Raw genomic sequence first — 59,954 nt, forward strand, 5'->3', positions numbered from 1 at the left:
GTCCAATCAAACGGCGCCACGTCATAGGTCCCCACAAGTTTGGCCAATCAAGGGACTATTTATTGGTATTATCTCTTTATTAATAAATACAAAATAAAGAGATAATATTTAAGTTGGCACAATCCTAATATGACTACATGTCTTACAAGGCAAGTAGAGTGGTATACATGTTTTCAACCTCTACCTCTTGCTACAACTATAAATAGGGGTCTCTCAACCAAATCGAAAAAGACACGAAAAGACATCTCATAAACTCAAGTATTGAAGCTCTAAACTACAAAGGTCCGGATCTTCAAGCTCTCCAAGTCTCCTATATATCAAGACTTGAATCTTCAAATATCTTCTAAAGTTCTTCAAATCTTCCATATCAAGATTTGAAGGAATCGGTGGTGGATCCAAGAACAAGCTGCGAAGCCTTGGATTGGCTGTCGCGCCCCATTTTTTATAAGAAAAATAAATGATTTAAAAAGGGAATTTTGATGAAAAAAGAAAAATGGAAAAATATGGGTCTAAATGGGACTTGAAAATGCGACGATTTGACCCAAAATATAGTTTAAAAAGAATTTTTGAACGAAAATCGGAGTCGCCACTTGGTATAGAGTTAAAGTGTACCAAGTCACCTAAAATGAATTTTTAAAAGGAAAAGGTAGAAAGAAACCCCTTTTAAACGACTCCTAGTCTACGTAAATCAACGAAAAAGGTTCGGGAGTCACATTTGACGAAGGGGAAGGCAAGGATAAAAATCCAATGCACCCCTTCGACCTAACCACGACTAGTTGCGTGATTTAGTCAAAGATTTTCTTTTTTTAACCAAAGAATTTATCACATTTGGATGTGCTATATGAATGCAAACCCTAGACCTAGGGGGACATCGGGGGGCAAAATTTCTCTTCAAAACTCGAATGGTACCAATCACATTAATTGTGACGCCCAATAATGACTCTTTGGAGAGGTCACGAATTGTGCAAAAATATGAGATTCTAAGAAGAAGAAAAGGATAAAAATAATTATAGAACTATACATGTCTTAAAGGAATGCATCATGTTAGGCACGGGGGACTAATGTTCGTGACTCAATTTCCCCTTTTAATAGAGGGAATACGAGCGTGCTAAGGCTAGAAAGCCAAACTCGTCCATATCCCATATCCAAGGGGTTTATCCCTAATCTAATCAAGCAAATGTACTATCCTAATTCAAATTCTTAAATGAAATGCAAATCTAATGTTATGTATCACACATATGGGTGAGGAATATACATATAAGGAAAAATATGGGGGAAGGGGTACACATATATAAGGAAAGTGTCATGCAATATGGTGAGAGAGGCCCTAAAAATAAAGATATGCATGAGATGAAGTGATTTTATCACACAATCGTGATCTAACACTCGAAGGGCTCCTAAGGGTTTAGCGTTGGACTACCCCTTGACTAACGCTCTCTCACGAGCATTGGACTTGCAAGAGCTCGAAGGGAAGACCATGACTAGCATTGGACTAGCCACGGTTGCGTGCATTTGCATCCACCATATATACATAAGCAAATAGACATAGTTAAAGCAAGTAGGCATGTGAGCACGTAATTCAAATAACATATAAGCATGCATATCTAGATGCCCAAATCCTAAGAAAACGGTAACACATAGCACGTAAGCATGCAAATCACACAAGACAAAAATAAAGCAAATAAAAACCCTAACTATTACATTTGGGGGGACCTACTACAATCTAAAGGGGGAAATGAAATAAAATAATTAAAATAAATACCTAACTATTACAAATTTGGCATTCAAGTGCCTTTCAAATGATCCAAATGAACTAAAATAAATATACGAAATTAAGACGACTAAAGCGAATAAATAAATAAATAAAATGAAAACATTCCAAAGGCATGCAATTAAACACATAAATCACATAAATACACATAAGGTCAAATAAAGTAAAAATAAGGGATAGAGTGTACCTCCCTTGAGTTGGTGTCCTAATGAAATGATCTTACTTATTTACCCTCTGGAAGGTTGACTCAGCATGAGAAGGCGTGAAACGTTGTCTGAAACTGTTGGAAGATGAAGTAAGAACTCTCCTTGGCTGACCCTCGAGTAGAATGACAGCAGCAGATTTGGATTCCGAATCAAAGGTATTGCAGCCGTCTTTCCCGAAAACCTTAATACTACCGTTGTTCAGCCATGGATCCTCGACCTCGCCTTTTCTTTTCCTTTCTTTACCCGAATCTCCCCTCTTTTCTTTCAGTTATCTCCCCTTTTCTCCGTCAAACCCCAGCTCTTTCTATCTCTCTCGCTCTTTCTCTCCAGTCCCCAGAAATCTCCTCTGGCTGTCCGCTGCTCCTCCTTTCTATCAGATTCTCCCTTTCTCTCAAACTCTCTCTTCTTTTCAACCCTAGCCGTCACCCCCTATTTCCAAACCCCAGCCACTGTACCTTACCCTTAACTCCGCTCTCCCCCATCCCCGCTTCTTGGCTGCGGCTCCAGCATTTAAAGGGAACCCCAAAACCTAAGCCTACGATGGAAGGCTGAGATGTCAAACCCCAGAAAATGGGTTTATGTGGCCTGCTCTTGCCCCTTTGATCCCGCTTGTACTGGGAACCCTTTGGAGTAACGAATCAAATGGGAAGAAAAAGCCAGCTGCAAATTTTTTGTACTGCACGTATCTGGTTTCTGATATGAAACTGAGGAAGGGCTTGGATCGTGTGTAGCTCACACCTGCGTGAGCTTGTTTTCTCCCTTTTTTTTTCAAAGAATTATTTAATTAATAATAAACAAAAATAACCAAAATAACAATTTAAGTAAAAATCGAATGAAATGAACAAAACAAGGAATAAAAGATAAAAAAAACTAAGATTTTTCTCTTTTTGAGTGATGATTTTCCTTCCTTTTTTTTTGAGTAAATAACAGTAAACTCAAATCTAAAAGAAATAAAACATATTTTTTTTTTTTTGTGAATGATTTTTCTTTTTTCGATAAATTCTATGCTAAAATGATTTAAAAAATAAAAATAAAAGACTAAAAGTAAATAAAACTAACATAAAAACATAAAAATAATAAAAATAAAAGTAAACAAAAATACCCTAATAATTTGGTGTTTACATTGGCGTTCGAGTAGAAGAATCGAAGGAAGCTCTCTACCAGTTCAACAAAATTTCAGAGATTGTACTCACATATTTTCTTAAATTTATATATTACGTATTTGTCATGTATTTTTTCTTGTCGTTTTGCAGATTTAAAACTTTTATCGCGTACAAATTTTTGGCACGCCCGATAGGACCATTTCTGCCTTCCATGTCTTCTTCTCGAATATTCAACTACATGTATCACCAATGGCACCAAAGAAGAACAAGTCCATGATTGCTCGTTCCAAGGCTACTAATACCAAATCTGTTCAGGAAACTGCACTTCTTGCCACCAATACTCACGCTATTTGTCCTGTGATAAGGAGTATGACAAGAACTTCCACCCAAAGTAGCATGGAAGCTCCGTCGGCGTGAACTCCCGTCTTTGGTGCAACATTACCAATGAGCTATTCTTCTACGATAGGGATCAAAGACGTTCCTACCTCGATTGAGAAGGCTCTTGCCATGCTCGAATTTGGATTTAGATCCAAATTTTCTAAGCATGATGATGATTCATCAAGCATTGGGTCAGCCTCTTCACATGAAACTTTTCAATCAAAGTTTTCTATTAAAGATTCTGCTGCTTCCTCTGCTGCAATGTCTGCTATGATGACAAACACTTTAAGTCTCGAAAAACAAGTTTCGAACATGTCCAAGATGATAGAGACTATGATGAAACACATCAAGGACCAAGATGCTCTTATCGCTCAACTGCTCACCCAGAAAGATCACGCTCCTGAAGGAAGTCATGTGAACCCTAAGGAGCACCAAGAGCGTGAAATCCTCTCATCTAAAGGCAAGGACAAGGTGAAGAAAGTATATGTGACCGCCGAAGGAACTATCCCTGTAGAACAACTGAAGGAACTTGTTGAAGACGTGGTTAAAGACAAAAAGGAGGGTGGATCAAAGTCAAGCTTTACCTACTCCAAACCTTACCCTACTAGAATTGACAACCTAGCAATGCCTGCTGGATATCAACCGCCTAAATTTTAACAATTCGATGGAAAAGGCAGTCCAAAACAACATGTGGTCCATTTCATCGAGACCTATAATAATGCTGAAACCTATGGTGACTTGCTAGTCAAACAGTTTGTTCGGTTCTTGAAGGGCAATGCATTTGATTGGTACACTGATTTCATACCGGGATCCATTGACAATTGGGAACAGCTTGATCAAGAGTTTTTGAATCGCTTCTACAGCACTAGAAGAACCGTTAGTATGCTGGAATTGACTAACACTCGTCAATGGAAGGATGAACCCGTGGTCAACTACATCAATAGGTGGAGAAGTTTGAGCCTTAACTGCAAAGATAGACTGTCTGAACCCTCTGCCATAGAAATGTGCATCCGAGAAATGCATTGGAGCTTAACTTACATTCTACAAGGCATACGTCCAAACACATTTGAAGAATTAACTACTCGTACTTATGATATGGAATTAAGTATCACTGCCAATGCAACTGACAGGCTTCCTGTTCAAGCTCCGCAAGTACAACTGCCCCGTCAAAACAATGAAAGACAAGAAAATAAAAAAGGGGGCAAGCTTCCTTCAAGACTCAGTAATAAGGAGTCCATGGCAATAAACACAACTCCTATGAAAATTGCTACCAAAGTGAGCCGAAAGGTCACTGAGAAGTTAGATTCCTCCCAAAATAGGTCAGTAAGAAGACCCACTCTAAAAGAAATGCAAGAAAAAGAATACTACTTCCTTGAATCTGATCTACAGGGGATGTTTGATGATCTTTTCAAAGAGAAACTCCTTGAACTTCCTGACATGAAGTGCCCAGAGGAAGCCGGTCAAATTAATGATTCAAATTATTGCTGTTATCATCGCTTGATTGGCCACCCTCTCACTAAATATTTTTTCTTTAATGACAAAATTATGGAATTAGCCCGATAAGGAAAAATCCTTCTTGAGGAGGATAAAGTATTCGTAAATCAAACAACAATAATGTTTGGTTTGGTATATTGTCGATAGTAGTTCTATCCACATCAAGCAATGCTCTGTCTGTAAAAAGGGAGTTTGAAAAATCTTCAATTGAAAATATTATTGAAGATAGTAATGAAGGATAGACTTCAGTCACTCGAAAGGGGACTTACAAGCCAAAGATAAAGAAATATATCTTTTCAAAAAGCATTCGTTCGACAAAAGCTAAAGTGACAACGAAACAACGAAGTGCAATAAAGAAACAAAAGGGAGTAGCTACTAAGGGTACAAACGAGTCGAGTCGAATTCAGTTTTAAAATTATTGAGTCGAGTTAGGCTTATTTATATATGAACTCGAGTTCGAGCTCGAACTCGTCAAACTCGTAAAATAAAGCTCGAGCTCGGCTCGATTTAGAAAAAGGCAAGTTCGAGATCGACTCGCTTATGACTCGCGAGCCTAGCTCGAATTCTGGCTCGCGAGCAGCTCGAGTTTCGCTCGATTTTTTGGCTCGCGTTTCACTCGAATTTAGCTCGATTTCTAGCTCGTCAGGAGCTCGAGCTCGAAATCAGCTTGAGTTTCTGGAAAAGAGAAGTGCAGTGGCCGCATCACATAGAAAGTAAACTTAAAGAAAGGAAGAATGAATTTCTACAGTATAAAACAAACACCATCAGGAGATCACTTCTAAAAATGTTTTACTTAAACAGTGCTTAGTGGTGATATGGTAAATATGATAAAATTTACATCAGAAGCTAAAGGAGGGTAATCTTCAAGCAAAATATGGAAAATGCTCACAAAATCACCAATCTAATTGGATAAAGTTTTGATAGAAATTATATTGGTCATTGGACTAACTGATTCAAGCTCTTGAATCAAAATGAGCTGTAATATGTTAACCTACTGCATAGCCACTACAAACACAATAATTCAAGAGAAATGTAAGCACGTGAACTCCGAGACCCTCAAAGACATGCCTGTTCACTTTGTCAAAATCCCATACTGAGATGCCAAGCAATAGTCACCCGTTAGAACATATCAAGAAAAATTGCAGCAGTAAACTCTCAGATCTTTTATTTGGAAGAGCTGGATATGCAATTTCATTAAAATTTTCTCCCTTTAGCCCTGTGAAAAGAAAATCACTAGTTCAAACTCCGATTAGATCTTTACATAATGAACTAAAAAACTCTGGTGCCGACAGAATCACATCTAGGGAAAGAACAATATACTTCTCGGACCTACTTTTACTTTCTTTCAGATCCAGACACTTTACTAACCATCTTTTTAGTGATATCTTTTTTTTGAAAAAATCACTAACCAGGTAAGCTCTAAAGCTGACTGAATTTTAATAGCCGCCACTTCTTGCCGCCAGTCTCTGCCACTGCTGCCCGGAAGAGTAAAGGAAACAGTTCTAGTCACAGCAGCAGCCGTGCTGGCACTAGTCAACCTGACGACCTCTGCAGCTGCTTCAGTGGCCGCAAGAGCAGCCTCGGCAACGACGGCAGTAGTGGCGGCCACTATGGTTATGGATGGCGTGTTTGTTTGCGTCCAATTCTATGAAGGGGTTGGAAGAAGGGTCATCATAGGACCATCTAAGGCCACTGCCACCATCATTTAAGGTCTAGTTATCATAGTTGGAGGAAATGGAAGATTTAATTAGATCTCATGTAGAATTGGAGATGGGCTAGATGGCGATGGAGCTGGGACAGTCGGCGGAGGAAGATGTTCGATTGGAGGAAGTGAAAGTGAGGAACGAAATTTAGGTAACCTAACAAAGGGGTATTTTGTAATTTCATATCTATTCGAGCCTAACGAACAGCTCGTCGAGCTATCGAGCCTAAGAAACGAAGGCTCGAACTCGCCTCGTTTGTATTAACGAAAGGCTCGAGCTCGTGTTAACCGAGCTTTAACTGAAGCTGCTCGCGAGCAGCTCGAGTCATCAGCAGGTCTAGTGGCCATGACACCAATTCCTTCAAATTTTCAACTCCATCAAGAGGTTCGACAACCTATGACACTGAGAGAATTTATGTCCAAGGGGTATTTAAGTGACGATGATGATAATTCTATTTCTTGTAATGCTGTCAAAGTTGAAAATCCTCAAATCACACAAATTAGCACTGAATTTGAGAAAAAACTCAAAATCGATGATAAATCACCGGTGGATTGTGTAACGACTATCATTTTTTATGATAACGATTTAACAGTTGATTTCAAAATTCATAATCGACCTTTGTTTGTTAGTGCATATGTCCGAGAACAGAAGATGAATCGGATACTCATTGATGCGGGATCTGCTGTCAATATCATGTTTGTACGTGCTATGAAAGAACTAGGAATTTTAAATGATGAGCTCTCCTAGGGCCGCCTCATGATTCAAGGATTTAACCAAGGAGGGCAAAGAGCAATTGGCCTCATAAGGCTTGAATTGCTCATTGGTAAGTTGTCTTCGAGTGTGTTATTTCATATTATTGATGCCAAAATCTCTTATAACATACTCTTGGAAAAACCCTGGATTCATGAGAATGAAATTATACCGTTTACTCTTCATCAATGTTTCAAATATTATCGAGACGGTATAGTTAAGAAAGTTACTGCCGATGTTAAACCTTTCATTGAAACCGAGACTCACTTTGTCGACGCCAAATTTTATCTTCAAAAAGAACCAAAAAGAAAATAATCAATAAGGTAAGAAAGTCAAGATTTCAAAGTATCTATTTTGCGTTATATTCCAAAATCAAAGAGAGAAAAATGTCAGTCTTCTTTTATCAGAAATGACGCATTAAATGTTTCGCTTACTAAAATAGAGCCTGTTAAAAGTAAGAAAGCGAACTTGCAAAGGTTTGTCCGTCCCAAAGAAGAACCCGCAGTGCAATATTACTCACTACTAATTAATCGGACTCAAGAAGGTTTTGATCCAAACGCATATAGACTTCTTGCTAAGACGAGTTATAATCCAAATGAGAAGAATGCATTGGATAAACTTCTTCCTGAAGTGACTGGCGAGAAGACTCATGGATTGACGCTTACGTAGAAAACGTTGAAAGAAAGAGGCTATAATGTTAAAAGTTCATCGATGGGTCTTGGTTATCGACCGTCTTCTCCTATTCGTATAATGATCAAAAGGGCAAGTTGTAACTATTTGAACGAAGAAATGGAGGTCACAAGTCGAAAGAGATCTGTTTTCGATAGATTGGGAAATAAGTCAAAACGTACTTCTGTATTTGATCGACTTGGCCCGCAATTGAAGAATTTGAAACCGCCCGTCTATGAGAAATTAGGCAGTAAAAAACAAGAGTACCAAGTTATCAAGGAAGAAAATCTTACTCCAATAAAAAAGAATGGTCCGAGAAAACGAGTTTTCAATTTCTTTATGCATTATGAAAACTTGTTTAACGTAAGAATTGAAACAATTTTTGAAGAATAGGGTTAAAAAAGTATTGATTCTTGCCATCATATTACGATCAGTGATCCCGAAAAAGAAGAAAAAAAAGAAGATGTGGATGACGCTTCCCTGAATTTGAACAAGAAGTAAAAAATACAGTTGATATGTTAAAAGAAATTAACTTTGGCACAAGTGACGACCCTCGTCCAATTTACATAAGTTCTTGTATGACTCTGAAGAAGAGAAAGAGTATGTTGATTTACTGCTGAATTCAAGGATGTCTTTGCCTGGAATTACTCAGAAATGCCTGGTTTAGATCCAAAGGTCGATGTTCACAATTTGTCTATCAAGCGAGGAACAAAACCTGTCAAGCAAACTCAAAAACGCTTTCGACCCGAATTGATTCCTTTGACAGAAAATGAGATAAATAAATTGATTGAAACTGGATTCATACGAGAAGTGAAATATCCAGCATGAATTTTAAGCATCGTCCCTGTAAGGAAGAAGAATGGTCAAATCCGAATTTATGTTGATTTTTGAGACTTAAATGAGACTTGTCCCAAAGATGATTTTTCACTCCCCATCACAGAATTGACAGTAGATGCTACAACAGAACATGAAACACTATTTTTTTCGATGGATCGTCTGGTTACAATCAAATATGCATGGCAGCCGAGAACGAGGAGCTTACTGCCTGTCACACTCCCAAGCGAATTTATTGCTATAAAGTGATGCCGTTTAACTTGAAAAATGCTGGAGCGACATATCAAAGGGCAATGCAAAGAATTTTTGATGATATGCTCCATAGAAATATGGAGTGCTACTTTGATGATTGTGTGGTGAAATCAAAGAAGTGAGAAGATCATATTCAAGACCTTCGAAGAGTTTTTCAACGCCTTTGGAGATACCAACTGAAGATGAATCCTTTGAAGTGCGCATTTGGAGTCACTTTTGGTAAGTTTCTCGGTTTCATCGTTCATCAACGGGGAATAGAGGTCGATCGATCTAAAATTGATGCCATTGTAAACATGCCTGAACAGCGAAATATCCATGAATTGAAGAGCCTTCAAGGAAAGTTGGCTTACATCCGGAGGTTTATCTCTAATTTGGCCGGACGATACCAACCTTTCAGTCCACTGATGAAAAAAGGAGCACCCTTTGAGTAGGATGAAACTTGTAGAAATGCTTTTACAAGTATTAAAACGTACCTTATGAATCCCCCTGTGTTAGTTGCGCCAATTCCAGAAAAACCATTGATCCTTTATATTTTCGCTCAAGAACGGTCGATTGGAGCCTTACTTGCTTAGGAAAATGATGAAGGTAAGGAAAATGAGCTGTATTACTTGAGTCAGATGATGACATCTAATGAGTTGAATTACTCACCCATCGAGAAGTAGTGTTTGGCATTTATATTTGCCATTCAAAAGTTGAAACATTATTTTCAAGCACACACTGTCCGACTCATATTCAAGTCTAATCCCATTAAGTATGTCATGACAAAACCTGTACTGTCTGACCGGCTTGCGAGATGGTACCTTCAGTTTCAACAATTTGAAATTATTTATGTACCAGCAAAGGCTGTCAAAGGACAAATATTGGCAAACTTTCTAACCGATCATCCCATGTCTGCCGAGTGGGAGTTGACTGATGAACTCCCTGATGAAGAAGTGTTTATGATCGAATCTCCATGGTCGATGTATTTCTATGGAGCTGCTCACCGTGATGAAGCTGATGCGGGAGTTGTCTTTTATACTCTTGAAGTAGATATATTGTCGTACTCTTTCACTTTAACACGTCGGTATTCAAATAATATGGCCGAGTATAAGGCGTTAATTCTCGGTCTTGAAACGACTGTAAACATGAAGCAGTTGCATCTTAGAGTCTATGGTGATTCAAAATTAGTGGTAAATCAACTTCTTGGTATTTATGATATCAAGAAAGCTGAATTGATCCCATATTATAAGTATGCAAGGCAACTCATGGGATATTTAGACAATATCACTATAGAACATATCTCTAGAAAATTCAACCAACAAGCTGACTCTTTGGCAAGATTGGCGTCCATGATCACTCTACCTTCTCATCAAAATCAAATTTCGATATGTCAAAATTAGGTCATATCTCCGATGTTCGATGAAGAAGATAATGGTGGAGAAGAAAATGTTTATCATATCTTTGTCCATGAGATTGAAAAAGAGGATTGGCGTCACCTCATCATTGATTATCTTAATCATGAAAAGTTATAAAAAGAGCCCAAAAAAAGGGTAGATATACGTCGTCGAGCGCCACGTTTCATTTATTACAAAGGGATGCTTTATCGAAAATTATTTGATAGGGTGTTTCTACGATGTCTTGGAGAAGATGAAGCCATGCAAGCAATGGAAGAGGCTCACTCTAGGATATGTGGTGCTCATCAATCTGGCCCGAAATTACACTTTCACATTAAGAGAATGGGATACTACTGGCCAACGATGGTGAAGGACTGCATCGATTTTGTTAGAAGATGTCAAACTTGTCAATTTCATGGCAATTTCATCCATCAACCTCCTGAACCATTGCACCCAACTGTGGCTTCTTGGCTGTTCGATGCTTGAGATTTGGATATAGTTGAACCGCTCCCAAAATCTTCTGGCAGACACATTTTTATTTTGGCAGCAACAGATTACATTTCAAAGTGGGTTGAAGTAGTTCCTCTAAGAGAGGTCAAAAGGGAAAATATAGTAGATTTCATTCGTTTGCAGATCATTTATCGGTATGGAGTCCTATGTTATATCATCACCGATAATAGTAAATTTTTTGCAATATAACAATGAATAAACTTTGTGAAAAGTTTCATTTCAAACAATATAATTCTTCCATGTCCTATGCTGCTGCAAATGGACTCGCTGAAGCATTCGACAAGACATTATGTAATGTTAAAAAAAATCGTGGATAAATCGAAAAGGGATTGGCATCTTCGAATTGAAGAAGCACTTTGGGCATACAGAACTACTTTTCGAACTCCCACGCAACCAACCCCATACGCGTTTATTTACGGTGTTAAAGCTATTCTTCCACTTGAGTGTCAAATACCTTCGCTAAGAATTATGATTCAAGAAAGGCTCAGTGAAAAAGATAATGTTCGTTTTCACCTTGAGGAGTTAGAAGCACTCGATGGAAAGAGATTGGAAATTCAACAACAAATTGAGTGCTGTCAAGCCTGCCTTTCAAAAACATTCAATAAGCATGTCCGGCCACGCTCTTTCCAAATTGGAGAGTTAGTACTCGCTATTCTAAAACCGATCATCCTCACTCATGGTGGATAAAGGAAGTTTACTCCTAAATAGGATGGTCCATATGTTGTCCGAGAAGTGTATACAAATGGTTCATATAAATTGGTTGTTGAGAATGAATTAAAGGTTGATCCCATCAACGGCAAATACCTAAAAGGTATTATGTGTAACCGGAACCGCATGTGCTTCTGGCTCGCATAAGCTAAAATTGTGGATGGCAACCACCAATAGTGTAGTATGTGGTTAAACTATTGAAACACTCCACCAAGTCTAAGGTGGTAAATAAATAGACACTCCTGCCCCGCATGAGGTTAAAATGTGAACGGCAAAAACTACGTGTGATTCCTTTTTTGGGATACGGCAGTTTGGATGGTAACTTCTAAGTTCAGTTACACCACTCCAAACCAAATCCTTTTTTTTTAAAAAAAAAAATCATCTTTTTCTTAAAAAAAAATGCTACATTTGAATTCTTGTATCTTAAAAAAATCGAAGATAAGGAATGAAAAGCATTTTACCATTTATGGAGATTTCATTACATGAAGAAAGAAATGATAAAAGAAATTTCAGGAAAAGAAAGATATGATGAAAAGTTTAAATGTCAAATTTGTAATCCACTACAACTATTTTACATGATTCGAGTGCGGATTTCATATCTTCAAGTTCCTTTGTTGCGTCATTAGTTAGGACATCAGCATTCTCAATAGAAGAGAGCTCATCATATGCTTGGGTTATCTCAATCTGGATCTCTTTGAAAGTTTCATTCTTTTGATCAATAGTTAAGCTAATTTTCATGCCTTGTTTCTCCAAATCGATAAGTTCTTGTTGCATAACTTGTTTCCTGTTTTCGATGCATTGCAGCTTTTCTTCAAGATTTTGCAAATAACAAGTTAGTTCTTTTTCTTTTGCATGGGCTCTCCCGAATTGGGTTGTCACTTTGAAAAGGAGTTCTACATGTGTTTCTTTACTCATCTTTTTTCACGATAAAGATGCCAAAATATCATATGCCTCTGCCTTGGCAAATAATTCTATCAAGTAGTCTTTTAAAGGGAGCCCATTGGTAGGATCCGTCCTTTTGATTTCTGCAATAATTTCCTATGCACACTCTTTTAAAGAAAAGATTTGCTCAATAGGAGTATCAAAATCTGTCCATGGAAATCCATCCACAAACTCTGCATGTACTTCCTTCGATGGGGCTGGATCAATTTTTACCCATGAAATTCTGAAACTAATGTTGCCTTAGGTCTTTTTCGGATCTCGTGCGAACTAGTCAGCTCCTTCTTATGCATTGATGAGGTACCTCCACTGGAGGCAAATTATTTTGGAATGCTAATGATGACTTCGTCACTTTTCTTGGTTAAAATTGTATCATCAACTTCAAGTTCAAGCGGTGAATTGTTACCAACGTTTTCTTGGTGGAATTCACGAAATGGGGGTTGAAAAGAAAAGACAAAAAGGTAACAAAAAAAAGAAAAAAAAGGAAAAAAAAAGGGAAAAAAGAGAGGAAAAAAAGAAAGGAAAGAAGAATGGAGAGATAATTACCTTAAGTGGCGACACTCTAATAAGTGATGGGGTGAAGGAAACCTCTTCCAAATCAGAAGATGTCCTCTTCTTTGATCGGTTCGAATGACGGTCTTGACTGCTACTACCGCTCGCCAACGGACGGGTTCCTCCTTAGGTAGATCCGATGCCTTGAACTTGAGTCCCTTCCTTTTCAATAGCCTCGATGGAATCGTGATCGTCCACCGTTTCAATTTTGACATCTTCTCCCATGTGAGTCACGGTTAAAGATTTTGAAACTTTGGACGGCGTCTTTTTTATTAGAATTGCTGATTGTGCCTCTTTGATGGCCTGTCGAGAGTTTTTCGAAAACTTATTTTTTGTGACAATATTTTTCGAGGGACCGTTAATAATTTTGTTCTTCTGTAAGGTGGATGTAGTAAGACCCGCTCCAATCTGTATAACTCCATTATGATGTACTGACTCATTGACAGAGGTAACCTTACCCTTTTCGATGATTGTTGAGGGATTTTAACGGTGAATTTAAAGGAAATTAAAGAGACACTATTTGACCGAATTGACTACCAGGCATCATAATTTTTTGTGATGAATGGATGCTTCCTATGTATAGGTATAGTCATCCGAGATCGTGTCTGCGTGCGAATTGAGGAATTCCATAGTTGAATAGCCTCACCCAAAGTATAAGTGTGAGTGATCTCTTTCAAGTTGTTTGGAATATCCTGACAGAAGTCGAATTGTCTGCTAAACCTATAAGGATTATATTTTTCAATAATAAAAGTATTGTCCTTACGTAGAGTTAAGTGGCAAGAGCGTTGACTAGTAAAGTAGCTCGTGGGTCTTGATGATAAGGATCCATCATCGATCAACAATTTTTCTTCATTCTCAGTCCAACACAGTTTGGGAAGCATTAAAGGATTCACTTCTTTGAAGATTTCCTCATCTTCTGATTTATCATAAGATATTGCAATTTTCTCACCACTAAATCTCGTCATGCGCGCGTGGTGGCTGCTCATTTGGTTATTCTCATAATACACGTCAAATTATTGGCAGATCCAAGCATAGACATAATGGATTGAAAAAGTTACCCTATATTCTCCAAGGTTAGAGGCGTAGACGATCTCCCTCAACCCATGATATATGCTCGCAAGAATGGGAATTGCAAGGCAAAATTTTTTTCCTGTGGCCATTGAGCATGCAACCTTGAAAACACTTGGGCAAATGCGATTGATCTTTTTGCTTGGCAAAAGAAACTTGCAAATCCAACACGCTATAAATGCTGCAATATAGGTTTCCTTTCTTAAAAATCCTGGGATATCCAATGCGTCAAAAGGGACGTTGAAATCCTTTGTATCAGCAAGGTCATGAGACTCTACGCTTCTAGAAGGATTGTAGGTCATTTTTGGTTTAGATGTGGCCTTTCTTCTATTCGCCCTGCTCGGAGGGGCCCTATACCTAATCTCTCTTTTGAACTAGAAACGGATCCAATCCTTTATCCACACTCCTTGGTCATTCGTCCAAATATGGTAGTAAACCGAAAAGAGATGCCTACAACTCTCAGGAAGAAGTGGTTTCCCTTCTTTATCACGAGTGAGAAGTTCATGCGTTGAAAGAACAACTTTGTCAAAGAACGAGCCCTCGATCGAAAGGCCACCAAGTCGATAAAAGTCCCAAAGTGTAATGGATAACTCCCCAACGGGTGTGTGGAGTGTATTTGTCGAGGGACACCAATATTTGAAGAAAACTCGCAAGATATTTTCGCAGCAGTCGTAGGAGAATCTTGACGCGTAGATGGTTTCAAATATACCAGCACGTGTGAGCACTTCTTTATATCTTCCAAGGATGTCCACGACCCACTCCCAATAATAAGAGGTGAAGCACGCCTCGCCAAAGAAAGACGAAAGAATCTTCCATGTAGTTTTGTTAATATTAAATCCCACGAATGGAAGCGTAAATTTAGCTATTTTCGGATCTCCATTATGAAGTGACGAATTTAATAGGAGCACTTTTTCTTCCCTCGATGAAATGGAGAAAGTCGATGGTGCTACAACTTCTTTAGTACACTTGCTAATCCAATCTTCAAGATGAAAGCATCCTTCAAGGGGGTATAAAAAACTCGGCGAAGGTGCCAATTGCCGGCTTTTTAATGTATAATGACAAACTCTTCGATTGAGGTCCTCCCCGTTCATCTGTCAATGAAATATGTGACAATGGTGTGGCGTAGTTCTTAATTTGCATGCTTGCTGAAATTTTGTAAACGAAAATATTAGATGACGAAGGGAAACTCTTACAAAATTTTGGTAATTAAATTACCTAATTGGTTGCCTTTTTCTCAAGTCCCCGAAATTGTTTTAAACCCCTCTTCAAGCACGGTTTTGGTTATCTACGAAAAAGCAAGTTGACAAAGTTTAGAACGAAATCATGTATGATAGCGATATTTGGGACGCAAAAGACTGGTACGAAAATTGAGATTAAATTTTCAGCCATGAGAAATAGTTCAAATATCATGTTTGGCGTTATCTTAGTAGATAAATGAAAAGGCCAAGTTGTCTTGTAACATATTGGAGATACAAGTCTAAAACACATGTTGAGTAGACAAACAAATTCCAAGTGTTGATCATATTCAAAGCATCTAATGATGAAACATGTAAGAACCTAGACCAAAACTCCTTGTAACAATTAAATGTTGCGAGTAAAAAAAAAACCTCAAAGTACCTGGCAAGCGAAAAGAAAGTACTTATTGGAGTACAACCAGCGGATGATGATTGTCCCTTGCGGCAGCAGCCGCTTGATGATACAGCTGAAGAAAGAAATAAACTCATTCAAGAGTTGTGGCCTAGACATGGCTATTTATACGGAAAAGTTTAATGAGCATCCGAGCCAGAAAGAAAGTCTTCTTCCATGCGGTTTTGGAAGAAAGTCGATTCCTTTTTTGAATGACTTTGTTGATCCGAAACCGATTTGTCAAAAGGTCCCGTGGACTACGTTAATAATAGCCGGCTAAGTAATTTGCTATGGCAAAGAATTCCAATTTGGCTAGGGATTGAGCAATCATAGCTAATAGGAAAAGACTTGTGGGCCACGAGAGAATCATATTGGAAATTGAAGTCATTGTCCTTGGAATATAGCCACGAGAGAATCGTAGCTACTTCATTAGACTTGTAATATAGTCATGGTATAGATATTGCATGGAAAGGTTTTGGTCTTGGAAATTTAAACCATTGGCCCCACCAAGCTATGCATGCATTTAATGTCCAGCAGTGATGAATTGGGAAGTCCTTTGCATGGCTATTCTATATCCATTCGAAACCCACGGTCAGGTGATTTGTAAAACTTCAAGTTTTAGTCCATTTTCTTTAGGATTCCAACGGCATTCAAATCAAATTGAAGAAAAATGTCGAAGCTTGTCCATTCAAATCCTACTTCGGTCTTCAGCAATCACAAACAAGTTTCGATGGGGCATTGGTAGATAATGAAATTTTAATTAATTCTAAATTACCATTGGTCTATAAAATATTTCTATGGCTTATAACTTAGCTAATTGGATATTGCCACATGTCATGCACACTTGGAAGTTTAGCTATTCGTCAGCCAATTATGTCTCTCCACATGTCAAGATGAGGTGTTGCGGCCAATTAAAATTGCCAGGATATCCCTACCAATTAAATTACGCCACATTACATGTCTTTATGACTTGGCAAATTACGGATGAATATCTAAATATTTATTTCTTATTAAAGAGATAATATTTAGAGTTGTTTAATCCAAGTATATTTCTTATATACTGCAATAGTTTGTCCAATCAAACGTCGCCACGTCATAGGTCCCCACAAGTTTGGCCAATCAAGGGACTACTTATTGGTATTATCTCTTTATTAATAAATACAAAATAAAGAGATAATATTTAAGTTGGCACAATTCTAATATGACTACACATCTTACAAGGCAAGTAGAGTGGTATACATGTTTTCAACTTCTATCTCTTGCTACAACTATAAATAGGGGTCTCTCAACCAAATCGAAAAAACACACGAAGCGGCATCTCATACGCTCAAGTATTGAAGCTCCAAACTACAAAAGTTTGGATTTTCAAGCTCTCGAAGTCTCCCATATATCAGGACTTGAGTCTTCAAATATCTTCTAAAGTTCTTCAAATCTTCCATATCAAGATTTGAAGGAATTGGTGGTGGATCCAAGACCAAGCTGTGAAACCTTGGATTGGCATTTGAGGAGAAGAATCGAAGGAAGCTCTCTACCAGTTCAACAAAATTTCGGAGATTGTACTCACATATTTCCTTAAATTTATATATTACGTATTTGTCATGTATTTTTTCTTGTCGTTTTGCAGACTTAAAAATTTTATCGCGTACAATATCATTCCCCTTCCTCACTCTACATTTCACTGTATCATTCAATGGTAAAATTTTGTGTAAACACTTCCAAATAAAATGCTTCGACTTATGCTTTACAATTAAGCTCCACAAAAATTTCTAAGCACTAGATTTTCAACATTTCTACTACTACTGCCACTATGTTGTTCAGACCTCTCTTTCCTTTTCTACATATCTTTTGCCAAAACATAGCCACTTTTGATAGTATATTGGCTAGAACTTGAGCATGCCCACACTAATCTGTCTTTGGCTCCATATTTACTGATTGGAATTTTCGTTATCTTCTTACAATCCTCCTCATTGAAAATGGTTCTTATCAGGTCCTCATTCTACCTACCATTCTTCATCAATTCATGAACATATCTCATTTGACAATTTTGAGGTTTTCTGGTCATGATTCTTCCATTTTCCATATCAAGTATCTAGTTATCCTCCAAATGTCTGTATGTTGCCCATCACCCACAGTCTTTCTTACCCCTCTCTGTAATAGCTCCTTAGAGCTTCAAATACTCCTCCACATCCATGAATCCCCAGTATTACTTTCTATCTTCCAAATTGAAACACCTCTGAAATACTTCCCTCTCAAAATCTTACTTACTAGTAGATTTGGATTCGTTAAAATCCTCCAAAGCTGCTTAGCCAAAATTGCATTATTAAACTCCAGTAAATCTCTAAATCCCAGATTCCTCTGCCCTTAACCTCTGAAAGGACCTTCCAACCAATTCAATGAATTTTTTGATTTTCCTCTCTATCCCCCCACCAGAATTTTGCCATTTTTCTACATAAGTCCACACACAATCCTTTTGGCAACTTACAACAACTCATAGCATAAGTAGGCAAGGCTATAACACAACTGATTTTAACAGCACCTCTTTACCTGTATTACTCAACAACTTCTCCTTCCAGCTACTCAACTTTTTAACAACTCTCCCTTTGATGTAAGTAAAAACCTATTTTTTTGTCCTTTCAATCACCATAGATAACCCAAGATACCTGCTCTGTTTAACCTCTTTCATACCATCCAACATACCTAAAATCCTCTCATTCTGCTACTCATCAGTATTTTTGCTAAAGAACATAGAAGATTTATCTGCATTAACAATTTGTCCAGAAGCTTCAGCATATTGCTCTAGAATCCTCTTCACATGACTAGCTTCCCTCTTATTTGCTCTGCAAAAAATCAACGTACCATCGGCAAAAAATAAGTGAGATAAAGTTGGGCTATGTTTTGCAATTTTTAACCCTGAGATACATTGATCCTGGATAGCTTATTTCAACAAGCTGGATAATCCCTTAGAAACCAAAAGGAATAGAGAAGAGGACTGAGGGTCCCCTTGTCTAATTCCTCTTGTAGGCCTCGCGCATCCACTCTTTTCACCATTTATGTTAAAAAAGTACACCACCGAAGACATGCACTTCATAATCCACCCCCTCTACTGCTAACAGAAACTCATTTTTTCCATTACTTTCATAACAAAAGGCCATTCAAGCCTACTATATGCTTTGGACATATCTAACTTCAAGGCCATAAAAGCATTAGACCCACTTCTCCTATCATGCAAATAATGGGTGAACTCATGGGCAATAATGACATTATCAATGATTTGCCTCCCAGGATTAAAAGTAGCCTAATTATGACTAATGTTATGCTTAAGGAAAGGTTTCAATCTATTTACAAGAATCTTGGATATGATCCTATAAGTAACATCACACAAGCTAATTGGTCTGAACTGAGACACTAAGACGGGGGACTCAAGTTTAGGGATTAGAGTGATTATTATTTCATTAATAGCTCTGAGCAGATTCCCTAAATGAAAGAAACCAGAGATGGCATTTCTCAAATCATTCTTAATAACATGCTAGAAATGTTGGAAGAAAACAGGAGTCATACCATCAGGACCTGGGGCCTTGTTTGGATGCAAGGAAAATACAACTTTCTTTACTTCCACCTTTGATATAGGTTTGATCAGCATTGTGTTCATTTGATCTATGATTACCTAAAGGATTCCACGAAGGATTGAGTCAAATAGTTGAGGGCTACTTGATGTAAAAAGTGATTGGAAGTAGTCTATATGTCACCCTCAATCTCTTCCACTGAACTGTACCAAACACCATCCTCCCTCTGCAATCTTGATATGTTGTTACCGTTTCCTTCTCCCTTCTACCGTGGCATGAAAATATTTAGTATTCTTATCACTCTCTTTAAACCAATTTATTCTTTCTTTTTGCCCCCAATAGATTTCTTCCTTCTTGTATGCCTCTGCTAGTTCCCTCTTCAACTCCCTTATTATCCCAATTTTCCTATTATCCCTATCTTTTTGTTTCTCAATAATCTCCTGTTTTAATCTCTGAATTTGCATATTAGAATTTACATTCTTCTTTTTGTTCCATTGTAGTAGTGCCATCCTGCAATCTTTAATCTTTTGATACAGTTTAAAAAACCTGGAACCATCTTGATGTTTTCTCAAACTCTACTAATAATATTCCCTATTTCCTTATGTTTCAGCTAGCTCTTATCAAAATAAAGTCTTCTCTTCCACATCCTTTCACTAGGCTTAGTATCTAGAAGTAATATAAGATCATCAGATGCTTCATTTTGAATGTGGGTACACTTAGCTTTTCCATTTTCTTTCTTCCAATGCCTACTACAAAGGATCCTATCCAACCTTTCTTTGATTTCCCCATTTCCTTCCCAGTTGTTTGTCCAGGTCCAAGGAGTACCATTAAAACCAATACCAATAAGTTAATTACTGCTCACAAAATTTCTAAAACTACCAAAGCTTTTCTCAGATTTTTTAATCCTTCGCCATTTTTCATCATTAGACTAAATGTCATTCATATCACCAGCTAACAACCAGTTTTTTTCCCCACAGGCACTTCCTATTTACAATTGTTTTCCACTGTTTTTCCCTCACATGAACATCATTACTAGCATATATAAAACTAAACCACCAGTCAGTCAAACTACGAGCTCTTTGAATTGATACTTCAATTGTAAAATCTATGAAAAGTACCCTCTTAACTTGAACTCTTTTCTCCACAAAACAACCACACCCCCAGATTTACCAATAGGGTCAATAACAAATAAACTATCATATCCAATTTTTAGCTTCACTTTATTCATAATATCCTTTTTATTTTTAGTCTCAGATAGAAATATTAACTCTAGAGAGTGGACTTTAATAACTTCCTTAAGTTGGAGAACTATCAAGGGGTTTCCCACACCTTGACAGTTCCACACCAAAGCTCTGATTGATGGTGGGGAGTATTGAGGTTGGGCTCCGCCACCTCTTCAGTATATTCTGAAACTAAATCTCCTTTCACTCTTCTGTATTTCTTCTGCTTTTGTATTCCCTCCCCACATTTTCTTTCCCTTGTCCATCCATCTATTTCCTCTTACTACCCTCATACTCTACTTCCATTCCTTTAATTTTCTCAAAAAAAGGCACTCTTTTACCTACATCATGAACTAACATCTTCTATCCTTTATTCCTTTTGTATGTCTCAGCTTTTTGACTCTTCCCTCCATTCAAAGTAATCTGCTCCCTCTTAGCAATAGTATTCTTCCCACCCCGTCTACTCGATCCCAATATTTCTGGATCATATTCATCAATCCACATTGTGTCATATTCTACCTTGTCACATTGAACATTCCTTACCAATGACTCTGTGCTCTTGACCTGCTCCATCCTTTTACCATTTATATTGAATTGATCCATTTCCACCGTCTTCTCACCGCTCTTTCCCTCATTTTGCTGCTTACTTCTCCTGTGCATTTTCTCAGCTGTCATACCAATATCTTCTTGAGACTCCTTTGGAACATATTCCCTTTCCTCTTGTTCCCTAACTACTGAACCCCTCTCATGGTTTTCCAATTGTTGTTCATTCGTTTTCCAGGTCAATATCAGGCATTCTGAGTTTCCTCCCCCCATATCCTTTTTCTCGGTAGCTTCATAATTCTCAGTCTGATTTGAGTTCCTCTTATTATTCTACTTTTTCACTGGGCTCCTAGAATTGGTAGCCCTCAACCAAGCCCCATACTGAGATTCCCTACTCATATTACTACCTTTCACTTTACAGTTTCTCTCATTTTGTCTCAGAATCCCACAACAATAACAGAAATCTGGGCATTTCTCATACTTAAATTCTCTCCAACTAGCAATTCCATTTAGTTTTACCATTGTTCCTCTTAATAAAGATTTGTGCAAATCCAACTCCATATTTCCCTTGTTAAAATCTCATTTGCTTTCCATCTTTCCCTCCCTCATTTGGAATCAAAACCTCTGAAACATTGTTAAAAAGCCTCCCAATCTTCCTTCCAACCTCATTTGTAACCCAATTGATAGGTAAATTCCATAATTGGACATAGATACATGTCTTTGAAAAAGCCCCCTCATCCTATTCCACCCCTTCCTTCCATGGTAAGTTGACTGGAGGCATGTTATCATAGATCCATGGTCTGCCATTAAGAACTCTGTTCATATCTCTTTCATAACTAAATATAAGCTTTCTCATTAGTTAGAACAAAGTTTCTCAAAACCTATTCCAAATTCTCAGCCATTTAGCTCAAACAACAGGATCCCCAAATAATCAACTAGCCAAATTCACTACACATTAGATCTTGTAAAAGAGGCTAAAAGCAAAGAAAATTGAACCTATAGAAGCACACAATAAGCAAGGAAACGAGCAACACTATCCTAGCAAGAAATCACAACATAGAGAAAACGAAATCACAAACGAAACACTAAAAAGAACAAAACAATAATGAAAGGCTCCAGAAAACTAAGAAAACTGATGTAGATAACAGATCTCTATTTTAACCATAGAGGGCATCCTTGGTCTCATAGAGCATTGCATCCTACTACCTACCGAAAGGAGAAACCACGAAGGCAAAGTCATAATAATGCATCATTGTTCCTTGATTTCTCCATTGATTGCTGAATTTGAGGTAGGTCTAAGCTACTGAGATTTGCAAAGGGAAACTAAATGAAGACAAAAGAGTACGGGAGTTTTGAATTTTTGAATTTTGAAAGGTTCAAGAAACACCTACCCAAGTGACTTGGTCTCTACTAGAGAGAGAAAAGGCACCTACTAAGAGAGACAATTCTAGTTTTTTTTATTACCTATGTTTCAAAAGACAAAAATATTGGGCGAGGCATTTTGTGTGTGCTTAGACGGGGAAAAAACCCTAAGGCGCAGGGCAAAAGCCCTAAAAAATTTCTAAATTTTTAATAAATAAAAAATACTTGTAATATAATAAATAAATATTGGAAAGTCATATTATGAAGTGAATTATTTAGTTTAATTACTGGTTGCTAGACAAAATGTGAAACTTTTAAATAATTTAGAACTCAATCATATTTTTAAAAAGACAAAAATAAATGTTCTATTTTTACACAAAATGCAGGAAAGTGTCTCCGCTTGGATTCCTTAATTTTTGAAAAAACAAGTTTTTTATATGCAATGCTACAGTAATATACAAACAAAAACAACTCCAAAATATCACATCCATATAATATATAAAAAACAACTCCAAATATACAAAAACAAATACACCACCATCACCACCCGCTGCCCCTTCCCCTCTCTCCTCCCCCTCCCTCTTCCCCTCCCCTTTCTCCTCTCTTTCTTCTTCCTCCCTCTTTCTTCCTACTCCTTCTTCCTCCCCACGTCTCTCCTACTGCCCCCTTCCCTCTCACCGCTCGACCAGAGAGTGGGGGAGGAGGGAAGAAGGGAGGTGAGAGGTGGGATAGTGGTAGGTGGTTGTAAGATTTTATAAAATTTTAAAAATATTCCATTAAAATTTTAAATTTTAAAAATACCCCAAAATATATTTTCAAGATTGGGAAAATGGCCAATTTAGTCCCTATACTTTTATACTTGTGTCGATTTAGTCCCTTTATTTTATTCTTGGCCAATTGGATACCTTAACTTAAAATGCAAGTCCAATTGAGATCCTATGCGGTGGCGCCACCGGAAAATATCAAGCGGGAGTGAAATTGACCACATAATGAGGGCTACTTTTGGAATGTCACTTATGGGGCTCTAAAATAGCCAACTAAAATCATACGGCAACAAAATGAGGAGCTTAAGTGAGGAGCTTAAGTTGAATTGGAGAGCTAGGGTTCATCCAAGAAACGGGTAGTCTGCGTAAATTCCCAGATTGTGTATAGAATCATTGCAAATGCAGGGAAGGAGAAATTGGGCCAAAGCAACATCAAGTTCAGGTAGTGTTTCAAGTAATAATGGCGCAAATCGATTTGAAACAGCAACGGAGATTTATCGAGGAAAGGATGAATACTGCAATGAAGACCTAGTTGTGCACAGCTACTGCCTTGAAGAGTGTCGAGTAGTTACTTCATGGACAGAATCAAATCCTTCGAGAAGATTTCACGGCTGCAAAAACTATGGGGTACTATTTCTTGGTTCTTGGTAAACATATTTCAAATCTGAAAATTTAATGAATTTTGTTGAAGTAAACTATGAATTAATTGTGAATGCAGAAATCTGGGGCTTGTAATTTCTTTCTATGGTACGATCCACCCATACCTTAGAAGATGAAGAATGTAATTGCTTTATTATTGAGGGACCTCAAACATGTGGAAGCAGAAAATGCAACATTGAAGCTTGAGATCTAAAAATTGAGAACAAAAGTGAAACTAATGATATTGGCATGTGTTTGTTTATATGCTACGTTTTAATTACTACTATGCTTGCTGTCAATGGAAGACAAAAGCAAGGTGTGTTGGAGTTGAAGATGTTGAACTAGTTTTTGACATGTTGTAGATCCTTCAAATACATGGCTGCTAATTTCTCCTGAATATGTACATGTTGTCAAGAGAAATATGGTAGTATGTTATGAACTTGTTAAAGTTTGAGGAGAAATGTGATTCATTGTAAACTTGAATGTGAATGATAAGCAGCCAGTGCACTAGTTTTTTGGTTTTGAATTGTTTGGGAATTGGTTTGGTCACTGGAAACTTGTGGAAGCAAAAAAGAAAATGGACAAAATTGAAGCCTGTTTATGGACATTTCCACTTGGAACCAATTCAACGAAATATCTAACATGGTCAGCCAATAAAGTTGTTAAAGGACAGAATTTTGCTTGTAATTTGACCCTTCCATTGGGCACCAATTCAACAAAATAGCTTACAGAGTTAAATAAAGGTTATGCAGTCAGAATTACACAATCAAGCTATCTGCTAATGCCAAAAGTGCCTCCAAAAGTAACTACAACAGCCAATGTTTACACAAACAAGCTGTCTGCTAATGCCATAAAATCCAAAAGTAACTACAACAACAGCCATTTGAGGAACTTGGTTGTGGAAGCCAATGCATTTTAACCCTTCCAGTACAAGAAGTCCCAAAAATAGTCAAACTAACTAAATTAACAAAAAGTAAATGCCATCAACATGTTTCAGCAAAATATGACTATCTTCAACTGTCTTCATTATTGTCCATGAAGTTATCCAATTCATCCAACAACCTATGCACCTGCAAAATACATTTGAAATGAGAACCAGCAAAGAGTGGCTGATAGTTCAAAATTAGACCAAGTTTTTAATGCAAAAAACATACAATTTGTTTTCTTCTTTTGCCTTTTCCTGGAGATACAACAGCAGCCATCCTAGATCTCCAAAGTTGGGCTCACACGCAGGCGCAAGTTTTTTTGCTTTGGCTTGGAGCATGACAGAAAAGATAGCAGACAGTTTGACGAACTTTTTTTGAACTTAACTCTGGAGCTGAGGACTGCACATGAATTGTTTCAGCCACCTCACCAGCTTGGGTATTGACTATTGAGCAGTGAAACATACATGTAGTAAGCATGCCATTTAAACACACTTAAATTAAAAAATATGCAAGCTGTATACCTGAATTGGACTTTGTGGCTGCCATATTTTTTGAAGGTTCACTGTTATCTTCAATGATTGTTGTAGATGCAGACATTTGTGTTTCTTGTGTTGCTTGGGTATTAGTTGTCCCTGAGGCAATCAATGGACAAGTTCTGACATTGTGCCCAAGTCCTTTGCATTTTCTACACTTGTTGGAGTTCAAAGAAGGTTGCCTTCCACTACCTTCAGCAGCTACCGCATCAGTTGCATGGTTCAATGGACATCTTCTTATATTATGTCTTTTTTTTTTACATTTGGTACAAGTAATCTGTGTAACACCCTTCAGTTGCATGGTTCAATGGACATCTTCCATTTTGTCTGTTGTTGCAATCCCATCGGCCTCCTCTTTCTTGTCCATCTTCAATCACCGGCATTTTGCCCAAATATCTCTTGGATTATAACCCTAATTATTTTCTACATAAGTCACTTTCAGTTTGGGATGATTTCAGAGTCTAATTTTGTTGTTGTATGCTTTTAGTTGGCTAAATTAGATTCCCATAAGTGATGTTCCAAAAGTAGCCCTCATTATGTGGTCAATTTCATGCCCGCTTGATATTTTCTGGTGGCGTCGCCGCAAAGGGTCTCAATTGGACTTGCGTTTTAAGTTAAGGTATCCAATTGACCAAGAATAAAATAAAGGGACTAAATCAACACAAGTATAAAAGTATAGGGACTAAATTGACCATTTTTCCTTTCAAAAAAACTATAAAAAACATTTACAGTAAAAATTTTTCACCTACATTAATATAATAAAATATTTCAAAAATATCTAATCCAAATAGAAATGCGAAAAACAAATGGATGGGCTTTGTGAGCAAAACATATCATAGAATATCCCAAATTTTGTGCGACGTCGTTTTTAAGTAGGGAAAATCGCCAATTTAGTCCCTAAACTTTTTTTTTCCGTCAATTTAGTCCCTATACATTATTTATAGCCAATTTAATCCCTAAACTTATATTTCGATTCCAATCAAGGAGCTTAGCAGCGGCGCCACCGCATAATTTCCATCGGCTTCCAAATCTAGGAACCCAGAAGGGGTATTTTAGGGACTTCCATATTTTTCATATTTCTCTTTGACTTTCATCTTATGATACTACTACTGCTGTGGAAGAAGTGGTGCTACCGGAGGAGGAGGAGGAGCCAAGAGGAACACTACTACTGCTGCTGCTGCTACTACCAGTACTACTAGGAGTAGTGGAGGTATTGGAGGAAGTGGAAAGGAGACCGGTGCTGTTGAAGCCAATGTAGTAGGCCGAGGAGTCATCCGGCTTGAAGAGGCCGTAGTTCCTCTCGGAGGTTGGGCTGGACTTCATGTTCTCGTTGAAAAGGGCGAAGACATAGATGTTCAAGTCGGCGTTGGGCCTCATGGGCGTCCCCTTCTTCCCGCACACCAGCTTGTTGATGAGGTTGCCGTTGTACTTCTTGGCATTCTCCGGAGTGGCTTCGGCCTCGTCGGTGTCCCCCTTGGAGGGCCAGCCGGTCTCGGAGATCTGGACGCACACCGCGTCGTCCTTGAACCCCAAGGACTCGACGGCGAAATGGACGGCGTCGATCTGGGCGAAAAGCATGTTGTCGTAGTGGAGATTGGTGGCGGGATCGTCGAGATACAAAGCAAATAGCGGAATCCTGAAGGAATTCAACTTTGCAAAGCATTCGTAGTTGGTGCGCCCATAATCTAAGCCGGCCCTTCTTCGCTGAGCACCAGACAAATTGTATGTGGTGCGTAATGATGAGTAAGGCTTTGGATATACTATATATTAGAACTATACATTATACAATGCCAAAGCAGCTATGGCACGCACCCCATTGATCTTCTTCCCAGCACTTTAACAAGCTTTTGAAGGAGATAACTCTGCATAATTCATTCCGATGATGAGGAGGCAAAGGTGGAAATTCTTTAATTTTGTTACAAAGTTTCGAGGAAACTGGGGTTTATTATAATTGTTTACACTGGAATAAATACAGTAGGGGTGGCGGGATCGACGATCCCGGAGTTGGGCTGGAAAAGGACGAACTCCAGAGGGACCTGCTTGGGGTTGGCCTTGTAGGCGAAGTAGGGGTAGGCATTGATGAGGAAAGGGGAGCCGGTCTTGAGATGGAAGTTGAGGATGGCAGTCAAGCAGGGGGTGAGGTCCGGGTGGAACCTGCAGGCGAAGGGGAGGTAGGAGGTCTGGAGGACGGCGAGGGAGTGGGCAGTGGTGATGGAGACCTTGTCCTGGAGGTTGAGGGAGCAGAGGACGGAGTAGACGCTCTGCATAGCCCGGAGTAGACGCTCTGATGTGATAGAGGAGAGGGAGGTGTCGTTGAAGGTGAAGACCATATAGAAATAAGATGAAAGTCAAAGGGAAATATGAAAAATATGGAAGTCCCTAAAATACCCCTTCTGGGTTCCTAGATCTGGAAGCCGATGGAAATTATGAGGTGGCGCCGCCGCTAAGTTCCTTGATTGGAATCGAAATATAAGTTTAGGGATTAAATTGGCTATAAATAATGTATAGGGACTAAATTGACGGAAAAAAAAAGTTTAGGGACTAAATTGGCGATTTTCCCTTTTAGGTATTTAAAAACACATTATTGTATTTGGCCGCCAATTTCTTCTCCCATCCCCAGTCGACTGTCCAAAATTTAATTCATTACCCGGTTGAGCACAGAGAAAAGCTGCCGTCGGCGCCGGTCAAGGTGTGCATCTGTTCCAGGTTTGTACTCCCCGATCGATGAATTTCGTCTCAGTTCTCGGTAGATCTGTCATCGAAGACACTCCCTCGAGGCAGTCATCCGAGTGACAGCAACAGACTTCTACTAACCTCATCCGGTTTCTGGAAAACCAATTCGGGCTCCGGTGAAGTTCCAAGGTCTGCTTTCAGTCCTCCTCTTTTGGGTCCTGTTTTTATCTTATCTTTTTTCTCTTTTCCCATTTTGATTTCCGGCGTCAACAGAGAGAGAGAGAGAGAGAGAGAGTTCCTCAGAGAATGTCCTTCTTGAATTATGAAAGTAGTATTTATCTTTGAGCTTTTCTGACATCTTCTTCCAAGAATCGTGGAATTCCATCTGAAAAAAGCGAAGAGGCTTCTTCCTAATATTCCGCATGGCCAGAACACTGGTTTTTAAGGTGCAATATCTCCATTTTTGTCGAGAACATTTCTCTAGTCCCATGTTTGCCTGAAGCATGTTATGTTATTCTCACAACGTTTAACAGCATGCACAAACTTCATCTTGGGTTAACAGTTGTTAGTGGATTTGGTCAATGTTTCGGGATTTCTTCACTGCATTTCTGACTTCTGATCCAGTTGTCAAGTTCTACTGTGAATTGCGCTCTTTATGATGCCATTGAAATAATTGCGCATGGATGGCTTACATCAGCCATGTCTATATTGTTTCTTGCCATTTCAGCTCTCAAGCAGAAATCTCCCTGCTGGCCACTTGATTGCCTTATTTGGCTTTGGTGCACATTGATAATGTAGATTTGCTCTTCTAGCGATCCATTTAATTCCATCAAATTTTGTTGTTCTCTTTGCTGAGTAATTAGCTGGAAAAAATATATCTAATTAGCTGGCTGGCTGTTCTTGTGAAATAGCTACATCATTTCATGCTATTAACTTGTTTATTGCTCTTGCTTTTGGGTTATCTCTATATACTTGTTGGGCACCAAATCCTCCACTGGTGGTGTTCTGGTAACGCTGAATAGGGTGTCAATATTACATGCCCCGACTAAGGAGGCGTGCTTTGAAGGGTATGCAGTAATGCATTCGTGGTTATATGTTTGGGTGGGGAAATATGGAACAGGATTAATGTATTCACTTAATGGTTGCAGGGTTGCAAAAAGACCCTTCACGCAGTACTTCTACTGCCGAATCAGCTTGTGGAGAAAATGATTTGCAGCTGTGTATTACTAATTACTGCAGGGATAATCTCACACCTTTCCATGGCATGAACTTGGCGGACCACTCCGACGATGAGTTGATTTTCTTAGCATTTTTGCTATTAGGATTAGCTCTGTTTGACCCACTGCTGCACATTCCAAGACGAAGGTATCGCGATAGCGCATTATCTAGGCAACAATGGGTAATCGAGCTTATAAACGGGCATCGGGACAGGATCTTCGAGAACTTGCGCATGGATGTTCCCCTGTTCTTGCACCTGTGTAATTTGTTGGTCGAACAGAATTATTGGCAGCAGCACCCCACACTGAGGGTGGGAATTCACGAGTCAAAGGCTATTGCACTGGTATGCCTTAGCCACAATGAATGCCATCGGCTTCTATCTGAACACTTTAAACATTCCCCGGAGACAGTTGATCAACTTGTGAGGCGTTGCCTTAGAGCATTGGTGCGGCTAGGACGAGATATAATCAGACCAAGGAATTACAATGAAACTCATCCACGGATTCTGAACAGCGAGATGTTTTATCCCTGGTTCAAGGTTAGTTAATTTCTGTTCTTGAATTTACTTTAGGTCAATGGTTAGGAGTAATACTAATGTTCGTGTTATAGGATTGTGTTGGGGCAATAGGCGGAACTCACATCTCAGCCTGGTTCACTGCTGAGAACCGGACCATTACCCGGAAGAGGAGGAGAGACTTATCTCAGCATGTGTTAGCTGCCTGTGATCATGATATGAGATTTGTCTATGTCCAATGTGATTGGGAAGGCAGTGCACAAGATGCACGGGTGCTACAAGAGGCTTTGGTTGCTCCAGAGTCTAACTTTCCCATGCCACCAGTGGGTATGCTTCGTCTATACTAACTAGTCCCCTATTCGTGCAGTCTATTTAATTGTTCCAAAAAAATGATACATGTGTGGAAATGTGGATTTGCAGATAAATATTTCCTAGTTGACGCCACATATACCAATATGCCTGGGTTTATAGCACCATTTAGGCCTGCCCGGGGGACAGTACAAGCGCGTGCAACTAAATCCCTTTTCAATCGCCGCCAAGCATCACTTAGAAGCGTGATTGAACGCTCTTTCGATGTCCTGAAAATGCGATTTCCAATACTCAAAGGTCCAATGCAGAATTATCTCATTGCCACTCAAAACAACATTGTCTTTGCTTGTTGTGCTCTCCACAACTTCATGAGGGAGAAAGTGTCGAATGACGACTATTTTGCCGCTGGGGCTGCTGCCGGAGCAATCGAAATCGAAGATGCTTATGAAGATGGTTACCAAGTCCCAGGGTTACAGCAAATTAATATGTCGCAACAAAACATGGCTGAGTGGAATGAGGTGTGTCGGGCAATGGCCGACCATATGTACCTTCATCGACATTACTAATTAGGTCTTCTATTGTGTAGTGGCTTGTGGACAGGACATCAAAATTTCCACGGCAGAATATGAACTGTATGCTTAGCTATGAAGTCCATGTTTGTTGTTGCTTGAAAGAGATTTGTAATCCCTTGGACTAGTATTTGTCTGGACTACTAATCTGGTGAAACATGGAAAGGATTTGTAACCTGTGGAAAGGATTTGAACTATTTTTGTCTGGCCCACTAATTTCAATTGTATGAATGAGGGGTAACAAGGTGTGCATCTGGCGTTTATTAGTCATTTTCCTCGTTCAAAGCTCACTCTTACAATACTTGTACTTTAGTATGAATATTTGTATTTTAGTGGTTAATGAATGAATATTTGTATTTTAGTGGGAAAAAAAAGTTAGTATATTTAGTCACACAGGTATTTGTGGTTGGTATAAATGCATATGACTAACAAGTTGCAAAGCTAATCTGTTTTCGTTTTCTAATGTATAGGCACATTAATTATTATTTTTTTATTTGTAATATGGATCAAGAGTAACTTTTGTAGGTTCATGATGCCTTCTCGTTTGTTTATTTCTGCATTTTCTTACTTTTTTTTTTTTTTTTGCATGTAAACTGATGCCATTAGGTTCTATTTATTCCAACTATACCTGGCAATTGGGCGGGTTTTTGGCGAGTTGATATTGAGTTTTTATTTAAATGGGTTATATCCAACCCGCCCAACTTTAAATCGGGTTAGTTTTGGGTTGGGTCATATTGGGTCATCTCAAACCCAAGACCCAAATATGATCCAATATATTAATTAATAGATTTTGATACATAAATTCTCTCAAATATATTTTTGCATACAAAAATTTTTTTTTCACACATTAAAACAATTTTGGTCCAAGTTGAATATAGCATGAAAAAATGTTATACCAATATTAAACAAGATCCGATCACGCCTTAACTAAATTGAAACTTGATAAGAGAGATACAATTCTCAACCAATTAGTTCAAATATCACTATCCAATTCATTTGAGATTTGTGACTTTTGGGTTCCTTTTATTCATTATTAAATAACCTCACTTTGCACTTTTTACACAATTATTGTGGTTGAATATCAATCTTGTCTTGTGATAAACCTTCATGTCAAGGGCCAAAAAAGGGCCAAAAAAAAGACGAAGAAGAAAGAAAATTGGACTCATGAATGATCTAATTGACAAATTTTAATTAATAATTGAGCATATTATGAAAGCAATTAAAAATTTGCCTGCATATTTTGCTAGATTTTTTAGGGACTAGTAAATGTTTAAAAACACGAGTTGCTAATAGAATCTCCCCATCCAAAAGATAACAATGGGAAAAAATATGTATATGTACATTAACATGCAGTTGAACAGTACCTTCACAATCCTAAAACCAATTAGTAAAGGAACAAGATGTGTATAGACTTGCAAGTCTGCTGTCTTAAAGGGAAAAAAAAAAAAAAACAGCACGCCCGATGCAGTTGACAAGAATGTGCCAAAATGCTTAAAGTTCAGAAAACGGTGGTGGATTGAAAATTCCCAGACAAGAGGCCTCCATTGTTTTTTTAAGTTGGGTAATGGGTACCCAACTTAATGACCTAAACTGTCCAAAATACATGTGGGCTTTTATTACCCAACACCCAATTAACCCAACCCAACCCAACCTCTTAAATTAGTAGGTGGGTTGGATGGGTTGTTGGGTTTTGGGTATAACTTGCAAATGACTCTAAGTTTCATCTTCACGCAAGGTATTGTATGGAACTCGTACTTGTCAAATAATTTCTTGGCATCATCTCCTTTGTTGAAAAACTCAAATATGTTCACGCACTCTTCATCAAATATTCCATAATATAATTTTTCCATCACCAACAAAATTTTCTAAAAGCACAAAATCATAATTATTAGCACCAAAATTTCCAGCATCACTATACTTTCGTTTTGATTGGTTCATGCCATCAATCCAACTAATTAAAGTAGAGATACAATTTTCACTTAATCTCACAACTTCATAATTGGTATTAACCAACTTCATTAATTAATTTTTCTCTTTAAATAATTTAGCAATACCAAAAATCAACAATTTCTGTCTCACCAATGTCTTCAATCGCCTCTTCAATTTCACCAATGACTTCATTTCATCTTTGTGGGCATCCATAATTTATGCAATTTTTTCTTTATCTGCCTCATTCAAAAATTCTTTTTAATAATTGCACCAAAGAATGCATGCAGCCTAGAATCATTAACTAAATCAAAATTTTCATAAATTTCTCTATCTTCTTTTTTATAGTATAAATTACAGGGTTCGAATTTAGGATCTCTCACTTACAATCCCTCCCCCCGAACCACCCAACTCATCCCTCTATTTACTTCCAAATTTCTCCATTATCTGTATACCAGTCTTAATCAAAATCTACTTTCCATGTATTACCAAATTTTGAAACATAACCATAATAAGGATCCATATCTATCACAAAGTCCAAAATATCTTGCTAAAAGATATGAGGCACATGAGAATAACAAATAAGCTTTTTGAAAAGCATCTCAAAAATTGATTTTCTCACAATTTGAAAAAAAAAATTTCTATCTTCTTTTTCTTTCTTTTTTTGTCATCTAATTTGCACGATATCATAAATAGTCTGTCCTAAATCGCATTAGTAAAGATAGCTTTACATTGGTTATCTCCGACATATGTGACCAGAACAATATCTAATATAAGTTGTCATCACACCAAATTTTTCGTCAGTAACCAATCTATACACAATGGATAAATAGGATCAAATGCCAACTAACCTGTTTGACGAAAGTATTCATCAGTAATATATCTCGGTTAATTTTTTGGACTCCACAAATTGCAACAAGTTCAACTTCAACGAGGAACTTAAGTTTGTTTGATTGTTGTTGTCAATTCCAATCACCAAAATTAACAACCCTGGTAGGGTATCCTTTTAAATCTCTACCAAACTACCAATTTTCCATCCTAATTGTCAATAACAAATCTTCTAACTTTGTTCCCTAATTTCGTGAACAAGCTCCATGATCAAAGCGCAGAGCTTTGAAACCACTTATTGGGACAAAAAAAAAGCACACAACGGAAACAATTTTGATACATATAAAAATATATGGGAGAAGTGGAGTTTATTATTAATCACACAAACAACAAGTACACCCGACTTTCATATTAAGGCTGGCATAAATCTAGGCAAAATTGCCTTTACAAACACCTGTCCTCTCATTTTTCTCAACCGATTACAATACTAAAACACCTTGTATGTAGTACATAAGACTTTGGAAATTAAAAAACTACTAAAACACCAAACTACCAAACAGTTACTCTTACGTTAACCAAGTAAACTACTAAAATATCACTAGACTCGAACATCTAATTTAGAAATAGGAAACAATAACTATTAAGAAGACCCTCTTTTGGATGGCTTTATCTACAAACGACCACCATACCAATCTTAACATAACAAAATTCAGGTTTTAGAAATACTGTTCCTTTTCTTCTCCTTCTCTCTTCCTTCTCTTTGAAGAAAACTCTTTAACTAAAACTTCCTTCAACTCTCCCATAGAAAAGATTAGATTTTTCTGATCTTTTCTCATGGGAGGAGCCCTCTCTATAGTTTTTTTTTTTATTTGTGTGAATAAAATTTCTCTTAAGATTTTCTAGTGCTTCCCTCCTTAGGATTGTCTATGCGAGTTTTCTTCTCTCCTAAATTTTGTAGTGAGAGTTTTATTCTCTCTTAGGGATTCTTAGTGAGAGTTTTTGATAATCTTTTCATTTATCTTTTATTAGATTTGAGTTTTTTCAGATTTTGATTATCAGATTTGGAATTTTTTTGATCTATTCAGCAGATCTCACCATAATATCTGGGCTTGAAGCACTTAATCAGCAAATTTGCGCGAGTGGAAGCATGCACAAATGTTCGCGGAGTTACAATTTTTTTATCTTATTTTTTAAATTTGGAGCTTTACAATATAATTTTTATTGTTCTTCAGATTTGGAATATCCTTTCTTCATATATGTCTTTTGATATCTGTAGATGTTTGATGATGTAATTTCTGTCATTAGTGTGGATTTTAATGAAATTATGATATTTTATCAAAAAAAAACCTTAAAGTAGATTCAATTCTTTTGATGTAGATTACAAATCAAAACAATGTGACTTTATCCACCAATATTCCAACTATAAAATAAAGTCGTCCTTCCTTTAATTAGAGCTTGTCTGGATGTCGTTGTTTGTCACCCTCATTTGATTCCACCAACTTGGCCAATGCAATAGACATTACATAAATCATCAACCGCTATTAATTGATAGGCGTATTGCTCTTTCTACCCCTTGGTGGTTTTTGCCAGCCACATGATTCCGCCACATTAGCCCCCAATTTTTTTTTCTTTTTTTCCAAATAATTAGTAGTCAGTGATGTTTAGGGCTGTTCATATACACCTCAGATTAATCTACGTGCTTAATTCATCAAGCCTTGCCATATTGCTATGATCAATTATATAACATGCTTCAATTTAGATTAGCAAAAGGAACTTATCTTTGCATAATATGCATTGCAATCATTCATGACCTGAATGTGAATGATTCGAATTATTCATCCCAAGTCTTTTTTGTGAATCATTTCTAGGGATTGCCAAAAGATATTTGACTAGAAATATTCTTGTCGTTACTTTCACTCATATTCGACAAAAAAGTGGATTCTAGTTCCAAGTAAATTAAGTGTGTGCATTATTTTTTCACTTTACTCCTTGCGAGTTGAGCAATTCCCTAACACAATTAGCCAACAATTTAAAAGGTACATGAAAGAAAATTATTTTCATAGGAGATGGTGGGTGGTGAATCCAATAAAATAAAATTTCTCACTCAACAAAAATACAAATTTATAAATAGCAGTGAGTAAGGTCGTATTTACAGGGACTAGTGAATTTATTTTCTTCACAAAATCAGGAATTAAGAGGGAAGTTTTGAGAAACTACACCACACAATAATATAAAAGAAATTAATAATGAACAATGAAGTAAAACTAAATCAATGAAAACAATCCTTGTAGCCAAAGGAGTAATTTCACCTTTTGATTTAATCAATTGATTGTTGATGCAAAAATCAATTTATATATTCACAAATAAATTGGTTATGATAGTCAATATGGTCTGATTCTTTGCCTTTCTTTACTTTCTCAATAATTAAAACAAACTCTTTAATTACTTCTCTTGCCAACAGACAATTATAAACAAGCTCTTAGGATTTAATCTACCGACAACATTAAGGTTAGAAAAGTCATCGATTCTATCCAACAAACTCATGATTTTGTTCATTTAGATTGGATTGTACATTTTCCCGACACAAAACCAACTATGCCAATTGTCACAAATATTAAAATTATCAAACAATTATGGAATTGACATTTTAATTGGCATTAGATCATCTAGTTAATTAAATATCGAACCATTGATATTAAACAACATAACCATGAGCAGTTAATTTAGGAAATATAAAAATATTCATGAATACACAAAATAGTAAGAATAAATTCTTTCTCACAATTTTTTCTGAACCAAAGCATTAATTATCCTTCAACTAGAAACCAGTCAAGAAAAATAAAAATAGAGCTAGAGTTTTTGTTCTCGAGAGGAGAGAGAAAGTAGATAAGATAGTTGTTGAAGAAGTTTTATCAAAAACATAAGAACATGTTTAAAACTCCTAAACATTATACTTCACATAAACAGAATCAATCGTGGCCTCCATGATTCTTCAAGAGATAACTTCTCATAACCTTGAAATTTCCTTACCAAACGTGCCACGTTCTTTTTCAACAAATCTTCTGAAATTTTCTCTTTTAAACATAGTTTAATCATGAATCCTGAATTCAACACAAAAAAAAAAAAACAAATTATGAGAAGAATCAGTGAATTAGCATCTTGCCAAAATTAAGAACCCTAAATTCAACACAAAAGACAAAGTATGAGAAGGATCAGTGAATTAGCATAATAATTTCCAAAATTAAGAAAAGAAAAGTCCAAATAAAGCACCTATTAAATTCACTATCAGGAGAAGAGGACAGTCTTCCAGTCGTCTTAAAATTTCCTGAATATTGAAAACAACACTGAGAATGCAGTAACATTTAGCAGCTGGACGAGCCAGCAGTTTATCTCTAAAGCAAAAGACTTGTCAAGTTGTCATGTGACAGAAGCAAGCATGTGCAATTTATATTCTGTTTCTTCAAAGTTTCCAAAACTATTAAAATTGTGCTCCTACTGATTATATTATCCCCTTTGGCAAACGCCATGCAACACTTTTTTAGGCCATTTCCACTGTTCTCAACTCGTGATTTGACCATCTACCTGCAGAAAGTGGTAGGAAACATAGCTGCTTGAATAAAATCTTTGTAACTTCTCAAGGCAAAAGAAGGCAGCTTGAGATTCGTTTGAGAAGGTCCAGTTATGATCCTGAAGAATATTCCTTGTACAGGAAGTACCAACTTAGAGTGCATAATGATACTCCCGATCAGGTCTCTGAATTCTCATACAGGAGATTTCTGGTTGATACTCCCTTAATATTTGTTCCTCCTACTGGAGATGGTACAGTTCCCCCTTGTGGCTTTGGTTCTTTCCATCAGCAGTACCTGATCGACGGGCAGCTAGTTGCAGTTGGTGTAATAGATATTCTTCCTAAATGTTTGTCTAGTAAATATTTATTCTGGGACCCAGACCTTGCCTTCTTATCACTAGGTAAGTATTCAGCCCTGGAAGAAATAAGATGGGTGAAAGAGAATCAAGTACATTGTCCCAGTCTACAATACTATTATCTTGGTTATTACATTCACTCATGCAACAAGATGAGATACAAAGCAGCTTATCGACCCTCTGAACTCCTTTGCCCTCTTCGCTATCAGTAAGTTATTCTTCTTCCTTGTGAAAATGGGACAACTAAGTGAAATATCATAATCAATTAATCTCATAGTTTGGAGCACCACAGCATGGTTGTTTTCCATTCTTTTTGGGTGTTATATCATACTTTTAGCCCCATAAGATGAACCTATTAAATGTTACCAATATAAGTTTGTTCTATGCACTATGATTTCTATTGCTGTTAGGAATTTGCTTTTGTCCTCGTGAAGGCTACGGTTTTGGGATGAGTTACATCCAATTCTTTTACTTTAAAGGCATATTTTTGGAGGGGTGGATGTGCCACACTAGTGGCATCAGTTGCACTCCTTTTTTTCTTTTCTTTTTTTGGTGGACCATTCTTGTACATTTCAGTTGCATGACCTGAAAGATGTATTCCAAGGCTAGCTTGGGATGGTCAAATCCACATGGTCGCCCTTGGAATCCCTGTGTGTGCAATATTAGTTAGAAAGCTTTATATTAAATTTAACCATTTAACATTTGTGTCAGACAGATCGATGTGAGGTTTTGGGAGATTAATTATGGCCTGAATATCATCATTTTTCGTCTAAATAATCATGAAGGTTTAATTAAAAACGAGTATTTTTTCCCCAGTCTATGAAGCCCAATTTTTCCTTAATGTAACGCAGATGTTATTCTTCCACATATTCACTAATAATTGCAATGGATTTTACTTTGTCAGCAAGTCACAGTCTTTGGAACCCACCTGGTCTTCAAGCTTTTAAGTTATTTCTAACTGGCATTATTTTCTGTAGGTGGATTCCATTTGATGTTGCGAAGCCCCTGCTTGACAGGAAAAGATATGTTGTTTTATCTGATTTTGCCTCATTAACAAAGGGGGAGCCGTTGCCGCCTACCACTCTTCAAAACCATATGGAAGATCTCCATGGTGATCTCTTCAGTGAATGCAAAGATGATGTATTTATTCATGAGGACGTGGAAATGATTGAACTTGATTCTGAAGATTCTGATGTTGACTCAGAGCCAGAAACTAGTTCTTCACCACCTGCAGCAGCTGAAGATGGAGATGTTGGTAATATCTTGATTGGTATGAAGTCATTGCGGTTACGATTTAAGGTATTTACATGACATTCTTTACTTTAATTATGGTATATTCTAATTGTCAGTATCCTTTATCGTTAGAGAAGACATTTCTTTTAAGTTGGTATCTTCCATGTTAATCTAGTAAGACAGTTATGGAAATATTAGCTTTTCCTTTCTAAATAATCTAGATTTAAAAAGGCAAAAAAAAAAAAAAGAGGAGTGCCAGTCTATAAATGGTAATTCTGTTTTCAATATTAACACATTATCCTGTTTGTAAAGATTACCTCTAGTTGCTGCTGACAACTCCTTGAATTCAGCGACCCTGACACATTACACATGCCTATGCTTCGATCTTAGTCATTACCTAACTTGTACTGTTTTCAATCACCCTGGAATGTCTTACTGTAGATCGCTAAGAAACTCACTAAGGTAGATCAAATTTCCCCACTTTGTACTGCAGTGTAACTTAATCTAAATCTTATTGTGCTTGAAGGACCTGTGTCAAGCTTTTGGTTCCAGCGAAAGGAGGTACATGGAAACCCAATTGCAGAGATACATGAGAGCTGTTGGTGCCGAACTCTCTGAGCGCATTGTGTATCAGCCTGATCTGCCATTGACAAGAATGCAAGAAATAGACGAGTGATTGAAAGGAAAATCGGGACAGATTGAAATGAAACTTGCTGTCTGCGTGGAATTTTAGAGTAACCGATTGCTGATCAGGTTGTGGAGTCTTGAAACAAAAGAAGAAAAATTGGTGCTTATTGATTTTGGGTGAACTGATTTTGAGTGGTTCACTTAGCAAGTTGTTCACCTTAAGTCTCAAATTGCCTGTAATCTGCTTCAAAGATGTAATCTTGACCGACCTTCATGTTTTAAGTTAAATGTATGTCTTAATTGCAAGACAATGACCGAACACTTGCAAATTCGAGACTAGCTATAGATGATCATTTTCAGTTTCAAACAGGGATGATACTATTTGTGTTCTACTTTTCATGAGGTCATGCATGACTTTCTTTTCTACAGTTTCTTTTGTAGGTGTTCTAGAATATTTATGAAAGAGGAAAGACGAAGGATTATTGATCGATTTGACTTTCGAGTTGCATGATTTGCCAAACGCGGGTTGTTAATTAATGTTATTGGTGTTTACTGTATTTAGTATGCTAAGCAAGCAAGAATATCAACCTTCCTTTTCGTCGCGATGATAAACCTTCTTATCCATTTCCTTAAGTAAGTCTTTTTGGGCCAAATCTCTTTTAACTCTCGCACGCAAATAAAAAAAATCTGTGACCAAGAAATTCATCATCCCAGAAGCGGTTTAGGACAATAGCTTCCCTAATATCATGCGGAGTAGGTTTCCTTGGACCAGGACCAAGAAAGAAGTAACATATCGACAGCAAGTCTGTGGAATGCAATTTTCCACTTCTGTTAAGCAACTGGTAACCCAGGTTCGTAATCTTGGAATCTCTCGACTCCAGTACCGAAGGTAAGGTAAGACATTCCCGTGGTTGCCAAGTGCTGACGTTGATCAAAATACAAGCAAATGTGAAGCCAAAACAAATGAGCATTCGCCAACCATGTTTTGATGATCAGATGCATCTCTAGTTATAACCAAAAGAGCTTTAGAACTTGTGATCAATGGCCATAAGTTCCATGTTCGGTCAAACAATATGAACATTGTCCAGCAGATTTACATACATGATCCCTTTCAGCAAGCTGAGGAATCCAGGGCACGAGGATTTACCAATTTAAGAATCCAATAGTCCAATAAAAAGCAATAACAGTAGCAAGAATGTACAGTTGGAAATGGAAATTGGCTTTCAATCATAATCAAACATCATCGGCGTCACTTCCTCCTACATATGCTTCATGGCTCGTCCAATAGTTGCTCCCATCGGGACCTGAAATCTTAAACCTGCTCATCATTCAAGAGAAGCAAGTCAAGATTCACGCGGTGCATTCAAAAAGATATCCAAAACCTTTTAATCTAGAATTCACTGACCGTTCAAGTACAGATTTCCCTTCCTTGTACTTCTGACTCTTTTCATGGGCAGTTTCCTGGAAGCAACCATTTGAAGTAATTAGTACCATAAAGAAGAACATGTACCACAATTTTTAACATAACATGCCTCTGGATCTTACATATTTCCATCCAACAATGGACCCACAACGGACACAGAAAATGTCAGCAACAGTGTGCAGTCCAGTCATCATCATTCTTTCTTCTTTCTCTCCAGCAGTTACATTTGCTCTGATAAAATCAGCAAAGGACAAGGAATCACTCAAGTGAAATGAACATAAGATAATTTTCAGTAAATTTTAACTCTGAAGCTGGATATGTGGCAACTGAAAAGATATGACACCGCAAACTGTATGTGGCAACAAAGCCAGCTGAACTTCAATCTTAATCCACTCAAAAGCATTGGCGTAGAGATTCCTAATCGAGCTCCTCTTGGCTTTTTGATCAGGTCTGTTACATCTAAATGTGTAGCTCGTCAACAAATTTTTTCAGGCAATCGCTGGTGGTGGTCAGTTGCAAATCATGCTTGAATCCTAAAGCGAATTAGAAGCCTACCACATGATCTCTTCATGAGTTGTTAAACAACAAGTAGTTTCATTGGAAACTACAGGGCATCCCCAAGAATTTGATGCACGAATACTAGCAATAAACAAGCTACTACAGGCAAGCATGAACATCAACAAAAGGCAAAACTCAAGCATGAAACTTTTGCATGGCTAAGAAACTTAAGAATGCAATTCATTTCCTGGTAGCCATTATGTAAAATCATCAGATGACTCCATTAAGTGTAAAGGTAATACATCTGTAACGCACTTGAATCCATGAAATTGCTAGTTGAGTTGTGATATTGGGTGCACAATATCCAGAAAACTTACACCTTATTGAAGAGATAAGCCTTCCCATGCCTGCAGTGGAAAGACTGAAGGAAAAGAACAGAGGGAAACCACTAAGTCAGTTTTGTGCATGACCAAAACTCCCAGAAATTCGAATAGTCAAATTCTAAAGAACTGTAACCTCAAGTCCTTAGAACAATGAAGAATGCATTCATAATTGCACCTATTTTCCATGGTTGCTTATTTTCCATGGGTGTAAAGCAGTAAAGCCTCATGTTTCAAATCAACCAAAGAGTTGCATACGTGAACCCCATTAATCAGCTAGAAGTATGCATTTGAATATTGTAACCTAACTGATGCATAAATACTATTTTCATAACAGGACAAATAACAAGTGAAAACTGGTCACTAGGTCCTTGATGGCCAAGCAGAAGCACGCGACACAAGCTCACAAAATACAAAATGCATTCAACGATCAAGGTACTGCATTTCGGTCTATTTTGAAACCAGTACAGCGAATGCCCCATTTTAACCATGAGAGGCAATGAATCTATATAGTGTCAACCCTTCAAATCACAACCTTATAGAGAATTGAAGGAAATGCCAAATTCTCGAAAATCAATCAACATAAAGCACCAGAGAGAGCATCACTTTGTAGCTGATGCTTTGACTTAGTCCCAAATGAGAAAAGTATTAGCCCCTTCTCCTCCCTTCCAGTTTCCACTTAAGTAGCAGAATTCTAATCAAACATGTCCGCTTACCAAACAACTCCAGCAGAATTGCACAAACTTGAAGTCAAAGAATCCCATCACAAACAATATAATGATAATTCCAGCGAAGAAGCACAATCTCAATTACAAAAATACACATACGGAACAAAAAAGGAAAGAATTGACAAATCAGAAAGCAGACAGTAAATCAAATCAGATACAATGAGAAAGTATCGATCTTTTATACGAATAGACTAACAACAATAGATGGAAATGAAGGAAAAAAACCTTGGAAACGATGTCTTCCCAAAGGGCAAGATGGGTACCACAGTGCTTGCAGCAATAGATCTTCCCTTCAAGACTCACCACAAACAGCCTTCCCATCTTTCTCTCTCTTTCACTACTTCACGCAATTGCCTTGGCTGTCTTGTTTTCTTTCTCTCCGTACTCCTTGCTAGTTTCTTGTATACAGTAAAAACAGGGAAAAGGGAAAGAATTCAGAACTGGGCTATTCAAGGAAGTATAAAAAAATGGGAGTAAAAGAATAGTTTTATGGAGGGGGTGGCGATGAGATAATGCAGTGAAAGTGAAGAAAAGAATAAAATTGACACAAAAGGAGAGAGAGGGACAGCGAAAAAAGGGTAATAAAGAATGTAATACTAGTAGTAGTCTAAAAGCAAAACTCTAACCTCTGAAAGAAGAAGAAATGAAGGTGCAAGCATGAAGCAACTAAGCAAGGAAGACGCAAAAGAAAGACCAAATGGTTAGGAAGGCAAAAACCAAGAAAGAAATTGTAGAAAGGTGGGTGGGTTTCTTGCGGTTTATGTGGACAAGTCTCCAACGCACACTGCCAATTCTTGCAACACGTGTTTGTGGCTTTGCGCAGTGTAAACCCAACCCATTCGCCAGATTTCCCTCTGGGTCTGGGGAGGTTTCGGCATTTTAGCCACCAGCAAGGAGCAAACTACAGAGTCCATCAACCCATACATTTGCCCCTTGCAGAATTATTATCTCGTCAGACCCCCTCGCTCTCTCTGTTCATACTATGCTGTGTATTATTAACCATGGGAAACCCCCAAGTTCTTCCACAAAACAAAATTAAAAAAGAAAATAATTTTTTTTTTGAGACAGAAAAAGAAAAGAATTCAAGAAAATAATTACTCAAGCATTGAAGTTAACTAGTACTTGTTAGTGCTCTACTAGTATAATCCAACAGGGAAGAAAAGAGAAAACCATCAGTAACTATAAGAGTTTTTTTAGAAACATTTTTCAGTTATGTTTCGGATGAAAAAAAGATTGAGACCTCCTCATACGTATATATTCTTTCATTTTGGAGTTGATTCAGAGTTAAAATCCTGCTGTCAATTTTAGAGTTCGAATGGCATACTTCACCGTTGAGGTTGAAGATAGTAGTAGAGAGGTGGAAGCGTTAAAAACCAAAAAAAAAAAGAGTCCCTTCTACATACTGCACAAGGAAGGATAATGGTTAAGTATAGAGTCAACAATTTAATTATCATTGATATGCCTTCCAATTCCAACCCCCAAGAGTACAAGGATGCACTAACACTTAGTGTCTGTTTGATAACATAAAAAAGTGTTGAAACTGAATTCATTCAGACATTCAGATGTTTTGGGTGTTTGATAAATAAAAATTTTTCTGCTGAACTTATTAAGTGGTGCTGAATTTGTATGTATTTTTTTCAGCACAAGAATCGTAACTGAATGCTTAATTTGATAAGAATCAAGAGATTTACTTCAATTACTTTATTTTATCTACCAAATCTATCCTTGTTTGTTAATTACATTCAAAATCCTTATCTAATTAAACAACCTAATATTTTCTATCCAAAATCCTTATCTAATTAAACAACATGCCATTCTCTGTCTAATGGCTTTCTACTTCTATTTTTTCCCTATTTAATGACTTTTTTACAATTTCTCCATGCTCCTCACATCTGTCTACTCCTTATTTTTTTTCCATCTTTCTACTCTTTCATAATTTTGTCATTTTTTTCCTCCCAAATTTTTTTATTGCTACCGTACTCACCGATCTCAAATTCATTATTTCCAAGGTAAGTGACATTGATTATTTGTTGTTTTGCTTCAACATTTTTCCATTGAAGTAATTAAATTTCTAAATAATTTGGTATGAATTTAAAACTTGTTTATTGCAGCTTCCTTTTGCTTATATTTGGACTTTTCTTATCAAACTCTGATTTAAAAAAATATTTGCACCGATATTTGGACTTTTTCATAATATATTTATTCTTTTATATTACTTTGATTTAAAAATAAATATTGTCATTTTCATACCTAACAATTTTAAGTTAATTAAATCATAGGTTCCATTTCCTTTTTGGATTAAAAGATAGAAGGACAAAATTGTACAATTTAGCTTATTAAGCATTAAGTTATAAATGTTTATCAAACAGTATAAATATGTTCAGCATTAAGATTCAGATATTCATATATCTTTTTTCAGTGCTTAATATTCAGCAAATTAATTGTTTCAGTATTCAGCATTCAGAATTCAGAATTCAGAATTCAGATTCAGTTTTATCAAACGGAGCCTTAATTAGTTAAATATACCGTTCAAACGAGCATGATATGGCTAAATACACCTAATAATGACGTTTTCTTATGGCTAAGATTTATGTACTCACTTATTTTTTGTTACTAAAAATACATCATGAGAAATTAAATTATCAACTTACAATAAAGTGCTTTTGTCAGGGAAAGGAAAAACTTAGGGTGCGTTTGATAAATTTGAAATCTAAAAACTGAAATTCGAAATCTGTAGTCTGAATCCATTAACTTTTTGAATTATTAAATACTAAATCTGATACATTTGAGTGTATGTCGCATTCAGTGATAAGTGAATCATTTATCACTTAATTTTGGAGATAAATTTTGTTTAAAAAATTCAGTGCCATTTAATTAATTCAGATGTTCCCTTTTTTTTATCAAACACATCTGAATATATTAAGATCTGAATTCATTAAATTTAGGGCTCTATTTGATAATCCAATTCACCGCTTAAACTTAATGAATTTAGATTTTAACATATTCAAACTATTTGATAAACCAAAAATTGAACATTTAAATTAATTAAATAGCATTGAATTTCTTAGATAAAACTCGCTCTAAAAAATAAGTGGTAAACTATTTACTTATCACTGAATGTGATATGCACTCAAATGTATTATATTTAATACTTAATAATTCAATAATTTAATGGATTCAAATTTCAAATTTCAATTTTCAATTTTATCAAACGCACCCTAATTGATCAAGGCAGTGATCTTTTTTTTTTTCTTGGGGTCTACTAATGGAAAATCACGACAGCAATAAATTTTACAAACTGACGATCTCAAAAATTACATGTGGTGTTTGCACCACTAATATGGTGTAAACATATTATTTGTCCGTCATAAACATATTAGTGGTGTAAACATGTTACACCACTAAAATTATTTGTCTTTTCTAAATATTATATTTTAGTTCTTTTTTGCTTCTTTAAATTTCAATAACTGTTAATTGAGTAATACACAAAATTTAACAAATTCAAAAATTAAAATGCATGAAAATGAGATTTTTTTAATGAATTTTATACTATATTTTTAATTTTCTATTATAAATTCTTTTGGAATTATTGTATTTAATTTTTACTTAGTTAATAGTTATTAATCTAAACAAAATAAAAAAAGAACTAAAATTTGATATTTATAAAAAATAGTAATATAATAAAAAGTGGGACAGAAGATCCGTTGCACCGTAAAAATATCCATCCTAATTTATTTATATGGATTAATCTTTTTTATATTGACAATGTATATGCTATCGTTAGATGAATGATAACTATACAAAATTTGAATTCATTTATTGAATTCATTTATTATTGGCTTTCTTCAAGGGCCGGGGTTGGGGAGGAGAATTGCCTGTCAGGTGGTCCGCAATCACCTAATGACCGTTCCGAATTGAAGAGAAACTTGGGCCTTTAGTTGGTTCAAGTCAATAACAGCGAATTGCCAATCAGCAGCCCACCTTCTTTTTGTGCCAAAATACACAAAGAAAAAAAATCACGTACAACATTTTATTATGACCATGGACGTAGTCCACCACCAACCAACTTGCGGAGGCTTTCCTGTCTCTAAATTCTAGAAATCTACATATATGTCGAATTCCGAAGTTTTCTCTTCACCCAAATTAGCAGTAATTAGTAGTATTAATTGCCACACTTCAAGTACTCGTGAATTTGAGGAATCTATTCAATCGCGATACGGACTGAAGGCCTCTAACTAATGCGTGACTTCAGGCTCTAATCTATAATGAATTGGCCCGCATTGCGATCTCTGTCCACTATCGTGTCAAATCAGTGTCAATTCTACTTATCACGTATGTAGAAGAAATTTAAATAAACAGTACATGACAAATTAAATAAACAGAACACTTGACATAAATATAGAAATGATACTGAATTACCACTGAAAAAGTGACACTGAGGATCCTGTGTGCGCACGGGCCTCCCATGTCAAATTTAAAAACAATTTTTGTGGGATCATGGGATTTGTTGGTCTAACTTCTGAGGGTGGACCGACCACGTTACTCATCAGTGCGATGCGATGCTGTACAGTGTACTGCGTACACAATAAACTATTTGTGCAAAAGCTCTTTTCCTATTCTTTTTGGGGATACATCAATGATGACACGTAGTAATTTACAACAGAAATCTATTCTTTGTAGATTATACTGGTGAGGCGGAGGCCTCAGAGTTCGAATGTTGGAATGCGATTTTTTTTCCTGTTCACAAGGAAACCGTAATTGCTATTTGAGAGTGTACGTTGGATAAATTTCGTCCCGCATAATAACTCATCAATAATACAAAAAAGTAAGACGTATTAGACAAATCCCATGCGACGGATATATAACAAAGTTTTATGCTTATTCCTCTTCAATTCTTTGCGTGCGTGTTATTCGATCATAAAGACGAAGAAAACAAACCTTAGAATTAGTCTTCTAGAGATTGTTTTGTTCCAAAATTCGATAAAGGAGGGATGTCCGCATCAACCATCAATTCACTTGCAAGATTGGACTTGTTTCCTCTTTGGCCCGTAAATTAATTGTACCAAATGTAACAAGACAATGAAAACAAACAGGAGCAGCAGCATTGTGTGTACTGCAAGTAAAAATACACGCTTAGAAAACCTTATATGTGATATGATGTACGTGATAAAGCTCAATTTTATGTACGAGAAAATGACCCGACCAAATAAAATGTCTATGTTTACCGTATAAAAAATGCAATAGAATGATAATAATAATAATCCCAGAGTACAAACCATAAACGATGAATACATAGGATAACGCAGATAAACCAAGAAAATAGGTTCCAATTTCACATTCTCGAAGTGTATCCTTCTGTTCATGCATGGTGATGAGTGTACTTTAAACTTGCAATAATGCAACATCCCTCCTTCCGCACAGGTAAACCAGTCTACTTGCCAACAGTAACACGTACGATGCCAAACCACAATCAATCATGCATAACGATTCATGATCAGTGGGGTACTACTAGTACAGCAAAGCTGAAGATGCAAGCTAGTTATCCAACTCGTCCCGTTTCCATTATCATTTAGCACAAGGGTTGACAAAAGAGCTACGGAATTTTGCAAAAGGGATGACTATACATTGCAATTGGGGAAGGATAGCACCCATCAAATTAATCTTCAGCCTTTGCAAGCAATAATGCAAATGCCCTTTATCGTAATGGACCACGAGGTCTCCCTGTGGCTGTGGGTAGTTTGTTCTTTGTAGATGGATGATGAGGTAAGCAAGCCGACAATTGGATATAGTAGCTGCTTATAGTGACGTTCCTTCTTAGTCATTTGGAATTTACCCGGATGTAAGGTGTAGTCAAGATTATCTATTTAAAGTTTAAACAAGATCATCTGCAGATTGAGTCGTCAAGGCTAGGCTAGTGCATTTGTGGCTTTACAATAAGAATTCATTTCGGGCTGCCTTTTGTTTTTTGGGTCCTAAACTTCATTTCTCTTGGCATCAAGATCCCTGTTTTATCAGTTAAAACTGCATCTGCACAATACGTTAAGCTTAAGGTTGGTCAGCACGGATTGATCCAATCAAATCTTTCGGCTAATACATGACAATGGAAACTATCCCAAGCCCAGATATTCCCTCGTCAGTCCACTTTGAGCCATAACACTTTGAATTCTGGGTTGCTGACAAATTTTGTGCTCCCGTGTAATGACCAGATCAGATCTGCCCAAGTTGTGTAAGCTGTTCTGCCCAACTTAGCCCAAGTTGCTTCTCTAAAAACTTTAGCCCAATTTTGGGCAGATCAGATCAGCTTACACATGTCAATAACTCATTATTGGGCCATAATACTTAGCCCAATATCAGACCAAATAAAAAGCCCAGAATGTCATTTATTAAAAAATACTTTAATGTAACTACAGTATATGCCTCTCTGCGGATACTAAGATTGGTTTCGTAATATGCTAATTACTAATAGGTTACGTAATTGATCCTTATGTGTTACCTTTCTCTATATTCTTGGGGCAAAATTCTACACAACTTTAGCAACTTTAGGAAATTAGTCTGACCGAAAGGTTGAGATACCCCTAAGTGAAAAAAAAAAAAAAAACCTACAGTATATGTCACATGAACTATAGTCTATACTCCATGCATAGGTTTTTATTTTTATTTTTTATTTTTTCCTGACGGAGTGGGTGTCCGGGTCAAGTCCGTAAAGGCGGCCTGACTAATCCCACTCCGGCCCAGCCCAGCGCCCCAACCAGACCTAGCACGTTATATGCACGGAGGAACTGATGTTGCTGCGGAGGTTCGACCCCAGGACCTAACGGTCCCGAGGAAGAGACGCCAACCACCAGCCCATTCACGTGGGGGCATAGGTTTTTAAATTAGCCCAAGTTTTTTTCTCTATATTTAAATGAAGACCACATTGACAACTCAACCAATCCGATCACCTCGATCTGCCAACTATGTACAACTTTTACGATTTAGCCCGAAAATTTCAACGAGCCCAAATTCTTGCAGTCTAGAACGTTCAAAAAGTAATGAGGCCCAACAAACTCTGACTTAGATCCAGAGTAACACTCGCAGTGATAGAAGCTGGGAAACGCTTAGACCGAAGACATGGCCCAAATAACGCACACTCCTAAGTAAATTTTCTCCCCTTTATTATTATTATTATTACTTTTTTTTTTTGTGAGGGAAAGGTCTCATATATTTATTATTATGCTAGCTTTGCTGAATGACTGCAGCACTTTGATCATCTACCATCTTCCCATTATTTAAAAAAAAGAAAAAAAAAGAAAAGAGGAAAAACGCCACTAACAAATATACTTTGTTCAGTATATCTGAAGATTGCGCAATGATGCATGCAACTCCCACACCATGGTGTGGTGTACAACTTGGCCGATGATTGCTTTTCAATAGATAATCATCAATCATTAGAACTAATACAAAAGGGCTAAAGAAAGGGGGGGTGATAATTAAAGCCAGTTCCTAAAATTAACAAAGATTTGTTTCTCGTCATCCTCACGTGATAACATAATGATAGCATGCAATCAGACGATATTGCAAGCTAATTGCAACTTCAGGAAACTAATCTATCTGTTTCATGTTCTGGTCTGTGCTCTGCAGCTTTATGTCGTTTAATTATGGTATCAAAGAAACACATCACTATCTGCTTAATTATGTTCAATTCATTTACGTATCAAATAGGTTAAACTTCCTCAAGATAATGTGAAATTTTGTTACATTTGGAATCGGTTTCATATACACCAATCTTGAAATTTAGTCGGTGAGAAGAACTCTATCCTAACTTGAACCCCATTATATCGAACTCAATCAATAGAAATGCCAAAAAACGATCTGAATTAAAGACTTGGCAATTTAATTATCGTCGTTGATGCAAGGAGATCGATGAAAATGTTCATTTACAACGACCCAAAAACAAAAGAAAAAAAATGAAAGTATATATGAAGTTGCTGGAGAGACTTGTAAGGAGACAGAAGAATCCAGTGACAGATACATCAGGGGTGAAAGCAAACGCGAAAGGGCCAAAAGAAAAACCAAAGAAACAGAGGAATGATCGATCATCGATTGCCAGTTTGGACAAATGATAATATGGAATTGTCGACACTTTGACAACCATGGAAAGTTGATTCACATCACACCGACCTGGCAATTAATACATAAACATTATTAATTTCATGGTTACAAAAAAATACGTCTCCATACACAGCATATAGGGTGGTATGGTATGTTGGATCATGAGCTGCATTATCACTGCTTTGTGAGCTATAATGATCATTAGTGACTGATGTTAATCTTTCTTCACATTAGAAAAAGCAGCAAAAAGCAACACCACTTTTCAGGACTTCCTATTACTAATATCATCAGTATTCTATAAGAATATCCATAGCACGATTTGGAAAGGTAATTAGTCCAGCTTGGTATAAATCTGAAGAAGAAAAGAGATCAATAGCATGATATATACAGATACAATTTGATAGTCGAAAATTTAATCATAAGCTCACGCGTATTATGTCTGGAATGTGTCGCCCGAAAGCTAGAAAGCGATGGTCACATGGTCGCTACGGAGTACAAGTGCCATCATCATCGTTTTATAGAAGCAGTGGCAGTAAACTTAGAAAGAGAAAAGAAAAGTTCAGCATCCCCCACAAGCTGTAGAATGAATACGCACAAGTACTAGTGGTTCATGATTACAACTTAATGGGCTAATCATGATTTAACGTGTAATGAACATATCTTAGTGAGTAATTTGACGTACAGTTCCATTTCCATAGTGAAAGAATTCCAAATCCTCCAACATTAATCATTTCCATTGTCAGTTCCAACATCTTTTAGGAGTCAATTCATTCATTGGTGTGAATCTTCTGGTGCCCTCGATGATGTCTGTTTTCTGTCGCAGTGATTCGCGCAGATGTGCTTCCCTGGCTTCAATTACGTTCAATTACCTTGGATGATTTTTTTTTTCACTCTTCTTTTATATATATCTCTATATATATATATATATTTTTTTTTTCTGGGGCGTCCTTGTTTTTTCATTTGCGAGTTTGATTAACTTTTGGGAGTTGCGGAGAATGAGAGAAATTGCTTCAGCAGTACTAGTGTTATTGGCCAGCCACTGATCGAATAAGGCATTCTCAAGCGGTTATACAATAAGCCGTGCAATAATTGGATCAAACTCAAGAAAAGGAGTTTTTAGAGACAAGAGCAACTTAATTAGGTGGTACCTTTTGTAGAAATAAAATATTGCAATACTTCTTTTTTTCTTTTTTGAAATATGATGTATATCAAAATAAAAATATAGTTGAAAAATATATTAACAGAATATTTCTAAAACAAAGTCAGAAAAGTTTTGCCCCAAAAGCATTGGCCAAAAGTTAGGAATGCATAACTTTTTTTTCCCTTTTTGTGAAATTTGTAGGTTGCGTGATTTGGTACTTGGAGATATGCCGCCCCGTGATCCGTTATTGTGACATAGCTAAGGCACTTAATAATTTATGAAAGTGATATTGTACGATTTTCTGGTCCATCCGTTATTTCAGAGTGCCTTTATGTAGGGTTTGAGTAAGGATGGCAAATAAGGCGGGCACCCGCTTCGCGTGGGGCTAATTGGGCAGAGGTACACCCTTCGCCCTATCCCTGTCCAGCCATCCGCTTTAAAAAAATAAATATATAAAATAAATATATAATAAATAATTATATATAATAAATAATTTAATTAATTACAAACTTATAATAATATTATTATTAGTTATATGTATTATATAATGTATATTAGTACATGTAATATAATTGATATTATCAATTATATTTGTGTACTAATACAAATTATTAATTGGTTATACTAAATTTACTAATACATTTATACTAAATCTCTAATTACACTTAATACAATAACATTTTTTTCTCAAAAAAAAACATAAACACAATAATGAATTAGTGATTGTATTTGTGCCAAAAGTGAAAACTTGACTACTTTAGTTGTATTTATTTCATCATATTAGATTGTATTCAAATAACTTTTGTTTGATTGTTTTTATAAGTTTCAATTATGAAATTACAATGAATAATAATTTGGTGACGTGTTGATATTTTAGTACTTGATTATTTGCTAAATTTTAACTATAATAAAATTATATAACAAATTTTTATTAATCCCGCGGGGGTATCCGTGGAGGAAACGGGACTGGGTGGGGGCGGGCGGAATTTGTAAGCAGGGAACGGGCGAGAGGTCCCCCGCCCCGTTGCCATCCTTAGGTTTGAGTTTGATAGCAGGATAATTATCAGACGGGCCCTTAAAAATTATAGAATTTCTGTGAAAGACATTTTCACCAATTTTTGGACCACGTCAAATAGAGTAAAACATGCCGTGGTCTTTTTTGATCAAATAAATTTACAACTCAAACTTTAAATTGAAGTCACATTTAAAAGTTCACTGCCACTGCTAAGATTTGCTGTTACAGTTAGTACCATTAAGAATGACAGACACTACTGCTCATGTGCATGTCGTCTCTGCATTTATTGTTTCTTTTCGTTTTTTTTTTTGGGTAAGAAAAAGAAGTAATATTAAGTTAACAAGAGTTGTCGAATACAGCCATCCTAGGAATTGCGAGACCCATTCAATCATCTGAATACACAGAACAAATTGTTTGAGGGATGGAATTATTATAGACAACAAAATCAAGAGACTAAACAGCTCCCTCCTTGGCCAAAATGTCAGCACAGCGTACCATTGGCTTCATGAAATGCATGTTGCATATTCACTTGCTGAAATTCTCCTATTAGTGCCCTGCAATCGTGAATAATAGGAAACAGAACATAAGTATTAGAACAACAAATAGTATTAAGGAGATTAAGAATGACAAGGGAATCAGATTCAATCATAAGATGAGTAACATTGTTGTCCAAAGCTAAGCGTAATCCATCGCGAATTGCCATGCTTCAGCACTTGAATTGGTTGCAAATCCTAAATTCCTACTGAACCTTGCTATCCATTTCCCTCCGTGGTCTCTCAAGAGATGTCGAGGTTGTTAAAAACAGCAGCGTCAATAATTAGTTTGGCAAATTTTTTTTTTTGTTTTGGTGTTGGGGGGGGGGGGGGGGCGGCTCTCAGCTTATTGACAACTCTATTTTTAAAGATCTTGGTGACCTTGAAAGATCAACAAAGAAGAATTCAGATGCAGCAGCAATGCAAAAGTAGTTTGATGTGGTTCGACTAGAGCCTCGTTTCTATCGTACCATAAATCATGATCACCAACATGCCGAAGGAAAAACGTAGTCCAGGGCAAGTCCTTCGTGCATATTATCAAACAGCAAAGAATGTTCCTGTGAACTGATTATGACATGTTACCAATCTCTCAGTGGCGGCAATTTGCTACCGTATATGACTTACGGAATGCTGCAAGCATCTGCATGGGATACGTTTGTGATTTCTAGTTTTTTTTCCTCCTGTATAACTGTGTATTTGGTAGAGTGAAGTCTTTTCAGTGATCCACCAATCATTCACGTAAAGCTTCCATGTTGGTCCCAGCTTGGTTTCGTGCGAAATTTTCCTCTTAACATTTTGCTCCCATGCCAAGTCCCAAGCTTGAAATCTACAGCACGGACATTAACCTAATCAAGAAAAGAACTAGTTAACTGTAGCATTTAAATGGAGGAGGACTGTGATTCTCAGGAAAGAAAAGGTGAAGGAGAAATAGATGGACAGTGCAATATACATGGAACTGGAGAATGTTATTAAGAAATAATGCAGAATGAAATTAATTGTCGGGGGCACGATCAATAATTCAGCCAGAAACCCTATACAAAAAGCAAGAAATGACAAAACCCAAACCGACAAGGAGATAAACAAATTTTAGGAGCCATCCCATGCCCCGGGCCAATAAATGGCCCCAATACCAATATGACCAAGATACTCACGAAAGTAGATGGGGTCCGTTGGAACTTGGAAGCATAGGCCATAGTGTTAGAACAAAGTTAGAAACACATTTCCGTAAATAGTAAACGTAAACATCAGGGGATGGGATCTAGCTCCGTCTCTAAAAAGAAGTTCAAACTACCGCAACCTCTCCAAGTCCCAATTATTCAGACATTCAAAACTGTAAAATTCAAGGGCAGCTCTGAACTCTGATACTTTTACTATTTGAGTCGTCATTCACGCGATCGACTTACAACTTTCTCTAGCTCGCCGCCAAAAGTCCACACATCCACAGTAATGGCTAAATTGACCACTGGCACCACAAAAGAAGAAAAAAGAAAAAGGGGTTAACGATGCATGTGATCCTCCCTCTGCCGATGCCGCTTCCCATCCAGCAGCAGCAGGAGTAGTAAATTGTACTCTTTGCCATGCTCGTTACCAACAAAATTTTCTCCTTCATTTCTCTTCCCCGCCTAGATCTTTCTTCTTCTTTTCTTCGTTCGTTGGGTTTTCGGTTAATTACATGCATCGCCCAGGCCCTAAGTCTTTGCATAATTGAAAGAACCTTTTTTTTGGGGGGTTTGGGAGGGGGGGGGGCAGTCAATGTCCCAGAATTCTAATGGCTCTACCCTGTGACTTCTTCTAATAAGTTTCAGCGTGTTTACGCATCTTCATAATAAAAGCAGCAGACTTTTTTTTCCTGCCATCTCCATGTTTCTCTCCCTGGGTCGACATTCCTTGGCTTTCGAGTTTGGAGATGTATGAGACTAGCTAGATTCGAAGGACTTCCGTTAAGCGTAAAGGAGAGAATCGAGGATCTATGCAGCTCAAAAGCTAGATAACCCAACCTAGGCAGCTATTTTTAGCACCAATGTGCCGACAAGAAATGTTCATTTTATTAAATTGGAGTCAATATTTAAAACGAAAGCAAATTAAATGTAAAAGGATAGCATTACATTACTCTGAAACTTGAATTGATTACAGAATGACTGCATTGCAGTATCATGAAATTTGAACTCCCAAAGACGTCTTGCACCCTTTATGTCAACGTCGGCTTAATTAGCAGGTAACGTACGCTTTGTCTTAACTACAGCTCCGTATTTTTTTGGGTGTTCCCCTCCCCCACAACCCCCACTCCTCCTTTTCCCTTTTGTCGCAACCAAAGAAATGGTCCCTTTTGATCGTGGCTAGACGAGTAGTAAAGGAAGGGCAGGGAAGAGAGGAAGAGAAAAAGGGAGGAGAAGGAAGGAGGGTGAAGCAGTGGTAAAGGAGGGAGAAGAGAGATGGTTGGTGGTGGATAGAAGGAAAAACTGTGGTAATTTTTTTTTTATTTTGTTTTTTTATAAATTGTATTTGAAGTGAGTGCTTTTAGAAATTTATTAGTGTAGACTGTACAAACAAAAACAGCTTGCGAACAAAAATAGGATGATCCAAACTCCAAAGAGAGACTAAAGTTAGTACATATATCTGTGAGAACCCGTATTTTCCCTAATAATTTTCCTAGGGTTTTTCCCCTTTAATGGCATGTTTTCTGCATTTTCTGGCTTAGGAAATTTTCCTGGTGAATTTTATGAGTAAATATAGTTTTTAGATGATTTTTCTAGTATTGGATAGTTTTTGAAAAAATTACGGATATATAACGGACGTGGGACCCACTAGTGTGAAAAGTTCAAAAAAAATTCGGCCAATAAGGTTAAATTTCGGATACTGAGTGAAATTTATCGGGTGTCAAGAGATAAGTAGAGGATGAGATCTGATTGATGTGAGAGGGAACCAAAAGGATAGAGATGTTTTAAATGAGTGACAAGTGTCACTTTGTGAGAGGTTGTGACTTGTTGACAACTATTCACCTTTTTGACTTTTTACCCTTGGATTAAATATCTCAAAAATTACCCAAAATTCACTATTTTCTTCACCATTGTGGCCGGCCCTCTTTAGCAAAGAAGGAAGAAAAACTCTTCAAAGTTTGGCATCCATCTAGTGCAAATCATCCAAAGCAATCACTTAGACTTGATTCTACTCCATAAAATCTCTTCTTTAGGTGTTAGTAAGTGGTTTGGTGAAGTGTTTTGGGAAGCTAAGAGGGCAAGCAACTCTCCCTCTCTTGTTTACTAGGTGAGTGATGGTTGAACCTTCTCCTTCACTTAATGAAGCTTAATTTATGCGTAATGGTAGCTAAAGTGATGAATTTGTGGGTTACTTCTTGGTTTTAGATGAATTGGTGAAGTTTTCAATTTATTGATGATTTTTCTGGTTTAATATGAATGTGATGTTGTGGCTGTCTTTGATGATGGGAAATGATGTTTTATGACTCTAGTAGGTGTAAATGATTGGTTGTTGCAAGCAATTTTGGATTTGGAAGGAATTTGAGAAAGTTAGGGTTTTATATCCCCAATTCTGGCCGGTTTTGTATCTCATGGTTAGAGGCCGAATTGGCCTTGGTTTAAAATATGAAAGTTGTAGGTATTGATGTGTTTGAGGTGTCTGTAAAATTTCAGGGCAATTGGAGTAGTGTAGAATAAGAAAAGTCGAAATTACTATTGCTGTTCTGGGTTCATCAGGATGTAAGAACTGCGTCTGTAATTGGTGGTTTTGACTGGAATTGCTTTGGATTTGGTTGTTGAGGTCTTCTGATGAAATGTAGCTTGATGTCCTAGCTACCATATACCTTTGGAATTTCTGGATTTGGACTTGTATAGACTGAGTTGGACTAATTACAGCATAGCGTAATTTGTAAACCTGCAATTAAGGTTCTGGTTTGGTATTTTGCATATTTGACCTAGTTGTGCTAGGATTTGGACTGAGTGACCTTCTACATTGTTGTAGCTCTGTTTCTTAGACGGTGGGTCTTACACCCTCATCCGATAAGCGTAGTGCAATTTGTGCCATTACCGCAAACGGAAGACAAAACTGTTTTTTTTTTCAAGGCCAAGTTAGTTACATTTCTGAAATTTCTGGTTACCTATGATGCTTGTATATGCTTATGAAACCCTATTGGGGTTGTGATTGGCATTACTTTATAACTCGTTATCGAGTCTCATTGTACTTGTTTGCGTGTTCTAGGGCGTGACGGTGTTTCACGACGTACTTTTGACGACGGTGCATGAAACATCACCTACTTGATTGGTGAGTGTACTACTCACATGAATGTTTACAATGTGGCTTTGATATATGTGATTTTAATGCCGTGAAGGCTTACTTGGCCATTGGAATTGGTTAAGGTGAGGGTGTACTTGACCGCACTCACCCCTTTTGATATTGTTAATGACTGTTTACCGTTTCACTGTGATACTGAACTTGATATATGAGTTATTGAATTCCATTTCATGGAAACCTGATTTGGTGTCGTTTGGACGAATATCCAACGGCCTTACTGTGTTACTGAGCTCAACCCCGTTGGTAGTCAAATGAATCGAGCCGCCGAGGGCTTGGTCGTGAAAATTGACATGCCACGGGGACTGTACTGGGAAATCTTGTAGTAATGAGACTCTTGATTCCGGTAAACTCGAGTATTACCAAAAGCTACTGATTGGAGTGCGGGCCCGGTTGGGGTATGTTGGGTGGAAGGAATGGAAATGAAGTGAGGTCTACGGTTGGTACTCTTAAACATTGACGGATGGTCAATGAGATTGGATCAAGAATGTAAGCGTGGAAAGGGGCTCTTGAGAGCCGTCCGTATCCTTTTACCGATTTATTTTATTCCTTAATTGTGTACTTGAAATGAAAGGTTGTGCTATATGCTCTTCGTTGCTTATGTGGTAGTAACTCATTGAGTTTTAGCTCACTCCGTTCCATTTGTTTTCCTTATAGGAAAATGACTATTTTGGGAAAGGTTGTGCTAGTTGGTTGTCAAGTTGAGCTCATGTAAATGTATATTTTGAATAGCTCCTTGAGGGTGAAAACCCTAAGTGTTTTGTTTCAACCAATGGTTGGTTTGTATTTGGCTAATTGCACGTGTATGAACTTGTTGGATATTTTGGTATACCGCTTTGGCTTGTAAATGTTAAGTTGGATTGATGTTTGGTTGAACTCCGGATTCTGACATGGCCGGTACTGTTCATCAGCGGCTTCGATTTTCATTTTTTTTAATTTTATTTTGTGATTTTGACTTGTTTGCGCGCGTTGGTGTGTTCTGGAACGTATTAGATCGACGTAAACTGATCCGTTAGTCCTGGCGAGAGTTGGGCAGGCAGTCCGCTCACCCCTTTGGTTCGCCTTAGGGGAAGGTGGGGCTGTTACAATATCCATCTTCTATTCTAATTAAAAAAAAAGAATATACTGCTATGAAACTTATGTGGCCGTTAGTGGTGAAACAAAGAACGTAATAGGGTGGGTTGGATATCTCATTTTTTTCAAATAATATTTTATTTGAATTATAAATATATTTGTCAATTCACTTTTTTATATCACATATATTATATTATAAAAAGTGCTATAATAATTATTTTAAATAGTATTTCAAATACTGCTACTATTATAAGACAGCATTATTATCAAAAAAATAAAAATAAAACAGCGTTGGTCTAAGAAAAGAAGGAACGCAGGTTAATTTAGAGCATTTTGTTTTAGTACGACATATTCGTCGGTCAATGTGGATGGTTGTGTGTGGCGTTTGGATAGTCGTGGGGGCATCGTGCTACTGTGGAATTGTACCGCACGTGGGGTGAGACTGACAGAAGAAGGGAAGGAAGGGAGGTCGGCCGTATATCCAATTGACATCCCAGCCGTGTGGGGTACAGGGGAGGAGAGATTGCAGCCGCACGGTACAAGTTGGAAAATGTGCAAATTCTGCAATGCCTCCAAGGCTCCAAGTCCGTCCAGACCGACCCCAACCGCTGTTTTGGACAACTACGACTCGACTACTTGTCCTAGTAGCAAGTATGCGGTGATGGCGAATGACGTGTTTGGATAAGAGATTGTTTGAGATATTTTTTTTGAATACAGTAATATTTTTTTGATGTAATGTATATGACACGAGATAAAAAAAATAATTAAAAAATATATTGATAATATAGGTAAATAAAATTGTGCAAATAAACACCGTCCAAACGATAAAACTATCCACAACAATTTTGATTAAACTAATAAAACTATCCATTTCAAGTTCAATTTGCATCTTAGCATAACTATGAAGGTAAAATTCAGGGATAATTTGAGAAACCTCTTCTAAGGTTTTCGATAATTTTACTACTCTCCCTTGAGGATTGCAAAATTATATTAACCTTCCCTGAGGTTAAGATTTTGGTTACACAATCAATTTAAGTAAAAATAAAAAAGTATTGTTAAAAAATCACTTTAAGAAAAGAGATGAAACTTGTATTCTATAAATACCCCTTATGCATGTGTATAAGTTGTATTAATAAAAAATTAAAATAATTTAAAATCATAAATAATTAACACACACATTTCGCTATTCAAAAAATTCATATTCAATACACTAGACAACGCAAATAATTAACAATATTATACTAATAATCACAAGATTTAGCAAAACAAACAACTTATCTCTCTTAACATGAGGTTTGCTATGATTATTGTAATTTTGAATAGAAAATTTTTGAATTTTGCCTTTCTTCTTACTCTTTTCTCACTTTCGCGAAATTACTTTATAACTAACACGACTTTAAGAATTTTAAAGAAAATTTCCTTACAAGCAACCTTTTTTTTGCCTTATATTTTCTTTATTTTG

The 59,954-nt window shown here is 37.0% G+C and overlaps 5 protein-coding genes across 5 annotated transcripts; 3 read left to right on the top strand and 2 right to left on the bottom strand.

Moving 5' to 3' along the window:
- Positions 1–9,918: 9,918 nt before the first annotated feature.
- Positions 9,919–10,539, top strand: LOC113751411 (uncharacterized protein Mb2253c-like). Its single transcript, XM_027295424.1, has one exon. It carries the CDS (start codon positions 9,919–9,921, stop codon positions 10,537–10,539), a length of 621 nt encoding a protein of 206 aa, XP_027151225.1.
- Positions 10,540–26,581: 16,042 nt separating this feature from the next.
- LOC113751417 (glucan endo-1,3-beta-glucosidase 11-like) lies at positions 26,582–27,816 on the bottom strand. The gene is made up of 2 exons (XM_027295430.1): positions 27,479–27,816; positions 26,582–27,095 (listed from the first exon to the last, which is right to left on the bottom strand). The coding sequence occupies exons 1-2, from the start codon at positions 27,814–27,816 to the stop codon at positions 26,582–26,584; spliced, it is 852 nt and encodes a 283-aa protein (XP_027151231.1).
- Positions 27,817–28,125: 309 nt separating this feature from the next.
- LOC113751419 (protein ALP1-like) lies at positions 28,126–30,766 on the top strand. Its single transcript, XM_027295433.1, has 5 exons — positions 28,126–28,348; positions 29,182–29,226; positions 29,308–29,915; positions 29,987–30,218; positions 30,312–30,766. Exons 2-5 carry the CDS (start codon positions 29,196–29,198, stop codon positions 30,764–30,766), a joined length of 1,326 nt encoding a protein of 441 aa, XP_027151234.1. The 5' UTR covers positions 28,126–28,348; positions 29,182–29,195.
- Positions 30,767–37,101: 6,335 nt separating this feature from the next.
- Positions 37,102–39,795, top strand: LOC113751420 (arginyl-tRNA--protein transferase 1-like; the record flags this gene model as incomplete). Its single annotated transcript, XM_027295434.1, has 3 exons — positions 37,102–37,655; positions 38,425–38,746; positions 39,207–39,795. Coding segments are annotated over 3 exons (1,026 nt in total), but the record flags the coding sequence as incomplete, so codon positions are not given.
- Positions 39,796–40,281: 486 nt separating this feature from the next.
- Positions 40,282–43,238, bottom strand: LOC113751598 (protein yippee-like). The gene is made up of 6 exons (XM_027295654.1): positions 42,963–43,238; positions 42,562–42,734; positions 41,606–41,649; positions 40,853–40,961; positions 40,713–40,768; positions 40,282–40,625 (listed from the first exon to the last, which is right to left on the bottom strand). Exons 2-6 carry the CDS (start codon positions 42,655–42,657, stop codon positions 40,541–40,543), a joined length of 390 nt encoding a protein of 129 aa, XP_027151455.1. The 5' UTR covers positions 42,658–42,734; positions 42,963–43,238; the 3' UTR covers positions 40,282–40,540.
- Positions 43,239–59,954: the final 16,716 nt, after the last annotated feature.

The sequence above is a fragment of the Coffea eugenioides genome, chromosome 11 (genome assembly GCF_003713205.1).
Source record: "Coffea eugenioides isolate CCC68of chromosome 11, Ceug_1.0, whole genome shotgun sequence".
NCBI classification, from domain to species: domain Eukaryota; kingdom Viridiplantae; phylum Streptophyta; class Magnoliopsida; order Gentianales; family Rubiaceae; genus Coffea; species Coffea eugenioides.

What these genes read in the sequence shown, in the direction of transcription:
- LOC113751419 (XM_027295433.1), top strand. Translation starts at nt 29,196, where the DNA reads ATGCCCCGACTAAGGAGGCGTGCTTTGAAGG. An exon ending in AAGGAGGCGTGCTTTGAAGG is followed by an intron (nt 29,227 to 29,307) that starts GTATGCAGTAAT and finishes TAATGGTTGCAG; the next exon opens with GGTTGCAAAAAGACCCTTCA. An exon ending in CTTTCCCATGCCACCAGTGG is followed by an intron (nt 30,219 to 30,311) that starts GTATGCTTCGTC and finishes GTGGATTTGCAG; the next exon opens with ATAAATATTTCCTAGTTGAC.
- LOC113751411 (XM_027295424.1), top strand. Translation starts at nt 9,919, where the DNA reads ATGACAAAACCTGTACTGTCTGACCGGCTTGCGAGATGGTACCTTCAG.
- LOC113751417 (XM_027295430.1), bottom strand. Translation starts at nt 27,816, where the DNA reads ATGGTCTTCACCTTCAACGACACCTCCCTCTCCTCTATCACATCAGAG. An exon ending in CAGCCCAACTCCGGGATCGT is followed by an intron (nt 27,096 to 27,478) that starts CGATCCCGCCAC and finishes TTTGTATCTCGA; the next exon opens with CGATCCCGCCACCAATCTCC.
- LOC113751598 (XM_027295654.1), bottom strand. Translation starts at nt 42,657, where the DNA reads ATGGGAAGGCTGTTTGTGGTGAGTCTTGAAGGGAAGATCTATTGCTGC. An exon ending in GCTTATCTCTTCAATAAGGT is followed by an intron (nt 40,962 to 41,605) that starts GTAAGTTTTCTG and finishes TGATTTTATCAG; the next exon opens with AGCAAATGTAACTGCTGGAG. An exon ending in GGGAAATCTGTACTTGAACG is followed by an intron (nt 40,626 to 40,712) that starts GTCAGTGAATTC and finishes AATGATGAGCAG; the next exon opens with GTTTAAGATTTCAGGTCCCG.